This window comes from Denticeps clupeoides, unplaced genomic scaffold (assembly GCF_900700375.1).
Source record: "Denticeps clupeoides unplaced genomic scaffold, fDenClu1.1, whole genome shotgun sequence".
NCBI classification, from domain to species: domain Eukaryota; kingdom Metazoa; phylum Chordata; class Actinopteri; order Clupeiformes; family Denticipitidae; genus Denticeps; species Denticeps clupeoides.
This window is the reverse complement of record NW_021630087.1, coordinates 13,783-74,730: the sequence shown is the minus strand read 5'-3', so window position 1 is coordinate 74,730 and position 60,948 is coordinate 13,783. Positions and strand designations below refer to the sequence as shown.

At 42.5% G+C, this 60,948-nt stretch overlaps 2 protein-coding genes across 4 annotated transcripts; one reads left to right on the top strand and one right to left on the bottom strand.

Moving 5' to 3' along the window:
- Positions 1–2,418: 2,418 nt before the first annotated feature.
- Positions 2,419–15,197, top strand: kat8 (K(lysine) acetyltransferase 8). Of its 2 annotated transcripts, none has more exons than XM_028968567.1 (11): positions 2,419–2,782; positions 3,012–3,086; positions 5,844–6,019; positions 6,913–6,966; positions 7,183–7,347; positions 7,773–7,862; positions 11,931–12,071; positions 12,235–12,328; positions 12,440–12,590; positions 14,635–14,799; positions 15,026–15,177. In XM_028968567.1, exons 1-11 carry the CDS (start codon positions 2,431–2,433, stop codon positions 15,057–15,059), a joined length of 1,497 nt encoding a protein of 498 aa, XP_028824400.1. In that variant the 5' UTR covers positions 2,419–2,430; the 3' UTR covers positions 15,060–15,177. The 2 variants fall into 2 exon arrangements, with proteins under 2 accessions (XP_028824400.1, XP_028824399.1); XM_028968566.1 differs by having other exon boundaries at positions 2,422–2,782; positions 14,635–14,789; positions 15,026–15,197.
- st8sia6 (ST8 alpha-N-acetyl-neuraminide alpha-2,8-sialyltransferase 6) lies at positions 14,541–45,093 on the bottom strand. 2 transcript variants are annotated; one of them, XM_028968568.1, is made up of 8 exons: positions 44,550–45,093; positions 43,571–43,642; positions 43,186–43,260; positions 29,080–29,224; positions 25,898–26,007; positions 25,606–25,695; positions 18,995–19,468; positions 14,541–15,516 (listed from the first exon to the last, which is right to left on the bottom strand). In XM_028968568.1, the coding sequence occupies exons 1-8, from the start codon at positions 44,636–44,638 to the stop codon at positions 15,420–15,422; spliced, it is 1,152 nt and encodes a 383-aa protein (XP_028824401.1). In that variant the 5' UTR covers positions 44,639–45,093; the 3' UTR covers positions 14,541–15,419. The 2 variants fall into 2 exon arrangements, with proteins under 2 accessions (XP_028824401.1, XP_028824402.1); XM_028968569.1 differs by lacking the exon at positions 43,186–43,260.
- Between the last annotated feature and the right edge of the window lie 15,855 nt (positions 45,094–60,948).

Genomic DNA, 60,948 nt, shown 5'->3' with positions numbered 1-60,948 from the left:
TCATCCCTTTGATACTGTTTGTAGTATTCCAATTAAAAAAGTAGTAAAATATTGGACTCATTCTACTGACTAAAATGCAAAGTCTATCTCGACTAATTTACCCAGCTTATTCGTTATTGTCACGGGTGGGCTGGATATGGCGATGAAGGAGGACGCAGTCGCATGATTTCACACGACAGGGGTTTAATACAAACTTCACGAGACAAGGGAACATCAACACGCACAATGACCTGACGGCGAACAGATACGAACAGGATAGCTTTATACAATTATATAAATATACACCAGGTGAACACAATCAGGGAACATTACACAAGACGAACATGAAACTCCTGCCGGTCAACCCCTGCCGGTCCAGATCATGACAGTACTCCCCCCCTCAAAGGTACTACCACCTGGGAGTGCCCCACAAAATGGTCCATGAAAGGGAAGTCCATAAGGACGAGTGGCGGCAGTCCTGCACCGGCGGCGTCAGGCCCGGGCCAAAGCACGGCTCGTCCGTGGGGGACCGGCATCCTGTCCGCCGTCCGCAGGCACCGTCACTCCAGTCAGTCTCTGGCACGCCCCGCTGGAATGTTCTCCGCCTCCCTCGTCTCGGTTAACGCCGGGAGCACCTGAAGTGCCCGACCGGTCTCCTTGACCCCACGGTAGCTTTTGTAGGCCATCGAGGTCTAATCGCACGGATTCGTCGGTACTCCCCTGCATCCGGAATCGCCAGGGGGAACATGGACAGCGTGACAGATCCTCTCGACCCCACGGTAGTTTCGTAGGCCGTCGAGAGTCTGTCACGCTTGGGGAACTGATAAAAACATGACATGGATCATGGCGGGGAACTGCCAATTACCGGAGGTGCGTTGCTGGAATCCGGACGAGACAGCGGCTCTTGAACATGTAACTATGGAATCTTGAACATGTAACTATGGAGCAGACGTCCTCCCGACCGACCACGGCTCCCTGGATCTCAGCGGGGCGTAGATCGGCTGCGTCCGCATGGTCGGGTCATTCTGTCATGGGTGGGCTGAACATGGCGATGAAGGAGGACGCATTCGCATGATTTCACACGACGGGGGTTTAATACTTCACGAGACAAAGGAACATCCACACGCACAATGACCCGACGGCGAACAGATACGAACAGGATAGCTTTATACAATTATGTAAATATACACCAGGTGAACATGATCAGGGAACACTTCACATACATGAAAGTCACTCTTTAACAAAGATTGGTTTGAAAAAGGTATTTGGTCCATTTTACATCTTATGGAAGCCGAATGTATTTTATTTTTTTTTAATCATATGAAGAGTTTATTAACATGTACAATAACTAAATTTAACAGAGTATTAAAGGTAATTCCTTCAACTATGATTCTACTAATTAAAGACATGACAACATATTCAGTAATTATTCCAAAAGAACCATCTATGACTATAAATGGATGTGAATTTATAGACAGAAAATGTAATAACAAATTAATAAGAAACAATATAACTTCAATATTGTTTCCAGCCACCTTAAGAAGAAAACATTTGTTTAAAGATTATGATGTTATCTCTTTAAAGAAAATTAGAACTAAGTACCTCTCTTTTCCAATACCTCAGAAAGCTAAAGAAATCCATTTTATGTATGACATTTATCCCTGTAATGATCTTCTGCAAAATAAATTTGGTACAAATGACAATTCCTGTGTTTTCTGTAACTCTAATATTGAGACATTAGAACACCTATTTTTTATTTGCAATACCACACGTTTTTTGGAATGATTTTCAAAACTGGATAATGTGTAAAAAATCAATTCCACCTTTGAGCTTTGAGATAATAAGGTTGGTCTTAGGAGTTGGTCTTAGGAGATTAAGAATCAGAATACTGCAATAATAACGTATTTATATTTTTTTATTCATAAGTCTCGATTTCTAAAACTCACCCCCATTTTCAATTTTTTTTTTTATGAAATAAATTTATTCAAGGAAGTGAAGTCATTGTAAAAATACTAAAGCCCAATCATTATACCAGTATATAGACAACTTAATTTAAGAATTGGAAGTCCTCTTATAAGTGACAACGATCAGTGTTTTTGTTTTTCATATTAAGCTATGTTTTTTATTTGTTTGTTGTTATTTTTGTTTTGTTATGGTGCTATAGGTTGTACTATTTTGTACTATCGGTGGTCCGTTTATAATGTTCTGATGACATTCCTTAAAATGTGAAATGTGCCTTGTAATTTGTGATACTAAATCAGGAAGAAAAAAGTCTGCGTTTGTCTTGTCGCTACCCGAATTGGACCGGAAACCCGATTTCGACTGCGCATGCGTGCGTCCTGTACGAGCCACCGTGTTTACTGCCTCAACCTAACCCTACTGCTTACCCTAACAGTTGCGCATGCGCAATTCAAATCGGGCCGCCATGCGATCACGTGATGTGCGGTGCACATGCGCAGAGCCTTCGCAGCGCCGCTTGTTTTCAAATCGTTCAACATGTCGGGTGTTGGTCTGCTGTCCAGTGACCGCCACGCAGTTCGTGAAAACACGTACGCTAATTGCGCCGAAGACCACAGAATGGACGTCGACGTTGTCTCGGGTCTTTCTGCAGTCGACCGAGGAGACTCAGAGACCAGGACTCGAACAGCATGCTCATCCAACGGGAGCGGCGGAGAGGAGGACGAGTCCGAGTCTGTGGATCGGGAAGTCGGGAGCGTGCGTACTCCAGGCGGCGGAAGGGAACAGGAAGTCTCTGTGGAAATAGGCGAGACATATCTCTGTCAGCGGGCGGACAAAACATGGCGTACGTACAAATGCGTGTTTATTTCGCTTCCGGTGTGTCGAACATGACCTCAGCAAACAACAAAGTATACAAAGCGTGTCCTCACTGAATACCTACATTCAGAGTGAAGACGCAGCAGCTGTTTAAATGAAAGTTTCCCGATTGTCCCAGCTTAACAATCATCTGCCTACTTTACTGTCAGTAAATCAATCGATTTTTTGTGTGTAATTGTGCCCATGTCGTGTCTCAGACTCTGCAGAGGTGATCCAATCCAGGCTGAATGAGCAAGAAGGCAGAGAGGAGTTCTATGTGCACTACGTGGGATGTAAGTCGTAATTTATCTTTGTATTATGATCTATAACATGTACATTATGTGTATTAACCATATAGAAACCAATTATGACCTGTCCTGACCCATCGACATGACTGCGGTCTGATCAAAAATTATCCTCACACTTTCCCTGTGGTATTTAATTGGGCAGCATTCTAATCTTATTCAACTATCAGCAATGTTGTGCAGTATGTTCAGAAAATATGAAAGAAAAAGCTCTGTATAAAAAAAATTGAACTTGAAAACTTCCTTTTAGTTCTTCGCTTACTTCAATCCTATGTTTTCTCCTGTCACAATAGGGTGATTGGAGGACAGGACTCTATATTCTGTATCTTGCACCTTAATATAAGTTTATAAATTTGGATAACTTTATTGAGTAAAGTAAATATTTTGTAATATTGTTCTGTTTTTTTTTTTCTATCATTTGTTTGTTTAATCGATAGTGTAAGGTATTTAAAATGGACTTCCCAAAGGAAATAAATACAATTAATTGTGGATAACAGAATGTATTCAGGAAAGTTTTCAGTTTATTTGAAAGTGAAGGCACACGGTACACACAACAAAATGTTTTCTTTCCTTTTACCCCTTTGATCAAATATTTGTTCATTAAGTGCTACTGATGTTTGTGCTCCTGCATGTAAAAGACCAGATCGTGCCATTCGTCTGTGACATGATAATGAATTGTGACACTTGGCATGTCTCAATTGCATGTCTCTTTGAGTGGTGACATGGACATGCTATGCCCCCTGCAGTGATTCTGATTCCTGTAATTTTAAGATATTCTCATATCAGTGTGGCTAATGGTCCATCAGTGTTGCAGTGGTGGCCGTGTGGTTAAGGAAGTGCAAGGTTGTGGGTTTGAATCCCAATCCACCAAGGTGCTACTAAGGTCCCCTTGAACAAGGTACAATCACAACGAAATGTGTTCTCTGCATTTAACTATCAACCTTAGTGAGCAGTGGGCTGTCATTAAATGCACCTGGGGACCAGTGTGTGGGGACTAGGGCTGCAACTAACGATTATTTTAATAATCGATTAATCTATCGATTATTTTATTTATTTATTTATTTTTTTTTTCCAACCCTTTATTCAAAAACAGAACCAAAATCTTTAGAAAGTGCACAAACATGTTGCTCCTTGAGCTGTTATTATAATAATAAAATAAAATAAAAATGGACTAACACAAAAAACATACACATGTATGCTTTACGTCTGCCAAATATAGACTTTTTTTTTTTTTTTAAATAAAGTGCCACCTGAGCTGCCAGAACGATAAATAATTCCTAAAAAAATAAAGAACAATACAAATCAGAAAATTTAACAGGATTTGTTTGAATGTCAGAACTTGTTCTCTACACTACACTGCAGATGCACACACTCGCAGATGCACACACTCACAAACTCTCACACTGACACACACACACTGCAAAAAAAGATTTTCTAACTTTTCTAAAAATCTTAAATCAAGATACATTTACTAGACACATGAAAAAGCACAAGAAATGATGTCTTGTTTTCTGATAAAACATCTCAGAATTAAGTGATTGTTTAAAACAAGCAAAATTATCTGCCAATGGGGTAAGAAAACTAATCTTAATGAGATATAATCTCAAAAGTTTTAAGCATCACTTAATGCCATTTTTCTTGTCTATTAATCTTGATTTAAGATTTTTTAGATATTTGGATTGGAAACGAGACAAAATTACTAGGTAAGAAAAGCACTTTTTTTTGCAGTGTAGCTATACATGACAACAGATTGAGAAATGAATGGTCCAAAAAAAGGCTAGTGAATAAAAACATGTCTTTAGTATTTTAATGCAAAGTAACTATAGCACCCCTGCTTTACTACTGTTATTAACGAGCTAACGCTAACTTGTCATGCTTGTCAAGCTGGATGACGGGTAAACATTTACAGCATTTATCAGATGCACTTATCCAGAGTGACTTACAGCGTTACAGTAGTTACAGGGACAGTCCCCCTGGAGCAACTTAGGGTTAAGTGTCTTACTCAGGGACACAATAGGCGAGTCGTCCACGCGGAGACGCAGAGAACAGTCAGAACGCTGTTTCATCCCCCCTCCACACCTGTAGGTGGCGCTGTAAGTCCCCATCTAGTTCTCCTGCGGTGAGTTAAACACCAGCACCAGGGACATTACGTTCCTCACTTCAAAACGGAACAAAAGTAGGATTCCGTAGTGACTTACCCTGCTGCTGAACTCCCTTCTTCCTCCTCAAACACTCCAACATGTTTGCATTTCAGGTGCTGGATCATTGCTGCGGTGCTCCCGTGCCGTGCCATGTCGCTTTTGCATTTTTTCGCGCAGATTTCTCTGCCTCCGCCATGTATCTGTCCTCTACCTCTATTTTTGCTCCGCGCTGTCTATGAGGCGCAAAACTCTGCTAGCATCTGTGCGCAAGAGAGACCGAGTGTGTTCACTCCTCGCTCAAATAAAGTTTTTTTTAATAATCAAACGTCTCCGCGTCGCGCGACATAACGAATTGATTAGGAAATTCGTTGCCAACTCTTTTAGTAATCGATTTTTATCAATTCAATCGATTCGTTGTTGCAGCCCTAGTGGGGATGGTATCTTGCTCAATGGGATCTCGGTGGAACCATGGTGGTTTGGGATTTGATCCCTCAACCCTTCGGTTACGAGTCTGCTTACTACCTATTAGCAGCCCATTTTTTATTGAAGTTTTACAAACTTCAAGTAAAATTTCATTGAATAACTTTCTTTTATCTTTGTCTAGTCAACCGCCGTCTGGACGAGTGGGTGGGAAAAGCGCGTCTGGCACTTACAAAAACTGTGAAGGATGCTGTGAGGAAGAGTGTGGAGGAGGGAGGGGGCGAGTTGGCAGAACAACCTGAGAGGAAGATCACCCGCAACCAGAAGCGCAAGCACGATGAGATCAACCATGTCCAGAAGGTTTCTGTACAGACTTTTGACACATATTAGTCACTCTAGGATTGCAAACTTTTTTGTAATAATATTTAGAATACTGCAATACAACCCAATACAATACATGCTTTAAAAAATATGGTAAGATAGAAAAAAGACAAAAGGAAACAGAGCCAAATATAAAACAGGAAAACAAACAAAAAAAGAAAAAATAAAGATCGATGTTAAATGCCCTTCTGTCCAGCAACACAAAGCATCAGTATAACCACTCCTCCAGCACAGTTTGCTTGATTACTCAGAATGGGCCAAATCCATAGGAGGTGGCCACTCAATGGACAATATTTAAAAATGCTCCAGTGATGACCAAGTATTGGCCTGCAGAGCATTAAAGGTCCCTTGGCATGAAAATTTCACTTTGTGAGATTATTTAATAAGCCTGTCTATGGTCCTGCAGTGGCTCAAAATGTTGATAACGGGTTTTGGCCATTCTGTTTCACCGTTCTGAGAGCAACAGGTCAGATGGCCGTAATTTGTTCCCTTAGGTAGTCAAAACCCAAACCCTGACCTGAATTCTGCATGTGTGAAATCTAAATGAATGTTTTGCTAAAGGGACATCACTTACCTCCAGGCCTTAAGTCCTGGGCCTAAATCCCTGTGCTGGAACCCCGGAATTCCCCAGGAGTGACTAGAGACTGTTGGTTGGGTGAATTATTTGCAACCACCTTCATGTGGATACAATAACACCTGTCATTCAAATATGTTTTAGATTGTTTGTTTGATTAATATATAAATGTATTAATTTTATGTAAAAATGAAAAAGAAATGTTTAGGCCTTTCACAAAGTAAATGCTTCATTAATGGTCTCTCTCTCTCTTTTTAAAAAAAATATATATAAATTTATTTATTTTTTGCTTTTTCAGACTTATGCTGAGATGGACCCCACTACTGCTGCCTTAGAGAAAGAGCATGAGGCTGTAAGAGCTGGTTCACACCTCAGATCTTTTTTCTGTAGTGATATTATTTAACATGGTTAACATTTTCTTTATCAAAAAACAGTTTTCTTCAACCCTGTATCATGTGAAATACAATTTACTATCAGAAATTTGTTCACAGCAGTTGGTGGTATTTCAAATATTTTACTCATTTGTCCCGTCCTTTTGTCTTTTTCTCTCTTCTCTTTCAATGTTTAGATAACTAAAGTGAAATATGTCGATAAAATCCAGATTGGTAACTTTGAGATCGATGCCTGGTATTTTTCACCTTTCCCTGAGGATTACGGCAAGCAGCCAAAGTTGTGGATCTGTGAATATTGTCTGAAGTACATGAAGTATGAGAAGACTTTTCGATACCATCTGGTTAGTTATCCACTTTTGACTTTAAGTGGTTAACAAAAGTAGAAGTAAGGTTTAGAAATGAAACTAATTTATTTAAATAGGCCTGAAATACTTTTTTATTCTGATGCCCTTTGGCACCTGAGTTTCTACAGGCTGTTCTTTTGTCTTGGGCCCACCATTGCCTCAAATGCATGTATTTAGGGGAGTGTTTTAATTGTTGTTATTATAGTATATTTCTTAGCAATTTCAATTGTCTGAGGCATGTACGATGCTTTAGTATCCTAAAAATATTCATATGATTAAAGTTCTTAGTACTGCTATGAAATGTTTAATTTCAATTTAAATTCAGCATATGTGTGTCATATGGGTTTCCTATCACCACTCACACAGCTATATTTATATTAATTATATTTATATTTTCTCTGTCTGCTGTTTTGTCTTTGTAGACTCAGTGCCAGTGGAGACAGCCACCTGGGAAGGAGATTTACCGCAGAGGTAACATCTCTGTTTATGAGGTTGATGGACGTGACCACAAGGTAACCAGTTGTTTAATTTCATGTAGTATTGTTTACTGACCTAAACCTGCAATTCTTTTAAATGAATATTAAGACCGCAAATCTGGTGGATTGCACAAAAAGGTGTGGCTAAGTGTACAGTTGCCGCCAAAAGTTTAGAGTACTGGTTTTCACTTTGTCAGTATTTTTAGATCTTTTGTCAGTTGTTTCTATGGTGTATTGAAGGATAATTACAAGCATTTCATACACTGCTCACAATAAGTTAGGGATATTGTTATTTACGTGATTGCTTTTCCTATTTGCTCTGAATTTTAATGAAATAAGTAAATGTTATTACTAGTGCTGCATGATTAATCTAATCGAAATCGCGATGTCAATCTGTGCGATTACATTAACGCAAAAAGCTGCGATTAAAATGATTAGTACATGGATTGAATCGGCAACATATCACACATTCTCTTAAAGTTTGCGAGCTGACTGAAGTTTCACCTGAGTCGAATGTGACTTGTTTGGTCACATGACTTTCGATTCGGTTCAGTGGAGACATCATATTCGTGACTCACATAGACATATGGGTAGACGCCACATGAAGAGCTGCATCGTACGTCAACGTCGCCGCCAAATTGCGATAGGCTCTGCTGTGGCGTGAAGCATATACATGTCTATGGAGAGAAGTGCCTCGCTCTTGTGCTGCTCGGGGTTGTACAAACCGCTGTACGTTCCAAACCAGATCCCGGGGGGTTACATTTCATAGGTAAGGCTGGACAATTGTTTTGAATATATTTGGCCATTATAAAATCCCATTTTATAAGTCTTAACCTTAGCTAAGCTAGCGAAGCTATGCATTCCTGTGTTCAAGTCAGCCTCCAAACAACGTTTTGGTTAAGACTTATAAAGCGTACAGCGGTTTGTCCAGCTCCAAGCAGCACAAGAGTGAGGCATTTTCTTATGCACTTCTCTCCAAAGACATGCATATGCTTCACGCCACAGCAGAGCCTATCGCAATATGGCGGCGACGTTGACGTATGTGTACCCATATGTCCATGTGAGTCACGAATCTCCATCGAACCGAATTGAAAGTCATGTGACCAAACACATCACATTTAAATCGCAGCTTTTTGCGTTCATGTAATCACATAGACTGACATCGCGATTACGATTGCGATTAGATCGTAGTAAGAACTATAATACGGGATTTTATAATGGCCAAATATAATCAAAACAGTTGTTTTTTGTGATTATTTAATTTTGTAGAACATTATATTTTGAAAGCACTGGGCATTTCAAGTTGTTATAAGTAGTTTGTATGTTTCACTTTGAAATGAAACATTTCACTATTAGTAATTTGTATGTGACATTTCATTGATATACAAGTCAGTAGCAGGTGTTTCCACCTTTTGCCACAATGACAGCTTGACAGTGACGTCTCACGCTCCCCACTAGCATCATGATGTTCTGAGGCAATGCGTTCCACTCTTCCACAAGTGCTATACGCAGTTCAGCCAGGTCATGTGGGGGTGGGGTACGATCATTCAGCAACATCATAAACAACAACATTTATTTCTTATATAGCCCAAAATCACATAAAGTATGTCTCAATGGACTTTGACAAGCCCTACAGTTGACACCCCCCACATTTGACCCTTTTGCGCACAAGGAAAAACACACCACAGAGAAAAAAAGAAAGGAAGAAACCTTGGGAAGGATACAGAGAGGGACCCCATTCCAAGGTAGAATGAGCCTGCAAGTGGTGTCAGTGCAGGGTTTGTGATTGTCCAATAAGAAAAGAAAAAAAAGTCCTACAGTTGTAGAGGTGGAGAAGTCCAAAATGTTGTCCAGTGTCATGGTGTACATTACATGGCCATTATGATGCTACTGGTCCATTTGGAAATACCTGAAGCTTTAGTTGTTATGGTGGTGGGGGCTGTGGTGACCCTAGGGTTTGTTTAATGCTAAGTCCTCATTTAGCAGTTGTCAAGAACCAGGACTTATCTGCTGGTCTCTTCACTGGAGTCTGCCAGTAGTCTGTGCACTTCATTCAGTATCTCGGAGAGAACAAACAGAAGCAGCGGCAGACGGTGGCATTGTACGACTGATACTGAAATATGTGGTTATAGTGGTATATTTGTGCGACAGTGGCCCGGTACCCTAACTAGGACAGTCTAACTAAGGTGAATTTAATACTGTCTGTGTTTAACAGGGGGAATGTGTGATAAAGTGGACTTAATAACTGACACTGTGTCTGGGACTTTAACAGTAGACCAGAGAAAACAGATGTGTGTTTTCAGTTTAGATTTAAACACTAAGACAGTGTCTGAGTGCCGAACACTGGCCAGCAAGCTGTTCCTCAACTGCGGAGCACTATATTCAGTCTCTGCTTCAACTCGTCCCAGGTGTGCTCTATGGGCTTCAGGTCAGGGGACATTGATGGCCAGACCAGGCACTCCAACTTCCTGAAGTCGAGCTGTGACTATTCTGCCATGATGTGATGTGGAGCATTATTATCCATGAACATAAAGTTGGGGGACCATGTTGACCTCCGCGTATCACTCACCTCACCTTCTCCAGCAATGCTGAAGACAATGATTTCTGTGCAAGGTGACCTGACTGTAGACCACTGCTTCATTGTCAAGGTCAAATGGTCTTGTGCTAACTGCAAACGTTCACGCCGGTGTCTTGTTGTCTGTGGAGTCACCTGCAACGGTCGTCTGGCATTCAAAAGAAAGCGGTGGAGTCTGTCTGGAAACCCTAGTACCCTCGCATCTCGTAAACGGGCCTGCAGCTGTGTGGCAATTGCATAACAATGTCTGAGTGCATAGGTCCTTAGGTACTGGTCAGCATTGCGGAATGTCACTCGCGGGGCTCCACTCCTGGGTCTGTCATGAAGGGTGGTAGAACCAGAAGACCCAGGTTCAAATCCCACTTACTACCATTGTGTCCCTGAGCAAGACACTGAACCCTAAGTTGCTCTGGGGGGGACTGTCCCTGTTACTACTGATTGTAGTTGGAAAAGTATGGAACCTGGGTCTTCTGTTTCATAGGTGAGTGTGTTACCCATTGGCTTATACATCAGTATCTCTTGTAGAGAAGTGGCTTCTTTGCTACCGATCTTGACACCATGCCATCCTCCAAATCCTTTCTTAACCCCAATCACGCATCTGAATCACTTTTAGGAGACGGTGGTGGCACACTTTGAAGTCTTCTTCACAACACTTGATCCTCTCTCCTTGTAGTATTTGATAATCCGATAAATGGTTGATTTATTTGCAATAAATAGCAGCAATATCCTTGCCTGCAACGCAATTATGACTGCAAATGTAGTCATTGTTACATGCCTTACTCTCCCTTTTAAAGATGCAGTCTGCTATTCTAACTCAATCAGCATGACAGAATGATCTCCAGCCTTGTGCTACTCAACACTCTCACCTTTGTTAATGAGAAAATGAATTCAGCAGCTTTTTTGTGACTGGGCTGAAATTCAGTGGAAATGTATTGTTTGGGATTAAGTTCATTTTCATGGCAAAGAGGGACTTTGCAATTCATCTGATCACGCTTCATAACATTCTGGGGTGTATGCAAATTGCCATAATAAAAACAGAAACACTGAAACACAGTATTTGTGTCATTCTCAAAAGTTTTGGCCACGACTGTAGCACCATGTGCACACAAAAGAAAGTTACCAAACCTTACAGAGTGCTTTCATTTCCCCTTACAAGAAAGTTACTTAGAAAACTGAAGTTATTTAAATCAGTATGTGATCTGTTGCACTCTGAAGCTGTTAAAATCCATAAGCTACCACTATTAAGCTGTCACAGGTGATGGAAAATCAATAAAACTTTTTTGTTCAAAAGTCTGAATTATGGTCATTTGATCATTTAAAAGACTAGGTGAATAAAAAATTGGAATTAGTTATACACTGTGCACTGCTTGATTCAAAACAGTTTGCAGCAGCTTTAGCGGCCTAAATTTAATTCTAGAATAGCTTTCCAAATTAACACAGCTGTTAAAGCTATATTACCGTGGAGTTTTAGGAAGACTTAAACTGAACAACTGTTCATTGTTTTATCTTATGTTTCTTTACTGCATCAGATATACTGTCAGAATCTGTGTCTGCTGGCAAAGCTGTTCCTTGACCATAAAACACTCTACTTTGATGTGGAGCCTTTCATCTTCTACATTCTAACAGAGGTCAACAGACAAGGAGCACACATTGTTGGCTACTTTTCCAAGGTGATTTGGACACCTTTGTCACAACACTTATAACAGGCCTTTTGTTATTTATAAATGCATTTTTTAAGCTAATTGGTTATTTACATAGCCAGCACATTTTGAAAAATGGGAAGTACTTGAATCTCTGACTGGCTGCACATGTGTGAACTGTGTGGATTTACAGGAGAAAGAGTCGCCAGATGGAAATAATGTTGCGTGCATACTGACTCTCCCACCATACCAACGTAGAGGATATGGAAAATTTCTTATAGCTTTCAGTGAGTTTTTTTTTTTTCCCCTCTTGCTTAACTGCCTTGTGTTCTAATGCATTTCACAGGAATAGGGAAACTATATGCATTATAGCATTTTTACTTCTACCTTAATTTTAGGTTATGAGCTCTCCAAGCTGGAGAATATGGTTGGTTCTCCAGAGAAGCCTCTATCAGATCTCGGAAAGCTCAGCTACAGAAGCTATTGGTCCTGGGTGCTCCTGGAGATCTTGAGGGACTTCAGGGGAACACTGTCAATCAAAGACCTCAGGTAACCCTCTTCCGGTTACATATATGACTGGGTGACAGAGGAAAAAGGAGTAAGAAAAAGAGAAGTGGGATCGAAAGGAGACATATCGGCAGCAGCCCCAGGTGGCAGCGGCGGTGGGCCTGCAGGATCCGCAGGGTATAGCGACCCACAGATCCAAAGTGCCCCACCCACCCCCTGCCAGGGACCCAGGAGGGCCAGGACCCGCCAAGCTGTCCCTGGGAGTGAGCCAGTCTACCACTGGGCAGCCGGCCCTAGACGCTGAGAACCACCAATGTAAAAACATAATGAGGCAACCCTTACCATGAGTTAAATGAGTAGAGATTTCTATCTGGACAGATAATGTTTTACAGTGGGCAGCTGCCAAAATGCAGTTTTACCACATTTTATTGTTAAAAAAACAATACAAAACACTAACTCAGACAACACTAAAATAATTTAGATTTCGTTTAGAGTCTTCATTAAAGTCATGGATCTAGAATTTCCCATCTTACAATAATGTAACCATGGTTTGCAATGACAGAGGTCAAAACTTTCCTTTAGGTCTTCACCTGGTTTGCACTCAATGTATCTGGTATTTTAAGCCCATTCTTCCATGCAGATCTTCAAGAGCTGTGATGTTTTGGAACTGTTGCTGGGCAACATGGCCTTTCAACTCCCTCCACAGATTCTCTGGATTTAGTTTTGGAGACTGCCTGTAGTACCTTTTGTAATGCTTTTTACGTAGCAACTTCTTTGTTGCCCTGGTGGTGTGTTTTGGATCATTGTCATGCTGGAAGATCTAGCCCACGTTTTATCGTTTTAAGGAGGTTTCTGCCCACATCTCATGATCAGGGTTGCAGGGATTAACTGGTTTGACTATTTACCATGGTGTGAAATGCGCATGGACAAAGTGGAAATTCATGAGCAATTTAAAGGTGGACTAAAGCCGGTTTCAGCCCAAATGCGGGGCTCAAATTTCAAGCTGCCAGAATGCAGTTTTACTGCATTGAATTGTTTAAAAAAATTAAAAAGAAACCACACTGAAATCATTTAGCCATGTAGTGTTTTAGGTTCCTGATTGAAGAGTGCAGTTCGCTTCCTATTTATACTTTTTAGATATATATATTTTTTTATTATTTATACATTTGATTTTTTTAAGTTCTAAACCTTTATATAATTATTTTGTGTGATTTTATATATGTTAATATAGTTGTGAAATGAATTCATGTAAAATCTTGAAACCAGGATTATTTCTCTGACTATAATTGTACCACCAAAATTTCCAATCATTGCATTCGTCCTCATGATACGTGGTCCCATTCATCCTTTCTATAAAACGGGCCAGTCGTCCATTTGCAGAAATGCAGCCCCAAAGGCAAATGTTTCCAACCCCATGCTTCACAGTGTGTTCTTGTGATGCAAGATTCTTCTGGGATGACAGCCAGGCAGACCCCCACCCTCTGCAGCAATCCTGACTGAACTTGTACATCTATTTTCAAAAGACAACTTCTGGATATGACGCTGAGCATGTGCTCTAACAACTCACAGTACACCAGGGTGGGAAAATGGCTAATTGGGCATTTGGACATTTCCACTTAGGGGGGATGTACTCACTTTTGTTTGTTTAGACATTAATGACTGTGTCTTTAGTTATTTTAAGCCGCAAATAATCAAACAGAAACAGTGAACCAGGAATGACACAGACACAGACATGACACAGCAGGATACATTTAAGCATGTTATAACAGACGCAAACAATTGGGTAATTAGGGAGACTTTAGACACACACAAAACTCTGGTCTGGAACATGGACCCGGAGCACCAATAAAGTCAGGTTTGACAAAAACACATTAGAGGTTGACTATGTATGAAGGGATTCGATGTGCAATGTTACCACCAAAAAGGAATATTACAAAAGTCAATTTTGACACAAATGTCAAAAGCCTGTACAAATGTATTTTTGTGGGCAGGGCTTTAGAGAACACATATTTGTAGAATATTTGTTCATTATTTTCTGTGGGTTTAAAATAATAAGGTGCTATAAGAGCTTCCATATATCTTGCAGTCAGATGACCAGCATCACTCAGAGTGACATAATCAGCACACTGCAGTCCTTGAACATGGTGAAATACTGGAAGGGCCAGCATGTCATCTGTGTCACACCCAAACTAGTGGAGGAGCATCTAAAAAGTGCCCAATACAAGAAACCTCCAATCACAGGTATACACAGGTATATGTGTCATTTCCTGTCACTAATTTTCCCTTTCCTTTCCGAAAACCATAAAATATGCCTGATGTTTTAAACATTCAAAGAAACATTGAGTTATGAGTGTATTTGCATGAAACATGAAAGAAGACATTGTGGTTATTCATTTGTTTAAAGTGAAGTGATTGTCACATGTGATAGATGCGTCATAGTGTGTTTGTTTGTTTTTGTTTTTTCTGCCCTCCTACAGTGGATACAGTGTGTCTGAAATGGGCTCCACCTAAACACAAGCAAGCGAAATTTTCCAAGAAATGAAGAAGTACAAGCAATTCAGCTCAAAGGCTGTTTTTGTTCCAGTTTGATATAGCAACAGTGTCACCACAACCAACTTTTTTGTAAATAAATTATTCTGTTGTCCTTTGTGCATTGTCCTCATTATATTATTGTTTACAGACACCCTAACCTCTTGAAGTCTTGGTTACTATTTCATTACCTTAGTATGTGGATAACTTGGTATGATTGCACCCTAGGTATAATTCAGAGAGGGACCCCCTTCAAGTGTAGCAAGAGCGTGCAATGGACATCACTAAACATGAGTCTTGCGTATAACAACTTCATTATGTCTAGATTGTTCATGCCAAGAGTCAAGAGTTTGTTGGGGTTTGGGTCGTGGTGGCTCCAGCATGTCCACACCTGTTGGTTTGGGCTCTGGAAGTGGTCTGGGTGCTTGATGCAGTCTGCCTAGGAGCGACCAAACAGAAGCAGTGACAGACACATTGTACAACTGGTACAGAAATACGTGGTTATGGTGGTACACTAGAGCAATAGTGGCCTGGTGCCCTATATAGGACAGTCTAACTGAGGTCAAATAAACACTGTCTACATTTGACTGTGTCTTTTAGAGTAGACTTGATAATTGACAATGTCTGTGTTTATAACTAATAATAACATTAAAAAAAGGCCAAAGTGAGCAATTTTTTCTAATTTCAAAACAGTGAATATGTCTTAGAATCTTGAATGCTGGCTTGCAGGCAGTTCCACAACTGCAGATGTAAGAGAAACCTTACGTACTTGGGTGTCCCCAACAACTCAATGTCAGCCTAATGTCTCTACAGGTGCTAAAATTCCACTTTCTTCTGTAGCTGGTAAGGTCTTGCAGGCCTCTCCACAGCGAGGCAGGGTAATTGACTGAAAACCTGTTTTCCAGTATACATTTACATTACAAGAGACATGGGGGGGGGTATATATTCAAGGGCATCATAAATATAATAAATAAGGGGGGAAGGGCTTTGGTCAGCAAAAATAAGTGAAACGATTGGGTAAATTGGTAATTGCACATTACCAGGGTATTGCACAGGGCCATAGTCAATAGCACCAGTGAGATGACTACGGAAGAAATCTGCACACACACTCATACAGTTCTGACTGCCCATGAGTAGAAGCTATTCTTTAGTCTATTGGTTTTGCACCAGATGGATCTGAACCTTTTTCCAGAGGGCAGTATGTTGAATAGGTGATGGTTAGGATGGAGGCTGTCTTTTATGATCGCCCTGGCTCTGGAGAGACATCTAGAGCTGGCAATGGAGTCCAAGGAGGGGAGTGGGCAGCCGATCACCTTCTCTGCTGTTCTGGTTACCCCCTGGAGTCTCTTCTTGAAGTGAAGTGCTTGTCACATGTGATACACAGCAGCACAGCACACGGTGCACACAGTGAAATTTGTCCTCTGCATTTAACCCATCACCCTGAGTGAGCATTGGGCAGCCATGACAGGCGCAGTGTGTGAGGACGGTGCTTTGCTCAGTGGCACCTTGGCGAGTCGGGATTCGAACCGGCAACCTTCTGATTACGGGGCCGCTTCCATAACCGCTAGGCCACCACTGCCCCTTATCTGCTACTGTAATGTACCACAAGGGGATGGCGTGCACCAGCACACTCTCGATTGTGGCTCGGTAGAAGGACACCAGCAGGTTGGTCTGCAGCCTGTTCAGCCTGTTCTGCAGCCTGTTCTACTTAGTATCAATCTCTCCTGACATCCTTCTCTGCTGCTGTCACTACAGCAAAGACTAGATACTTCCAGGACAAAGTAAGCAACTGCAAAGACTCTCGCAAACTATTCTCTACTTTTAACCGCCTCCTGAATCCTCCACCACCTCCCCCCTCCACTTCTCTCTCATCTGAAGACCTTTCTTCTTTACACAGACGGTGGCTGACTTTAGCAAACAATTCTCACCCCCTAACCCCCGCAGTTACCTCTGAAACCAGAACAATGCCTTCCTTCACTCCACTCAACATGGTTGGAGTGGGCGCCGCAGTTTTTGGGAGTGCCAGCAGATGCCGATCGATCCGCAGCGCAAGTTGTATGAGAGCTTCATATGTTGCTGGCATCTCCCGGCTGACCATCTCACCGTGGATTAGTGGGGCCAGTCCTTCATAATAAATCATCCGGAGGGCGTGGGTGTCCAGCGGAGTTTTTGCAGCCAGGGTCCGGAATTGTGCGGGCAACTGGCTGACAGATCAGGAACCCTGCCACAAATGATAGAGCTGTGACGCCACGTCTTCCAAACCGTCCGGATGGCAGAAGGTGTTTCTCAACTCCTCCACGAATTCGGAGTAGGTCATGGACGTGGAACTGGGGGAATTGAGTCGAGCAGCCGCCCACTCCGCCGCCGGACTGGAGAGCAGGGTAAGGAGCAGGTTCGATCTGAGATCGGGAGCTGGAGTAGCGGCAAGGCTGCAACTCGAAAATTAGCAACAGAGTGGTGAGGAGTGCCTCGCCGCTCCCCTCGGTCCCGTTCCAGCGCTCCGGGAGCGCCAAACTGGGTTGGGGAACCACACGGGGGGGGCGCTTCGTGCTCTCGGTGCACGACAGACACCTTGTGTAAACAGACATTCAATAAGGATTTCCTGGCGCACTACTCGATCGCACAAAGCAGCAAAATCTGAGGCATTAATGGGCTCAGTCATTCTGTCACGGCTACCGGAATCAGAAAGAGAGCGTGTGTTGGAGGAGACGAGGAACCTCGGTGCGGTGGAACACAAGGAGGCTGGTAAGTTCCCTCCAAGTTCTCTGCGAATGTGAACCGGCGTGGCACAATAGGGCACAATAAAGGATGTGACAGGACGAAAGGGATGAGTTCAGGATACAGGATCGAAGAAAGGGCAGGAACGGTTTTACTAGGTTTCGACGAGAACGGAGCCGAGTTGTGATGACATAAGTCACTCAATGACTGAGCAGCTGGCAGATGCTCTCTAGCCAATTTATAGGAGTCATGACTCAAACCTGTTACAACCTCTTCAGGCTCAGATTCACAAACACCAGAAAAACACCTGTTCCAGACGTCTGTGGCGTCAGGTGAGTGCAGACTGAACACAGACCATTTTTCTTCTCATTGGAGAGAATGTAAAGCCACTTTCAGATCAAACGCAGCAGCTCTGGTTTTGTAAACTCCAGGTAAGACGATAATGTTGTGTTGTAGGACACTCAAAGATTGTTAAGATGATTGTTGAAGGGGCAGAAAAAACACTCACCTGCTATGATTCTATTGGTCACGTGAAAATATGTCATGGTGCGCAGCAAAAGTTCAACAAATTTCATCTTTGACCACGGTATGAGAACCGCGGTATGAGAAGGTGCAGCGTGACACTGCTACCCGGAGCGGGGTTGTACTCAGATCATGCTGCCACAGTCACCACCTGCATCTACCACCTCTTTAACCAGAATTTTTATGCTACCGCCAGAAAATCACCATGTAATGTCAAGATGATGTATTCAATTATGTTCAGTTATGTTCTGCACTGCATCGATGAAGGACGTGACCATGTCTGCATTGTGATGCATCGATTATATCATTAATTTTAACACCCTTAGTTCTGGCAGCGTTCACCCCCACCAAATCCATCAGCACACTTACAAATTTCATGAACCCCTGCAACTACAATTTTCACCATCAGTAATTAATTACAGTTTGCTGCATGTATACTTTTGACTTTGTATTTAATTTAATTTTTAAAAAGTTAAAAATGTTTTCAACAGATTTCTAATTATTTTCTTTACGTAAATTACCTTTCACAAGCAACATACAAGGCATACTTTTTAATGCATATTATTCTGGACATTCTGGTGTTGCAGAGCCATCATTACAGGACAGAATCAGTGTTCTTTTGATAAATGGACTGTTTGTCCCGATGCACCCGAAACACAGATCATCACATTGTTCACCTGTCATTGGGCAGACAGTCTCCAAGGTGCAGCCTAAGAATTCCCTGCTCATGGAGCTGCAGGAGATGGTCAAACTCCACAGGCATAGTGTGGACCTTCTTCTTGCTCTCACGATTGTCATAGTAATGGTTATTTACGGCCTGACGTCCATCTGGATGCTGGCTGAAAGGCCAGAAACCGTAAAGCTGCACATCAATACAAACTTCTAGTGCAAGGCTAGCCAGGATAAATCCAGAGCTCAGGCGCACTGGATGCAGACCTCGGGCATGCCAGAAACCAGCCAGATTGCTTAGGTACTTAGGGTTGAGAAAAATAGGATGCACAGGGCTCTGAAAGTCCTCCAGGGTGTAGACTGCGCGAAGTGACACTGGTGTGTTAAGGCCATAGGAAAAGGCTGGGATAAGCATGAGGGAGTTGCCATAGGGATGCAGGCTCTCAACAAATGGCCACCGGTGTTCCATTAGTCCTGCAAACCTAAGAAGAAAACAAAACAGTAGCTAAGGCTGGACAGAAATACTACAGTAATATTTTGGGACAAATTCAGAATAAACAGATAAACACATAGTAGATATCACATTGCAGTACAGAATATACTGACCTGCCAAAACAAATCTCACTACATGGGGGTTTCTTCATGAACATTAACAACAAGTGTTTGTTGTTTTGGAAACAAATACTCTAAAAAAGACAATGTCCAATAAGTTAAATTGTTAGCTCACATGTATCTGAATCTTGGCCCACGAGATCATTTGAAATATTTACTAGACCTGGCCCACGGTTGAAGGTGTGTGCTCCGCATGTACCACTTTTACTACAAATCCCACAATTCTCTGCTGGTGTATTGGTGTGTCAAGATCCAAAAGACCCTGTTTGTCTTGTGTAACCAAAGAATATAACATAAGAAAATACTATGAAATGAAAGACCACAACAAGCAAAAGGATCTGGACATAAAGCAGAAGCATCAGAAAGTAGAAGAAATTACAAGAGGTTTGGTTTCATGACAGACTGTTAAAAAAGCCACATCACAATCTGAGGCTAAAGGTTTTATTGTAGCTGTAGAGATCGCAAAATCAGCTCAAACCTTAAGTGAGGGAGAATTTGTGAAGTGCATGGCCAAAGTTTGCATCATTGTCTGCCCAGATAAAAGGCAAGTATTTTTAAATGTGAGCATGAGCAGGAACACCTTAGCTGATCATGCATGGGATCTTGCCACCAAACTACATGAACAACAATAGATGGAAAAAGGAAAAGATTTCATTCTCCCTAACTCTTTGTCACCGCATCATACATCAGGAATCTGTGCAAACAACTATTCTCCTGGATGAAGATTAACAAAATATCACACAGGAGTCATCTCACTGATGAACACTTGCACTCAGTACTGAGAATTTCCTCAGCTCAGAGCTGTTGTGTTTGCTATTTTCGAATAACAACGCGGACTCTCGACACGCGGTCTGCTTCTTTTCTCTTTTATTTCCGTATACCCAGAATCCCTTACAGCAACACCCACAACCTGGAACACACAAAACGCACACTGCCCATGTGCATATGTAACATTTCCCCCCCCCCAGGAGGAATGGCAACAACACAATATAACTAGGCGACCGGGGTCGACTACCCGGAATGCCAGCATAGCCATGTGGGTTATTCTGCCACGTGACAGGCTATGCCCTAACTACGTGGTGTGCTATTCAGTCACATAGTCCTTGAGGTAAGCCGGTCTACAGCGGACACGGACAGGGCGTGGTGAAGCTGCGCAGTTCCGTGTATCATCGGGTAGGTCCTCCACAAGGTCCAAGTCACTAGCCATGGAGTAAGGGTCTACGGGGGTGAGCGGTGACACCTTCTTGAGCCGGCTCGCATGCCACTTCGTACCATCAGCCAGGCGGAAAGTGGCCAAGCCCAGCCGCCCCGTAATCTGCACTGGTTCAGACCAAAAGGAAAGGAGCTTGTTGTCCCGGTGAGGCCGACGAACCCTGACCCAATCATGGACTGCCAGACAGGAAGGTGTCACCTTCCGTCGGCGATCAAAGGACTGCTTCATCCGGCGCTGAGAAGCCGAAACCCTGTGACGCAGGGCCGCTGCAGTAAGCGGAGGAGGCTGTGGCCGCAGCCGGTCTAATGGAAGCTGCAGCTCCCTACCCAGCATGAGGAGAGCTGGGGAGACACCAGTGGTGGAATGGAGAGATGATCTGTAATGAAGCAGGGTGCGCTGCAGGGCTGAGGAAAAGGCCAAGCCATCGGCCAGGTGAGCCCGAACACCGTTCTTCAAGGTCTGGTTAAACCTTTCCACACCACCGTTAGCCTCTGGGTGGTAGAAAGCAGTGCGTGTGTGTCGAATCCCCCTGTCCCCGAGGAATGTCTGAAAATCCATGGAGGTGAACTGAGGCCCATTGTCTGTTGTAATGGTGTTGGGAAGGCCCCACCTTGAGAACAGACAGTCGAGGAACTCCATGGCCGCCTGGGACATGACCGAGCCTGTGGAGGAGATCTCGGGCCATTTTGAGTACAGGTCATAGGCAACCACTAGAAAACGCTGATGATATGGGACCCCCTGAAATGGCCCACAGATATCCAGCTGAACGTGCTGCCATGGCCCGGCCGGCCACTGCACAGGTTGCAGTGGTGGAGGTGTGGGAGGGCCCGTCTTTCCACTGACGAGACAGGCTGAGCAGTCCTTCACCGCAAATTCAATATCCCTGTCGATCCCAGGCCACCACACCCTGTCACGGCAGCGCTGCTTGACCTTTACGATGCCTAGGTGTCCCTCATGAGCCATGGCCAGGATGCGAGGTTGTAGGCTGCCAGGGATGACGGCCCTGAGTCCCCGCGCCACACAGACCTCATTCCAACAGGACAGCTCATCTTTAACCCGATGAAATGGCACCAGATCCTTGGGCACTGTGCGTGGCCACCCCTCTCGAATGCAAGTGCAAAGCTGCGATAGCACTGAGTCTTGCGCTGAAGCCAGTTGGAGGTCCTGTAGAGACACAACCTCCCGGAGTGGCCCATGAAGCATGTGGATAAGCTCTGGCTCCAGTGTATCCGTGGCTGGGCCTGGGGGAGTGTCTGGAGTGGCCCTGGAAAGGAGGTCTGCCACAACATTGTCCCGGCCGGGGGTAAACAGCGGAGTGAAATTATACTGCAGGAGCCTCTCCGACCAGCGCTGGAGCCGGAGCGGTCTGTGCCCCGTGCCTGAAGATGAGAGTAGGGTCGTTAGGGCCTGATGGTCCGTGCGGAGGGTGAAATGTCGACCATACAAGTATATATGCCACCGCTCACACGCCCAGACACAGGCCAGTGCCTCCCGCTCCCCAACTGAATACTTCTGCTCGGCCGGAGTCAGAGACCGGGAGGCAAAAGCAATGGGGCGCTCAGAACCATGTTGGCACTGAGAAAGGACGGCACCTAGCGCTACACCAGACGCATCACAGGTCAGAAAAGTGGGGCATGACAGGTCAAAGTGAGCAAGCACCGGTGGTGAGGTAAGCTGGGCCTTTAGCTGACGGATGGCTGAGGAGCAGGCTGAGGACCAGGCCCATGGGGCTCCGGTTTTCAGAAGCGCACGCAAAGGGGCTGTAGTGGCAGAGTATTGAGGGAGAAAACGCAAGTAGTATGCAGTCATTCCAAGAAAGGATGCGAGCTGGGCTGGGCTGGAGGGCTCAGGGAGACGTAGAACAGCCTCCACGTTAGAATTTAAGGGTGTGATGCCCTCTCCAGACAGGCGAAAGCCCACAAAATCGACCGCTGGCACAGTGAAGACACATTTGTCCCCATTCAGCGTAAGATTGTGACCTGCCAGGATCTTGAAGACGCGGTCCAGGTGCTCATCATGTGATGCGAGGGTTGGACCATGCACCACAATGTCATCCAGATAAATCACTACCCCAGAAACTGCAGCAAAGATGGTAGACATGATTTTCTGGAAGCAGCTAGGGGCAGAGCTGAGACCGAAAGGCATCCTAGTATAGCGGAAGACGCCCATGTGTGTGACAAAAGCGGTCAGGTTGCGGCTCTCGGGATGCAGCGGAACTTGGAGATAGCCCTGTCGAAGGTCTAGTTTGGAGAAGACAGTAGAACCATGGAATTTAGCGGCCAGCTCCTCCACAGTAGGCAGTGGGTACTTGTCAGGGACAACAGCTGTGTTGACCGACCTTAGATCCACGCACGGCCGAAGAGTCCCGGACTTCTTCCGTGCCAGCACCAGGTTGGAGACCCAGGGTGAAGCATCAATCCGCTCAATTATGCCCAGCTCGAGCAGGTTGTTGAGTTCCGCAGTGACTTCATCACGAAGAGCCAGAGGAAGGCGGCGCAATGGCTGAATGACCGGTCGCACGTCTGGTTTGAGCAAGGGCTGGTGGTTAAATGCGGTGAGGCAGCCCAGGCCAGTGAACAGAGAGGGCCAGCGTTGCTGCCAGGGTGAGCCCACCGTGAGAATGGTGGCACCATCCACATCCATCAGTGAAAATCCCAGACTGCTGAACAAGTCCAGACCCATTAGGTTAGCCCCGTGGCGCGAGACGTGAAAAGTAAAAGACGGTAAAGTTACACTCTGATACTGAAGTGGTAGGGAAACTGTGCCTACTATGTCTATTTTGGAATTCCCATACCCACTCAGGAGCTCACAGTCAGGGTGGAGGGTATGATGGGAAAAAAACTGCTTGACAGTGGCCAGGTTCAGCAAGGAGCGTGAAGCCCCTGTATCCAGCAGCAGTGGCAGTGGAACACCGTCCAGCCGCACCACACACGTTTTAAATGGGGGAGATGCTGCAGTAACAGAGTGAATAGTAGTAGGTGGCGCTGGAGAAGATGGCCTCTGAGGGCGGCCGGATGCGGCTGAACGGCAAACACGGGCGAAATGGTTACGTCTCCCGCATTGTGAGCAGGTTTGGCCATTAGCCGGGCAGTTAGGCGCCCTGGTGTTATGCGTGGAGGATCCGCAGTTTCCACACGGGCGGCGGGTGGACGCGCCGCGGCGAGCGGCATAGTTTACGGGGAGGCCGTGGTCAGGTGTGTCGTCCCAGAGCGCAGGCGGCTGGACAGTAAGTGTGGGCACTGCGGGCTGAAGAGAGGGTACCGGCGCCAGGCGAGATGCTAATTCGGCTGCTGACTCCATCTGAAAAGCCAGTTCCACAGCTTTGGCGAGCGTGAGGTCGTCCGAGGACATAATTAACTTTTCGCGAATTCTGGGATTGTTTGTATGCTCTGCCAATTGATCCCGAATGAACTCGTCTTCCATTGTTCCAAACTTACAGAAACTCGCCAGCCCCCGCAGGTCCGTCACGTAATGGTGAACCGACTCGCCCGGTTGCTGCCTCCTCTGGCGAAAAACTACGCGGCGCAGGATAACGCTCTGTGGGGCGGCGAAATGCGCGGCCAATTTTGCGACGCCGTCCGCGTACGTTGTGCCGGCTCCCAGGGTCCTGAAGACCCGCTGCCCTTCCGTGCCCAGGTTATGGAGCAGCAAGGCTCGCAGACGCTGGTCTGGAGAATCCGCGAGGCCGACGGCCGTGAGATACGTCGAAAAGGATTCCAACCAGCGGTCCCAGGGCACCGGCGGCTCGCCGGGCAAAGCCAGAAAAGGAGGTGGAGGAGGTAGAAAAAACTCCATCCTCGTCGCCAAATGTTGTGTTTGCTATTTTCGAATAACAACGCGGACTCTCGACACGCGGTCTGCTTCTTTTCTCTTTTATTTCCGTATACCCAGAATCCCTTACAGCAACACCCACAACCTGGAACACACAAAACGCACACTGCCCATGTGCATATGTAACAAGAGCCTCACCTCAAACATTGATAAACTAGTATCCAAACAAAGATGTCTTGGTTGGGGCAGTGTGCATTATGTAGTGGTGGCCTAGCGGTTAAAAAACAGACCTGTAATCGAAAGGTTTCTGGTTCTAATCCCGACCTGCCAAGGCACCACTGAGCAAAACACTGTCCCCACACACTGCTTCCTGCGTGCCTTTCATGGCTGCCCACTGCTCATCAAGGTGATGGGATTACATTTACATTTACGACATTTATCAGACGCCCTTGTTCAGAATGACTTACAATCAGTAGTTACAGGGACAGTCCCCACCTGGAGCAACTTAGGGTTAAGTATCTTGCTCAGGGACACAATGGTAGTAAGCGGGATTTGAACCTGGGTCTTCTGGTTCATAGGCAAGTGTGTTACTTAAATGCAGAGGACACATTTTTGGGGCAGTGGTGGCCTAGCGGTTAAGGAAGTGGCCTAATCAGAATTTTGCCAGTTTTAATCCAGATCCACCAAGGTGCCACTGAGGAAACCAAGGTGCCACTCCTACTTATGGCGAGGTGTTAATAATTTTGGACGTCTTTGGATGTTACCCTTGTCCATGGTTATAAAAATGAGGTCACTGCTTTTCAGAATGGCCTGTATCAAGCAAATGAACTCAGGACAACTAAGTCACCAGAAAACCTTTTTAATGACTTATTAGTTGCATTTCCACAAATCAGGACAATTCTGTTTTACTGTCAATGCACCACAATTCCAAGTGTTAGCATGAAGAAAAATGCATGTTATGTTTTCAGGTGTGGAAATAAATCTGATACAAAACCAAATTTAAATGTTCAGGAAAAAACTCACTTTTCTAGGAGGATACTAGGGTTGACTGTCACCAGGTCTGTTCTATTTCCAACATCCTTTTCAAACCCATTCATAGGGGGGAGATTGCATCTGTTTAAAGAAAGGAATTTATGGATGCAGGGGAATTGAAGATTATAGCATTTACATTAATCTATAATCTGCATTAGTTCACAAAATGGCAACAAATACATTTTAAAATGGCAGCCTCTGGAAGAGGTGGAAGTGCGTTTTGTAGTAGAAGAACCATTATTCCCTACGAACTGTTATTTGTCATGAATGCAGTTGGCCCTACCTGAATACAAACTTGGCAGAGTCAATTTTGTGTCCACAGCTGCTGTTTGCCAGAATTCCACCATTTCCAACAACAGCACACGTTTCAATTACATTTCCAATGGGAAGATCCTAGAATGAGTTACATGTGCATCAATGGACATACATTGCCTTGCCAAAAAGAGTTGACCACATTTATTTAATTGACCAAATTGACACGTCTTTGACTCAGTGGTTGGCCTAGTGGCTAAGGAAGCGAACCCGTAATTGGAAGGTTGCCGGTTTGAATCCCGAGCTGAGGTGCCGCTGAACAAAGCACCGTCCCCACACACTGCTCCCCGGGCACCTTTCATTGGCTGCCCACGGCTCACCAAGGGTGATGGGTTAAAAGCAGAGGACACATTTCACTGTGTGCACAGTGTGCTGTGCTGCTGTGTATCACAATGTCAATAACTCCACAATCTTTGATTGATGAGCAAAATTTTAATTTAAATTATTCTGTAACTGATTTTTTTTCTTGGCCGAGTGGTACAAATGCCCAAAACAAGTACAAAATTACACAGAAAAAGTTTTTTTTTTTTCCAATGACTGTTATTATTTTGTTATTACTTCACTCCCTGCCAGTTTAGATATACTGAATGATCCCTATTTCTTTAGGGAAGCGCCCTTGGTCTGTTTTTGCCTTGGATGTGCAATCGTTTTGTGTTTTTATTTAAGTTTCATTGCTCGGCTCGGGACACGTTTTTCCTTGCTCTCTAAATGCCCTCTGTTAAATCTCCTGTTTATAAAGAATCCGAATATATATTTAAAATATTTAGTAATAACCCTATTACCTTAAGAATGCTTAAAAATTGAAGCTTATCATGCATTTGAGGTTCAGGCTTATCTAGGGGCAGTGGTGGCCTAGCAGTTAAGGAAGCAGCCCTATAATCAGAAGGTTGCCGGTTTGATTCCTGATCCGCCAAGGTGCGACTGAGCAAAGCTGGGCTGCCCACTGCTCACTAAGGGTTAAAAACAGAGGACACATTTTGTTGTGCACACCGTGTCCTGTGCTGCAGTGTTTCACAATGTCATTCACTTCACTTTCACTTCATCTAACATCCCCTCTTATTCCTTATTTGGACAGACCCTACTTTCCTCCAGGTTATCAATGTTTTAAAACCTGGCACAATGCAGGGCTCAGGACTTGAAGTGATCTCTTTGCAGACCAGCCTTTACTTCCTTCTCAGCAGTTGCAACAGCGCTGTGGCCTTAAAAATGGCAAATTAGACACTTTGTAGTCAACAATAGTACATTGCTAGTGGAAATTATTAGGTCTCCCATGGAGGATGCTCTAGCTCTGAATGACAGAGGGTCTGGGTTTGTGCCATGGATAAATCTGTTTGTAATAGGGTTAAATCCAGTAAAAAAAATTGCATAGCACATATACCATGCCTTCTCCCTAAAAGTTCAACGCAAATTCTTGTTTTCATTTCTGCTCTGCTTAATCTGTAATGTCATGGCTGGGTGCAGCTGGGGACACAGCAGGCACCAATCAGCTTGACAGCAGGGTTCCAGGTCCTATAAGGACCTGTTGGGCAGCTATATTAATGTGGTTACCTGTGTGTTTTTTGGTGTATGAACCTAGCAATCACCACATGCCTGCAGGTTAGTTTTTGTTTTTCCCTTTGTTTCCCCTGTTTTTTTTTCCGTGTGTTTGTGTGTGTTGTGTTGTGAAAGGTGTTGTCTCTGTTGTGTTGTGAAAGGTGTTGATGTTGAAAATTCTATAAATATATTGAAAAAAACAGTTTGTCCTGAATTACCCAGCAGCATTATGTGGGAATGAAAAAAAGTCTGCTGATTGACAACACCTTCACATTAAAATTTTGTTTTCATTCTGATGGCACAGGAGAATATTTCACAAAAACAAATGCAGGTCTAATTGGGTTCAACATCAAGAATTTTCAGGGACATACAGGGGTGTCACGGGTGGGCTGGACATGGCGATGAAGGAGGACGCATTCGCTCGATTTCACACGACAGGGGTTTAATGCAGACTTCACGAGACAAGGGAACATCAACACGCACAATGACCCGACGGCGAACAGACATGAACAGGATAGTTTTATACAATTATATAAATATACACCAGGTGAACACAATCAGGGAACATTACACGAGACCAACATGAAACTCCGGTCCGGACTCAGGATCCGGAGTCAACCCCTGTCGGTCCGGATCATGACAGTACTCCCCCCTCAAAGGCACTACCACCTGGGAGTGCCCCACAAAATGGTCCATGAAAGGGGGGAGAAGTCCATAAGGACGAGTGGCGGCTGTCCTGCACCGGCGGCATCAGGCCCGGGCCAAAGGACGGCTCGTCCGTGGGGGACCGGCGTCCTGTCCGCCGTCCGCAGGCACCGTCACTCCAGTCAGTCTCGGCACGCCCCGCTGGAAAGTTGGCCGCCTCCCTCGTCTCGGTTAACACTGGAAGCACCTGAACTGTGCAACTGGTCTCCTCGACCCCACGGTAGCTTTTGTAGGCCATCGAGGTCCGGTCGCATGGATTCGTCGGTACTCCCCCACCTCCAGAATCGCCAGGGGAACATGGACAGCGTGACTGACAGATCCTCTTGACCCCACGGTAGCTTTTGTAGGCCGCCGAGAGTCTGTCACGCTTGGGTAACTGCTAAAAACATGACATGGATCATGACGGGGAACTGGCGATTACCGGAGGTGCATCGCTGGAATCCGGACGAGACGGCGGCATCGGGGGACGTCCATAGATGGAACCTTGGACATGGAACTGTGGGGCAGACGTCCTCCCTGGATCTCAGCGGGGCGTGGATCGGCTGCGTCCACATGGTCGGGTCATTGTGCGTGTTCATGTTCCCTTGTCTCGTGTTTAGTCTGTATTAAACCCCTGTCGAGTGAAATCGTGCAAATGCGTCCTCCTTCATGCTATGTCCAGCCCCACCGTGACAAGGGGTTTTACCTCCATTTGTTCAACACAAGGAAAAGTTAATACCAATTTTGTAACATAAGATGACCGTCAAAATGCCATGGCAAATGCATACTGTAAGCAAAGATAAATGCACACAAATTAAATAGTGAAATGTTTTGGCAGCGCATTGGATAAGACACTTATGAAAACCTAATATATTTGATCAGAAAGCAAAGCACATGAAAAACATGAAATATATATACAAAATATATAATGGCTACCTTTGCAAAGGTGTGAAAGATTGCAGGGGTCACTGTTAATGGCTTTCTCTTCTCACCATCATAAAGAATCATTGACCCAAGAGGAGTGTTGGCTTGAGTTATAACTGCCACTGAATAACCGCTGCAGCTGCTCTTCAAAAGAGTCCTAGAAAAGTATGAAATTCAGCACAGTACTCAACATCTCAATCTCTACACATTTCACATGTGTTTACTGTTGCTTGTAGAGTGATCACTTCAGGGAAAATAAAAGTGAACTTTTTATATGCATATCTTGAGTTTCATTTATCAAAACAAGCGTATATTACAGTGAAAGCGTACAGTGGGGTTCCAAGTAAGGAAATGGACCCATAATTGGAGGGTTGCCGGTTCGAATCCTGATGCCACTGAGGTCCCCTTGACCAAGGTACTGTCCCCACACACTGCTTCCCAAGTGCCTTTCACTATTGCTTTAACATTCATTACCCATCAGAGCTTGCATCAACTTTGGAGTTTCTGCAGAGGTGTGCATTTGAATTGACTTTATCCAACTACAGGGAGTGCGGAATTATTAGGCAAGTTGTATTTTTGAGGAATAATTTTATTATTGAACAACAACCATGTTCTCAATGAACCCAAAAAACTCATTAATATCAAAGCTGAATGTTTTTGGGAGTAGTTTTTAGTTTGTTTTTATTTTTAGCTATTTTAGAGGGTTATCTGTGTGTGCAGGTGACTATTACTGTGCATAATTATTAGGCAACTTAACAAAAAACAAATATATACCCATTTCAATTATTTATTTTTATCAGTGAAACCAATATAACATCTCCACATTCACAAATATAAATTTCTTACATTCAAAAACAAAACAAAAACAAATCAGCGACCAATATAGCCACCTTTCTTTGCAAGGACACTCAAAAGCCTGCCATCCATGGATTCTGTCAGTGTTTTGATCTGTTCACCATCAACATTGCGTGCAGCAGCAACCACAGCCTCCCAGACACTGTTCAGAGAGGTGTACGGTTTTCCCTCCTTTCTCACATTTGATGATGGACCACAGATTCTCAATGGGGTTCAGATCAGGTGAACAAGGAGGCCATGTCATTAGTTTTTCTTCTTTTATACCCTTTCTTGCCAGCCACGCTGTGGAGTACTTGAACGTGTGTGATGGAGCATTGTCCTGCATGAAAATCATGTTTTTCTTGAAGGATGCAGACTTCTTCCTGTACCACTGCTTGAAGAAGGTGTCTTCCAGAAACTGGCAGTAGGACTGGGAGTTGAGCTTGACTCCATCCTCAACCCGAAAAGGCCCCACAAGCTCATCTTTGATGATACCAGCCCAAACCAGTACTCCACCTCCACCTTGTCGGACTGGAGCTCTCTGCCCTTTACCAATCCAGCCATGGGCCGATCCATCTGGCCCATCAAGACTCACTCTCATTTCATCAGTCCATAAAACCTTAGAAAAATCAGTCTTGAGATATTTCTTGGTCCAGTCTTGACGTTTCAGCTTGTGTGTCTTGTTCAGTGGTGGTCGTTTTTCAGCCTTTCTTACCTTGGCCATGTCTCTGAGTATTGCACACCTTGTGCTTTTGGGCACTCCAGTGATGTTGCAGCTCTGAAATATGGCCAAACTGGTGGCAAGTGGCATCTTGGCAGCTGCACGCTTGACTTTTCTCAGTTCATGGGCAGTTATTTTGCACCTTGGTTTTTCCACACGCTTCTTGCGACCCTGTTGACTATTTTGAATGAAATGCTTGATTGTTCGATGATCACGCTTCAGAAGCTTTGCAATTTTAAGAGTGCTGCATCCCTCTGCAAGATATCTCACTATTTTCGACTTTTCTGAGCCTGTCAAGTCCTTCTTTTGACCCATTTTGCCAAAGGAAAGGAAGTTGTCTAATAATTATGCACACCTGATATAGGGTGTTATATGTGCACCCCTTCTCATTACAGAGATGCACATCACCTAATATGCTTAATTGGTAGTAGGCTTTCGAGCCTATACAGCTTGGAGTAAGACAACATGCATGAAGAGAATGATGTGGACAAAATACTCATTTGCCTAATAATTCTGCACTCCCTGTAATTAACGTTTTTAAACTGGCACAAATATAAAATAACTGTTGATTTAGGGTTACAGGACATGTCATGCTACTTTATTTACTGTTTGTGATTTTACAGTAATGGTTAAATAATACCAACACGTAAAGTTTTATTTATTTATTTTCCAAAGGTGTTTTTTCTCCATCAACCCAGAAAAGGGCACTAAAGTGGAGAAGAAAAGCACATCTCATCTTCATGTGAACCCTAGAGTACTTACCTTGATCCAAGAACTTTCAGACCACGAGTGGCGTGATGTCTGAATATGGACTAAAGACAGTAATATTTAAAGCACATGATAATGTGTCACAGTCACAAGAGTTTTTTTTTTCTCAAGCACAGTTCTGCTCAGTTCTTCAAACTGTAGTCACTTGCTGTGACCAGGACACCTGTGTAGTAGTGGCTGGTTGTGTGAGCTATGGGTTGACCACCTCAACACTGAGTGTTTGTGATTGGTCAGATTTGTTGATTTACTGATTGTAAGTTGCTCTGGATAAGGGCGTCTGATAAATGCTGTAAATGTAAATGTAAAATGTATTGTTGTCTTAGTGAGGTCCGTTAAGCCCCTCACTAATTTGTTAATTACTTCTATTCCCAAACTTGTAAAGTACATATTACAGTTATGTATGTGGAGGAGTGATTGAAACTTTGTTCATTACTTTGAACTTAATAAATACTTGGATAATCTCACTATTACGGATCTTATTTAATCTTTATCTATTTCTCAATTTTCTTTTAAATGCTTCACTAAATGCGTTTTTTTTTTCAAGTTACTGGGAAAAGCCAAACATTTGTAAGAAGGCAGTGTAGTTTAAATGGAATTTTCTGTCTGCCTGCCAGAAGCTGTTTTTATGTAACATTGAAAAATAATTCTATCTGATGATAGAGAACTACTGGTAGGCAGTATGAGTTTATACTTGAGACAATTTATAAGAGTAATAGAAGATAATTGTATGCTTTTAAATTGCAATTAATATGATTTACAGAGAATTCAGCTGCAGGATTTAGTTTCACAGTAGAATTGTTTTTAATACTGCAACATGCATTATAATATAAAAACTCTTTGAGTAAAATTTACAGGAGAATGCAGTTAAAATATGGTATTATAATGAGGGTTTTACAGTTAAATACTGTTGTTTTTTGTGAAATTGAGTGAGATTCAATGTCCAATAAGCAACAACTACATGTAAATATTACCAAAAAAAAAAGTTTGATAACAACATTGTTATGCTAGTTCAACAAAACATGTCCATTAGTGTTACATGTTTAAAATGTTTTTTTTTTTCATTTACAACAGTTGTAAACTGTTAAATGTACAGATTGTTCTGTAGTTGTTTACATTTTTCATGTAATTTTTACATCATTGTATTGGCAACCACAGCTGCCAGAATTTTTTCGTAAAAAATTACTTTTTTTTTTTTACAGTGTGGTAGTTGCCTAGTGGGTAACACACTTGTGGTTACATATCCACTATGAACCAGGTTCAAACCCCACTTAATGTCAAAGTGAAGTGATGTCTTCTATAAAGAAATTGAATTACAACCAAGGTAGAGAAGACGTTTTCTAATATTACTATTGCACTGAAAGTTCAAAAAGGTCGAGAGGAGTAAAATCGTGCTATCTGGCACCCTAAAAAGTACAATAAAAGGGTGTGATAAATCATGTGTATGGAAGCAGATCACTGTGGCTGAGAACAACATTGTTGTATCTCGTCAAGCTGAGATATGATGATGGGGTTTACACTTTCCTAGTAATGTTTTTTTTTCACTTGTAGTGGAGTAAAATTTAAAAGTGATTAGTTCACACACCACAGCACAGCACCCAATGAAATTTGGTCTCTGCATTCACTTTTAACCTATCCCCAAGTTTGTTACCCTCTATACTAGTACCACCCACCTGCCGAATCGTGTGCAAAGTGAAGTGTGTTTAGCAGTTTAACTGAAATTCTAGTAATGTGTTTAGATTAGATTACATGTCTAGGTTTTAAAAATGGCAGACTTGCAGATCACTACTTAAATATATTTGAATGTTTTTTTTATCTAACAGAGACAAATGTAAACTTTATCAAATTTGTTTTTATGAAACCAGATGATACAGCGCCAACCACCAGTTGGTCTGGAACCACACAGACCCACAGAAACTGCAAACTGGTCTGTTTTTGTCTTAAGTCTCCCATCCAGGACAGGAGCCTCAAAATTCTGAACTCTGAACTGAACTCAAAGTCAGAGTGCCGGTCATAGTCTTCATCACAGAACACACTAATCAGAGTAGCCTCTTCATAGGCCAACAAAGTCAGTAGCAGTGACAAGATGGTTTTAATTTGATGTAAATTTGGCACTGAATTGATTGTTAATTACTGCAAATGCATTGTGGCCAAACAAAGCTTGTTCATGTTAAAACGTTGGATAACATGAAAATTTTTTAAGCACTATGGTCATAAGCAATATGTCCATAAAGCTAAAAACCTGAACATAAAATTAACGGACCTGGCGGTATGTACCTTTCACTTGGCCATACTTTAATGGACGCTTCAGGTTGCCTTATTGATTGAGATCAAAGAGAACAGCATAGGGAGAATATCCAACTTGATCACAGAGTTTATATGGGATTTATTATCTGGAGTCTGCTGAAGTCAAAGTATTGTAGATTTGTAAACAGAATGTTCGTGAAGAAAACAGCATCCATTGTACATTAAAAAATCAAGTAATTTATTACTCTTTGAAGTAAACAGTGGCCAGAAAACAAATACCAATTTGTACCAATTTACAAGGCTGAAGCATCTCAAAACAAATAAAAATTCCAGCTTGTTACAATATGATCAGACAATACCATTCTTAACCACTAAAAGTTAATATTTAGAACAGTTCAGTTTCAGTCTCAGTTCAGTGAACAGTTTCACATATAGGTAAATTTCTCTGTCTTAAAGATTATTAATCACACTTACACAGTTAAGTTTATGAAAAACACAAACTGTAAACTCACAAACAACTTACACAGCCTATGTGTTTCAGACACAATAACAGAAAAACAGACATTTAATTTACATCTATGATCATAAACATGAATATTGATACACATGAACCACAAATAAGGAGGTAGTCTGCCTCTACCTAAAGACCAATATTTTTCTGACCCATGTTCTTTCTGAATGTGGTGCAGACTTTTGGGTGGTTAGTATGTGTTTGATGTGAACTGGGTTTGGCCTTTAAATTAAGTTTTATGTGTGTTATTTTAAACTGTCCTTTTTAACAAGGAAATGGAATCCAGCAAAGAAGGGACATACAGAGGCATGGCACAATAGAAATGACAGGAATGAACTGTTTCTAATTTATGAAGAGTAGATTACTATTGCAGTTACATGTAAATATTGTATGATAAATGGTACCACAGATAGAGAGAGCAGAGGGCCAAGTGTCAGACTGAGCAAATGTGTCTTTCTGTCCTGTCATGTCTTTCCATGGAATCTACATGGAAAGAAGCCAATTCAGAAGCCATCTTGAAGGGCAGTTTCTACTAGATTATACCAGTTTATTGCAGTCTGATAATTTTTTTAGTTGCAAAAAAAACCCCTAAATTTTGATATTATAAATAAATAAGAGAAATATGAAAAGTTGGTTATAAAACCCTTGACATCAGGCCACAGTGTACTTTTTCCATTTCTGAAAAAGAAAAAATATATGACAAATCCCAGACATCAGTCACAAAGCACCACAAAGTACAAGCCAAGCAAAGTTTGTGAGTCTAATAACGGCCTTGTGCATCAAACCTGATGCTAACATTAGTATAGCTTACTTGCTCAGACACCATAAAAACTTCACCCTGACAGCATTCACTTTATTGCAGGAGACTTAAACTAGACAAACGTAAAAAGTCTGTACTACCTAAAAACCAACATGATATGTGTTTGATCAGAGTTTGACACCAACAATAAATCAGCATATAGCCATACCCCTATAACCATTCCCCTAATCAAGACCATTACCACATGGCCTGAAGAGACCCTCTTCAGCTTCAAGACAGCTTTGCCAAACTGAGTGGAGTGCCTTTGAACATCAGAGGCTGTGTTATCCTACATCAAGTTCTGCATGGGGAATGTAACAGAGGATAAACGCATCCGCCTAAACACACCTTGACCTTCCTGTTCCCTTCTGCTTCAAAAGCTCCACCATTATCCCAGTCCTCCACAAATGCAACATCACAGGACTGAATGACTAGAGACCTATTGCCTTGATGTCTGTGTTGTCATCACCGAGCGTGGCGTGAGGAGAGCTTTCAGGAGAGTGAATGCCAGGAAAGCAGCAGGACCAGACATCATCTCGGGGAGAATCCTCAGAGCCTACGCAGACCAGCTAGCACCTGTGTTCACAGAGATTTTCAACCTCTCTCTATCTCAGTCGGTGATCCCCACATGCTTCAAGGAGTCCATCATTGTTCCGGTCCCAAAGAAACCCCATCCTGCCTCCCTGAATGACTACCGCCCTGTAGCCCTAACCTCAGTAGTGATGAAGTTCTTTGAACGGCTGGTCAGAGACTTCATCATTTCTTCATTACCGGGCACGCTCGACTCACTACAGTTTGCTTACCGTCCCAACCGATCCACAGATGCCATCTCACATCTCCTCCACACAGCACTCACCCACCTGGTCACTCGGAAGGGAAATGATGTTAAAATGCTTTTCATTGACTATAGTTCAGCATTTAACACGATAATCCCTTCCACACTCACCACCAAGCTGGGGCACCTGGTACTCAGCTCATCTCTCTGTCAGTGGATCTCCAGCTTCCTAACAAGCAGACCACAGGCAGTAAGGCTGGGCGGACATGTCTCAGCCTCCATCACTCTCAGCACTGGAGCCCTCCAGGGCTGTGTTTTGAGCCCCCTGCTGTACTCCCTGTACACATAAGACTGTACAGTCACTACAAACTCCACCACCATCATCAAGTTTGCTGATGAGCGGCTGGTACTCTGGTGCAGTCAACACAACCTGGAGCTGAACACGCTCAAGACTGTGGAGATGACAGTGGACTTCAGGAGACATCCCTCAACATTTCTCCCCCTCACCATATCAGAGAGCCCAGTGTCTATCCTGGAGACCTTCAAGTTCCTGGGCACCACCATTTCCCAGGACCTGAAGTGGGAGACCAACAACTTCTCCATCCTCAAAAAGACCCAGCAGAGGATGTACTTCCTGAGGCAACTGGGGAAGTACACTCTTCCACAGGATCTGCTGATCCAGTTCTACACTGTGGTCATTGAGTCTGTCCTGTGCACCTCCATCACCGCCTGGTATGGAGCAGCCACTAAAAGAGACAGGATCAGACTGCAGCAGACGGTACGGATCACCGGTGCCCCCTGCCCTCCATCCAGGACTTGTACCTCTCCAGATCCAGGAAAAGGGCAGGGAAAATCATCTCAGACCCCTCACACCCTGGTCACAGACTTTTTGACCTGCTGCCCTATGGCAGGAGCAGCCGACACAGGAACAGCTTCTTCCCCCTCACCATCTCCCTCCTAAACAGCTGAAACTGCAAATCACCTTCAACATTGCACACTGCACTTTACGTACACTTTGTATATAGGATTTAGTTTTTTCTTATTTTCATTTCAGTAGATATAGTTATTTATAAACAGCACAAACAAATCCCACAACTTGTACAATAACACTTATACACACCCTTGCACATTGTTGTTGTTTGTTGTTGTTGTTGTTTTTCTACTCTGTACTTGAGAGACACCATCTACCAGAATCAAATTCCTTGTATGTGCTTGCACTTACTTGGCCAATAAATATGATTCTGATTCTGATTCTGATGACACTGTCGTGGTGGGCCTGATCTCTGACAACGACGAGAGAGCCTACCTGGAGGAGGTTGGAAATCTGGTGAACTGGTGCCAGAGGTACAATCTCCACCTGAACGTCAGCAAGACAAAGGAGTTAATAGTGGACTTCAGTACCAAGCAGGAGAGGACCTACCAGACCCCTGTCATCAACAGGAGCCCAGTGGAGAGAGTGGACAGCTTCCGATACCTCAGTGTTAACATCACGCAGGACCTGTTACATCAACACCGTGGTGAGGCCTGGCAGCGTCTCTACCACCTCAGATGCCCGAGAGATTTTAGACTGCCCTCGAAGGTGCTCAGGAACTTCTACTCCTGCACCATAGAGAGCATCCTGACAGGAAATATCTCAACCTGGTTCGGGAACAGCACCATGAAGGACAGGTGAGCCCTACAGAGTGTGATTCGATCAGCTGAACGCATCATTTGTACCAAGCAAATGGTACTGGACCAGGGCCAGGAAGATAGTGAAGGACCTCAGCCACCCCAAACAATGGACTCTTCTCTTTGCTGTGATCAGGGAAGTGCTTTCGCTCCCTGAACTCCAATACAGAGAAAATGAGGAGGAGCTTCTTTCCGCAGGCTATTCGAGCTCTCAACAACAACACTACATAGAACTCCAATACACTCCAGCACTTTCACTCTCAACCACTCTGGACTCTTTGCACAAAATCACTTTGCACAAAATCTCTGCTCTTTTGACTCTTTACACAATATCCCTGCTCTTTTTACTCTTTGCACAAAATCTTTTTTTTGTTTGTTTTAATATATACTGTATATACATTGACTTTCACTCATTTGCACACCTTCACCTTTTTATGTTAAAGACATAAAAGTGTAATATTTGGTTATGTTTGCAATATTTACACATTGGTTTTCATTGTATACTTGCAACATTTGCAATTCTGTGGTCTGTAGCAGTCGCTAAAAGCATTTCACTGCATATCATACCGTGTATGACTATGTATGTGACAAATAAAATTTGAATTTGAATTTGAACCAGATGGTTCTCCTGCAGTTTGCCAACTGGACAAACAGGTCAGTGGATGGTGCAGTGATCATCTAATGCCAGGATCCTGTTTTTGGACTGTAGCTTGGCTTTTGGCTTTTCAGCATACCTGGAAAAGAACCAGCTTGTGCAGGTCTTCACACAAGCCTCAATGTCAAACATCATCCTCATCCCTAAAAATTACCTACAGAATACTGTTTTAAACTAAGGTGTCACAATAACGTCAATTTCTTTACACTCAGTATTGCTGTGTACTGTTTATATTTGTATAAAGGTTTTGACAAGAGACTGTTTACCAATTTTTACCTGAATTAACAATAAAAATAATGTTAATAGAAAGGTATTGGACAAAAGAATAAATGATTGTTCTATAAATTAGGTTTATGGTTACATCAAATTGTTTACAATTACAAATGTTATTTAATTTAATCTTGACAATAGAGCCCTTGAATGGAATATTTTCCATTGTTCTTTTTCAAAGTGATTGCCTGTAACCTTTTTCAAAAGACAACATCTAATTTCAATGCTGTGACTGAGTTGATAAAACACTGAAAATCTGACATTTACTTATTTACCGTTGGTTTGTATTACAGTAGAACAATAAAGTCAGTTAAATTCTTTACCTTCTGTCACTGCAGTGAAATTAGACATTTTGTTTTGAAAGGTTACTAGTGGTTACAGACATTTTTCTGCTCACTGTAACAAATCAAAGTGTCCACACAAATGTATGAGACCCTAACTCTCGTATTCGAAAACATCATGTGACAATGTAGAAAATTCATGGGCTGCATCATGATGCATCAATATTGAGGCACCGATAATCGTAAATGTTATTGTAATCAAATCAAATCAAACCGTGAGACCGGTGAAGGTTCACACCTCTACAACCAGCACCTACTGCTGTGTTGCACTTACAACCATCATCACCAAGTGATCCCCACCAGTTTGCCTATGAGGCAAACAGATCAATTGAGAACTCCTAAACATGGGTCTTTACAATGCGCTGAGCCACCTGGATCATCGGGAGAGCTACGTCAGGATACTCTTCATCGACTTCAGCTCAACCTTCAATGCCATACACTTAGTTTGCAAATTGTCTGGATTTGGCCTTCCCCCACTCACCTACATCAGGATTAAGGACTAACCAGACCCAAACTGTCAAATTAATTTACAACCACTACATCTCTAGTGCAGACTGGCAGACAGTAACACCATTGTGAAGTTTGCTGATAATACGACAGTGGTGGGGCTGATCTCAGGAAGAGAAAATCTGTTTATATGATGCTGTTGTATGCATGTTGTGGCTCTGAACACAAAGAGATGCAGGATTTCAGGAAACACTTCTTCACTCTCCATCAGTGGTGACTCAGTGCAGAGAATCTCTGTTCACCTGTCCTGTTCTGCTAACACCAGGGCTGTAGACAAGAAAGTGCAACAGAATGCTCAAGAGGATTAACATCATCCAGAACCTGCTGATTACCGTCTATCAATTCTCTCTATATATAGCATCCTGAAAGGCAGCTCTACACCCTATATTGTGATGTTTTGTTTAATGTCTTGTGTTGTATGTATATTATTAGATCCTATTATTAGTACCTTTGAAGTAAAAAAATATTTTAAAAAGAACATATCATACTGGAGCACCAGTTTCGCTCAAAGAGGGAAAAGACGCCTGTACTTGACATTGTTTGATGACATCAGATGTTTTAATTGAGAAGGTGAAGATGTTCAAGGACAACTGTTGGTCCAGCTATATCTCAAATAATGCTCATAGCACAATGGAACAGGTGTGGAACAAGTGAAAGTGAAGTGATTGTCATTGTGATACACTGCAACACAGCACACAGTGAGCAGTGGGAAGCCATGACAGGCGCCTGGGGAGCAGTGTGTGGGGACGGTGCTTTGTTCAGTGGCACCTCAGTGTCAACTTGACGGATCTGGGATTCGAACCGGCAACTTTCTCATTACAGGGCCGCTTCCTTAACCGCTAGGCCACCACTGCCCCGCGCTAGGCCACCACTGCCCCAAAGAAACATACTTAAAGGAAAATACATCTCAGCATCCATCCTGTTTCACCCTGACCCCCAGCTTCCTGTTGTTGCCTCTTATTTTGACATTCTATCTGTCCTCTCCCAACACCTGTTCAAAAGCTTGTTTGAAGTCCCCCTTCCCTGGTCAATGCCTTAAAATCCATTGACTCCACCACACGTGGACCCAGGAGCATAGAGCTCTCAGGCTGTTCATCAAATTCTGCAACATGTGTCACTCTAATCAGGTATGGGTGTCCACCAAAGGATTACTTATGCCTTCAGACTTGTGGAAAGTTGGGCCACGGCATGTTGTGTGTTTCATTGAGTCAACCCGGAACTATAATGTTCATTTGTGTCTTCCATGTTTCACTCCTCCCTGTCCTTACCACTGATCCCACCTTCCCACACACCTTCTTGTGTATCAATGGGCTCCCTACTTTCACGGTGTGATATGGAGGATAAAGTGGAAAATGAACAGGTAAATGGAGAAGGAGAAGGCCAGAGGTGGTGAAGCCAGCTGATGCGACCTCTCTCCGACACAAGAATCCTGTTCACCCAACAAAGTACTGTTGTTAATTAAATGTTAAATTAATGTAATAAAATTTTCCTCAAGTATTTACTTTGGTCATAGTCTGTTCTACTTATATTCCAGAGTGCTCTGGGCAACAAAATCTTTCCACCCCTACCTGGAAGACCAACCATTTGTACTTATAACTGACAACAGTGCTCTGTGTTGGCTAAACCAAATGAAAGACAGTAACAGCAAGCTCAGAAGATGGTATCTACAGCTCCAAGGATACAAACTCCTGGTTAAGCATTGTGCAGGGAATCTGAACCAGTCAGCAGATACTTTCTCCAGACATCCACTTCCAGAAGATAGAGTAGAGGATGATGACCACCCCTGCATGACCTGGGAAATGGAGGGCCATTCAGAACCTAAGATGATTTTGATGGCCATGGAAAGGTGGGATGAGCAGCCAATTCACTATAGAGAAGCTTGTGTTGGCACAATGCCAGGATAGAGAATGTGGGGAGGTACTTAAATCCCTCCAATTAATTAGCAAGGTGGATGAGAAAAAAGAAGGGAACTACTCTTTGAGAGTTGTCATCCCAGAGGGACTGCAGAAACATCTTATTTCCATGATTTCTCCAGGGGGGGGGACTGTCCCTGTAACTACTGATTGTAAGGCGCTCTGGATAAGGGCATCTGATAAATACTGTAAATGTAAGACGAAACCCACTAACATGAAACCTGCTGGTCTACTGAACTCAAGCCCTATTCATGAGCCTTGGTCGATGACATGGTAGGACAACTGTAAATGTGACAACTTTTTCACATCCTATGCTCTTGGGCGGGAGCTGCTAAGGAAGAAGCTGAACATGGTGGGAACTGTGAGAAAGAATAAACCAGAGTTTCCCCCTGCACTGCTAGAAATGAGAGAAATACCCAGTTTGTGTTCTGTTTCATAGGCAAGTGTGTTACCCACTAGGCTACTATCACTCGAACAATATATACACTGTCACATGTGATAGTGTGTCCCTGAAAACCCTCTGTCATGTCGAGAACAATATGCTGGCCATATCCTGATTTTCTCTGTCTGTCCATCCACAGATTTGCCTGTCTACACCTGCATGTTCCAGGCTTAGCTCGTCTCGGCATCACAGGCTGTCCAGATTTTGATGCCAGACTTGCTGGGTTTAGTTACATATATTGTCTGAATCCACATCAACCTCTGAATGGGACCAGGCACTTGTCCACTGTCACATTAGTGCCAGGACTTGAGATGATGTGGAATGTCTTCATGTTGGCATGAAAAATTGCCCTCCCATACTCTGGCTCATGTAGCCTCTTTACTGGACCAGAAGACACTTCAAAATCAAAAGACCCAGGTATCCCTGAAGATCTATTTTATAAATTTTTTCCAGTCATCACCATAAACACGATTCCTCGTTGGTCATTTCCAGCAGAATCTTTTCAATTTCTTCTGGCATAAATAACTCAAATGTTGACTTTATGCTATCAGCACGAGAAACAGTGCTGTTTCTCTGCCCTTGATAGCCCTTGTGGGCTCCTTTCCCTCTCTGCACACGGTGGACCAAAGAATACCTCCAACTTCGATTGGAAAATATTCTCATTTTCAGCGGGCTCTTCTTCATCACTTTATTCCTCCTCATCACTTCTTCTTCATCTTGATTACCCTCCTCCTCCGCAGGCCTGGCTATCAGGTCAAGAACTTCTAAAGCAGTGTACCTTCTCTTCAATGTGCTGTCTCAGAGTGAAATATTCAATGTCCCAAGATCTGTAAAGCTTTTTAGGGGGGTTTGTTTATTATTATCTTGTGAAATTGTCACCAGAAAGACCACAGGTGCTATAAATTTTAATAAAAAAAGGTTCCTCATATTGTCGTCACAGTGATTCCCTAGTATTATTATATCATCTAGGTAAATAAATAAACTCCATAGCCCTCTGGAATGTACTAGGGGTATTACACAGTCCGAAGGGCATTCTTGTGTGATGTCCATGTTTGGTGACAAAAGCAGTTTTACACCTGTCATTTTCATGCACCTCGATCTGCCAATATCCACTCTGCATATCAAGTGTGGAGAAAACAGCGGCCCCTTCCAAGGTGTCTAAGCATTCTTTGATTTGAAAGTGGCTATGCATCTTTCAGGGTTATGTTGTTTATTTGCTGATTGTCAATGTACCACCTAACACCACTCAATGCCCAGTCAGATGTTGAGGTAGTAACTTCACCAGAGTCTAACATTTTTTGCAGATGGCTTGCCTTCTCTTCTTGAATTCCATAGGGTGTGCTTCGTGACTGCTGTCTGACCGGTTGTGCATTAAAACAACATTAAAGTGTCCTAGGTCACTGTCAACCTGCAAAGGTTGTCTTATATTTCAAAAGGAGAGTAAGTGTGGATTTAATGTCCCAGTGTGGCTCTGTAGTTGTGTTCATGAGCTTCAACCAGAGAGGGTGAGTGGGTCTTTGTTCAGCATGTCATATGATCATTTCTGAGACATGGGTGAGCAGGAATGAGGCAATAAGGCCAGAGGTCTGACAATAATAACATGTGTACTTCAATAAAATATTTACAGAATTACATTTTACATTATACATTTTTTTTGTGTGTTTTCTTACCTGAAATATTTGTAATTTATCTCCTGTTTTCTCCAGTGAACAGAGTAGCGCTGTACCACTGAACTAATGATGTCTCTGTTAAGCATTTGAAAAAAGTTGAAACATGTTCCTCAGTGCTGACAAATGAAGGATTCTTAGCATTGTTTTTTTATTTTACATAAAAATTAGCATTTGTTTTACATTCTCTGTTTTTGGAACATCTGCTTAAATACATTATATTTGCTTCAGATTTGCTTTAATACATTTATCTGATGTCATTTTTTGTCAGTCCTTAATTTTTAACCACATTTTGTGCTAAGGGTTGGAGAGTCAAACCACTGTGTAAAGTCTTCTCTAGCACATCCAAAGGAATAGTTTAAAATGTTTGTGAAATGTGTGTTCTTACCTCGGACAAGCGTCTGTTGAATCAATAACAGAACTCTTTTGATCTTGTGAGGGGCTCTTAGAAGTCATATATCTAAAAGAGAGACAATGACATGTATTTATTTTAGCTTTACTTAATAAGGACATATTTAGCTTCATTGTTGTGAATAGGAATAATAAAAATATATATTTAATAACACCACAACAAACTGATTAGTTTTTTTGTTTGTTTACATTGGCCTTTAAAACAACACTGACAACAGTGAGATCAGCTTCCCAGGAGAATTCCAAGTGATGTTCAACATCACTTTCTCTGCCCTTGGCTCTGTTCTTTTCTAGCTTTACCTTTCTGGCAACTCATGCTGCACTCACATTGGTGTATGCGTAAATGGGGTGACGTCATATGGTGCTGAACTAAACTGTGGGACACAGTTAAAAAAAAAAAAAAGTGCATGCAAACTCCAACCAATCAGTCTGTTTTTTTCTGAGTTAAGCCTGCTGTACTATCACAAGATAGAAACAATGATTGGTTGCTGCTCCTCCTCTCCATCGGTGAGTGTTGACAAGTGGCAAGTGTTTTATCAATAAATGCAATCATGAATCTGACCCACCAACTTACAAGTCCTAACCATGTCCTAACCATGTCTACAGCTAGTATGCAAATATTGTTTTTTAAGAATTTTATTGCAGTTGATTGAAAAACCGCAAAACCCAAAAGTTTACTTAGTCAAGATTACTGCTGCAGAGACACATTTGTTAAATTGCCCAGTACACATCCATGTAACTTAATTTCATTCATTGAAGTATGAAAAAGATATTGAAGGGAATCTGTATTAGTCTGCTAACTGAACTTTACAGCTCTTTTTTTTATATATTCCCATATGTGAATTTTTTATCAGAAACAGTCTGCCTGTTGTTTTTTATTTATTTCCAAATAAAATTTAGATTATGAATGCTTGGAATAGGCACATTTTTGCATATAAAATAACATACTCTCTTACCTTTCACTGAAAAGAAACCAAATGAGCAAAGTGAGAATCAAGCCAGCTGTAAGAAGACAGAATGGAAGCCTTGGCAGTGAAGATTTCATCCCTCCCAAGCACACCTGCTGATAAAAAGACAAGGCTTCCCCAAACCCAAGCCCAAACCTTTTCTACTTATAGAGTTAATCTCCACCCATCTGAACAGCTACACCCTCTACTTCTCAATTTCTCTTGCGTAATGCTGCTAAGAGGGGCCCCAACGCCATTAATGGTTTGTTACTGTCTTTACACTTTAGTACTCTGCTCTGTTCCACTCTTTTCACAACATTTAATTGATTAGCTCACTATTCTGTTCCTTCCCTTAAGTCTTCTTCAACTAGCTTTTCTAGCCAACTAGCCATCAGTCATTTTCTCACTCTTCCTCCTTCCTTCTCATGCTTTAATTCGCCCCCCAAACTTGCAAAGGGTCAGTGTTCTGGCCCAATTGCTACATGTCCCGAATTTCTATTCCCTGTTCCACACAAACCGTTGCTCCTTCAGCCAACATTCTTTACCCCTCCCCCCAGATCCTGGCAAGCTTCCGTCAGCCCTCCCCTAGTCACCCCTTTCCATGCCCTCCTCTCCACCCTCTGATGTGGATACCAATAACATTAGTGCCTGGTGCAGAATTACATATCATAGCTGCCCTTCATAACTTTCATGGTGTGTTAGAGTTTGTGTGTGCGTGTGTGAGTGTGTGCGCGTATAACAGAGAGAGAGAGGGGCACAGGAGCCGTGATAGCCAATGGCTATCAGCCAATCGGACTTTGTTTCTGAATTCTCTCAGCCCCCATCCTAGTGTGTGCTGTTGGGACAGAAAGGGGGAGTGGGTTGGGGGTGTCAAGACATTTTCCATATACAGAGGGTCTGCTGAAAAAAGAAACAGAGGTCAGAGTATCTATGCCAGAGTAACGGAGTGCATATTTGGAGGTATGTGCTACAGAGGTATGAGGTTCTTATGTAGATTAGATACATTGTGATAAATAAAACACACAGAAAAACTAAATCTTGCAATTCCTGCTACTGAAATATTTTGTTGCCCGGACTTTCCCCAGCTGAACGGCAGCGCAGCAGCAGCATCCCCGTCTGCTGGAGAAGATGTCCACCACCCTCCACGCCACACACCCGATGTGCCCAGCCCCGTGTGGGACATACCCATGGTCCCGGGACCCTTCAGTGGAGCAGCAGGAACATGCCAGGCTTTTATAACGTCCTGTGACCTGTACTTTGCTGCTCTTCTCTCCCTTTCAGTTGCTGAGAAGATCACCACCATCCTCACGCGTCTGACTGGGAGTTTGATCGGCCAGAGCCTGAGCCAGGGATCGAAATCTGCCCCACCACCACATTCAGTGCCAGTCAGGATCTGGTGCAAGAAGACCCAGCACTGGCGGGTGATCCTGGCTGTGCCCCCTGAGGAGGTCCCGGAGAGCCCAGAGAGGGAACCAGACGACCCTCTCTTCTGTCTGTCTGTGTGTGTGTGTGTGTTTCTTGGTTATGTGTCCATATGTCGCCCCCACTTCCCCTATTTATGTCCACCAGATGGCAACCGTGGAGCCGAACCCCAGGGAGGAGGTTCCTGACCTGAATGTGCTGGTCCAAGGTAAGGTGAATGATCCCCAAGGTACCCCAGCCGGGGGGGGGGGGGGGGGGGGGGGACGGGGGGGGGGGTGCTGCCCCAAATAACTTTTTGCATGATTTTGTACCTGACAACCTTTTTAATTTGCTGGCTAGTTTATGTTGTTCCCCGTTTTTGTTTCACTGTTTTAGGCCATCACTGCTTGTTTTATTTCTATTTATTGTTTATAAATAAATCCTTATTTCCCAGCATGTCCCGCCTCTGCGCTTCCTTCCCCCGTCAGCTCTCCGTGGTGACATACTTAGACAAAATTATTGTTACACCTGATGATTAGATCAGCTGATGGTTAAGTCTATTTTTTGTTTTTTGCTCATTTCTCTTTTTGCATTTTAAACTCTACATACAATCTCATTATGATCCACAAGCACAAAATGCAAATAATTTAAATTTTTTTAATTTTGGCTCCAGTTCATCCCAAAGGTTTTAGTGGTGTTGTAGTGGTGTCCACACAAACTTATTCATAGCTGGTACATTCAGGACCTAAAAGTTAATTTCAATGGTTAAGACATGTCACATTTGGAATAGTGGTTTATAGTGGGGCAGCGGAGGCCTAGCGGTTAAGGAAGCGGCCCCGTAATCAGAAGGTTGCTGGTTTGAATCCCCAGCCCCCAAGGTGCCACTGAAGTGCCACTGAGCAAAAGCAGCGTCCCTACACACTGCTCCCCTGTCATGGCTGCCCATTACTCACTAAGGGTGATGGGTTAAAAGCAGAGGACACGTTGTGTGCATGGTCTACTGTGCTGCATTGTTTCACTATGACAATCACTTACACACACCCCCCCCCCCACACACACACACACACGTGCACAACCACATGGACACATATAAATGTTTGCATATTACCATATTTTATTATAAAAACAGTTGTTAAATACTATAGTTAACAATATAAACATACACACACAAACATAACTTACATTAAAAAAATTTAATTGTAAGGTTTCTGGCATGACCAGCCTGTCACAGCAGTACACATCCTGTCACCTCTGAAGGACCCAGAGAATAAGGAAACCTGAACATGTTTCCAGTTAAACTCCCCCACAGACCATCATCTTTAAATGGGAGCGAGAACCAGGAAATAAGATCTCTAAACCATAGAAAGATCAAACCAGATCAAAGGTCTCGAACCATTGTGGGAGTTGTTTTCTGAACCCCCAAAGTGATCCGGGTACAAAAGGGAAGGTAAGGAGACTGCATTCAGTCTCTCCGACACATTCTGCGGTTACTAAGTATGTAACATCTGTTAGGTATGTTGGATTAATTTCTTCTCATTCAATTGTGTTTTATAGGATAGGAATGTAAGATCTTATGTTTGGACAATTAGGAAATCATCTTTTACCATCTCTGTAAAAGCTGTGAAGATAAGGTATCATAATAAATATGAATATTGATACCTCTGGTCTCAAGTTTTAACTATAGAAGATCCTTTCAACTAAAGTTGTTTGTCATAGGGGGTACTTTATGATCATTTGACAACAAGCAGGAACTATGTATATCAAAGAATTTATTGATCCTATAGCATGTAAACAGAATTTTTGTGAACTGAATTTGGTTTTGGACATCTTTCATTAACTGTTTAGAAACGTTCTATAGTTACTACACAGCATGTGTCAGGACAAATGACCAAACTACCTCTAGCTTCTGTCTCAAGAGGGCCACCAGGAAGGGATGTCCACTCTTCCCATCACTGTTTGCAATTTTTATTGAACTGCCAACAGCAGCAATTAGACAGACGTTAGCAATTAAAGGTATTAAATACAGGAATGTGGAACATAAAGTGAGCTTTTATGCGTATGATGTGTTTTCGCCAGCATTTTTCTCAAACCAATCTCACTGAAGTTGTCAAGATTGGGTGCACCTGGAGACGCACCTGACACCAATCTGCATGACAGCAGGGTGGTTATAAAGGACTTTGTTGAGCAGCTCATAGAGGTTGTGACATTTTTATGTGCACCGTGCAACCCATGTGTAGTGTTGTTTTCAGTTCTGGCAATCGCCACATGCCTGCGGGCTTGCTTATGTTCTCCCTTTTTGTTTCCACCCTTTTCGGCCCTCGCGCTGTTTTACTTTGTGTTGTTTAATAAATCTTGTTTCCAACAATGTCCTGTCTCTGCACTTCATTGACCTCATGGAGCTATTGAGGGCGGAGTTCGATCGGCCAGAGTTCGAGCCATGGATTGAACCCTGCCCCACCACACCCAGCACCAGCCAGGATCCAGTGCAGGAAGACCCCATGGTGTGGGACACAGCATTGGTGGGTGGCAAGTGGGTCACACCTCCCATGTTCCTGGCTGTGCCTCCTGAGGAGGTACCGGAGAGCCCAGAGAGGGAACCAGAACACCCTATCAAATTTTTTCAAATTAAAATTTATATTTCTCACATACACAGTCATACATATGCAGTGAATGCGGGCTTCGCAGTAAATTTGTTCAATTTCTGTATAGGTGACAAAACTTTTATTTGTGCCAATATTTGACCTTTATGTCTTGATTAAATGATAAACTGTTTTTCTAACAATAATTGATTAATTAAAAGTCAGGTTAATAGCAGGTGTTTCTAAAAAATAGATAAGTCTTTTGTCAGGGACTGTATATAGGACCAGCACATTAGACGCTGATTGGCATTTATCATTCTGGTGAGGAAGACAAAAGGGTTATGATCTGTAAACACTACAACAGGAATAGAAGTTGACCCAACATAAACATTGTTGCAATGAGAGCAACAAAGCCAAGGCTTCCTTCTCAATGGTACTGTTGATGATTGAGTTGATGCTTCAGTTGATGCTTCAAGAACTTCAAGAACAAACGGGGTGTTCAAATGTTGAAATGAACCAGACCACCCTCTCTTCTGTCTGTCTCTGTGTGTGTCTGTATCACTCTAGATAAGGGCGTCTGCCAAATGCCTTAAATGTAAATGTAAATATTTTTTGGTTATAATCTCATTCCCTCAGATAGCCTTTATGCAGAAATTACCACATACTTTTGTTAATTAATGCAAATAAATGCATGTTGCTGTTGAAAAAATAATGTCAATGTTATTGTCACGTTCCTAAGTCTAGGGGTCTAAGAAAGGAGAGGAGGAGGTCCACTGTTACACACTCACAACCAAACAAAGCATACAAACAGTGCTTTTATTTACAGGGTGCGAACAGGTACAATAAAACAGAGGACTCAGGACAGCTAACAACATCAAAAAAGCCTAAAGGAAGGGACGGTCCAGCAGGGATAACTCAAAACACGCACAAGTTAACAAAAAGCTAATAAAACAGGCTAACACAGGCAAACAACAAAGGGTCTATCACACAAAGCAACAAGAAACACGAACAAGATCCCCAACGGAGCTCCATGCAGATCTCCGTGGACCCTGGGGACCTCCCAAAAGAGTAATGGTCTAGCAGACCCTAGGTACCTGCCGAACACCATCTGAAGTCTCTTTATATAGATGGAGCTGACCAATGGCAGATGGAATACCCCTCCCATGAAGTAAACCTAAAAGAGACATGACACAAAAACACGGCCAGCCACACAGAACACGTGAGAGCATACGTCCAGGGACGTAACAGTTATTCTATTCTATTCTATTATATTATATATTATTATTATATTTTGAAATCATGTTATTGTTAATTATTGATAATGTTAAAACCAGGCAGTGCAATGTAGCAAAACATTTTAACTTTTGTATATCTTCCCTGCATTCTGGGTATGCTCCGCTGGCTGCCAGATGCTCCCGGGCAGACCAGGTAATGGGCCCAGTGATTCAAAGATCCAAGGATCCAATGTGGTGTTGGTGTGTGTTGTTCTAAAAATGCTTTTAAAACAAGGGAGTTAGGGTTAGTGGTATGGAGCTGAGAACCCTCTGCCAAACAGCAGTTGGTGTCAGTTCGGCCCCTCCCAAGAACCCACAATTTCTAAATTCAATTAAGATTGAAAAGTGGGCACTGGCACCAGAGGAAAGTCTGAACAACCAGATCGTCCTATGGATGCCATTCAGTGTTCCCACCCTCAAGGTCCTATATGCATAATGACAGGGTCAGTATTGATAATGTCTTATTTGAAATAAAGTGCAGGTTGCCACACAAGGAAAAAAAAGGAATACCTCCCCTGCACCCCAGCGATACGGGGGTTCCACCAGTACACTGAAGGCCCCCACACCAGAACAGGGCTCTGATGTATACATTTACATTTTACATTAAACACCATTTATCAATCTCATCTGGCCACGTACCATCCGCCTTCAAAACAGCCAGGGTTCTTCCAATCCTAAAGAAACCCACTGCTGATCCTACAGACATTAACAATTACAGACCAGTTTCCCTCCTCTCATTTCTATCCAAAATCCTTGAGCGCTGTGTCTACAACCAGCTATCACTCCATTTCCTAACCAGTCTGGCTTCAGAACAGCTCATTCCACCGAGACTGCCCTTTTGGCGGTTACCGAGCAGCTACATGCAGCCAGATTGGCAAAACTGTCATCAGTTCTTATTCTCCTTGACCTATCTGCTGCATTTGACACCGTTAACCACAAGACTCTCTTGTCAATCCTGAAGAGGCTTGGAATTCGGGGCTCAGCATGGCAGTGGTTTGCTTCCTACCTTGATGAGCGATCTTACCAAGTGACTTGGAAAGGATCCACCTCTACCTCACGTAGACTCTCCACTGGTGTCCCTCAAGGCTCGGTGCTAGGTCCTCTCCTTTTCTCCCTCTACACGAGATCACTTGGTGAGGTCATTTCCTCACATGGATTATCCTACCACTGCTATGCTGACGACACACAACTCCTCTTCTCCTTTCCTCCCTCTGATCTACATGCTGCTTCCAAAATCTCTGCATGTCTAACAGACATCTCGTCTTGGATGGCAGCCCATCACCTCCAACTCAATCCCACCAAAACTGAACTAATATTCATTCCAGCAGATTCTTCACCACATCAGGATCTTGCTATTTACCTAGACAACTCGCAGCTCTCTCCTTCTGCAACAGCCCGCAACCTTGGTGTAACAATAGACAACCAACTCTCCTTCTCAACTCACATCAGCAATCTTTCCCGCTCATGTAGATTCCTTCTCTACAATATCAGACGAATCCGCCCTTACCTGTCAACCCAGGCCACCCAACTACTGGTTCAGTCCTTAGTAATCTCACGACTGGACTACTGCAACTCCCTTCTAGCTGGTCTACCACTATGTACCATCCGACTTACAAAATGCAGCAGCACGACTGATCTTCAACCTTCCCAAATTCTCCCATACCACCCCTCTGCTACGTTCCCTTCACTGGCTCCCAGTAGCTGCACGCATCAGGTTCAAAATACTGATGCTGGCCTACAAAGCCAAACATGGAGCAGCACCATCCTACCTCACAGCCCTTATTACACCCCGCACTGCACCTCGTCTACTCCGAGCCTCCAGTACTGCTCGCCTGGTCCCTCCATCTCTGAAGGTAAAAGGAAAACATTCATCTAGACTCTTCTCCGTCTTGGCCCCTCGGTGGTGGAATGAACTTCCCCTCGAGGTCAGAACAGCTCAGTCACTGAGCACCTTCAAACGACAGCTCAAGACCTTCCTCTTTAAAGAATATTTAGATTAAATTGTTATTTTCTTGTCAAACTTTGTGTACAGAATCTACAACAGAGTGAATTAAATAGATGTATTCATAGTTGGGGTCCTAGTGAACCGGAATTGATCTCTTCATCGATGGTAACTTGAAAGCACGTTGTAAGTCGCTCTGGATAAGGGCGTCTGCCAAATGCCGTAAATGTAAATGTAAATGTAAATGTAAATCAGATGCCCTTATCCAGAGCGACTTACAATCAGAAGTTACAGGGACAGTCCCCCCCTGAAGACACTCAGGGTTAAGTGTCTTGTTCAGGGACACAATGGTAGTAAGTGGGAATTTAACCTGGTTCATAGGCAAGTGTGTTACCCTCTAGGCTACTATCACCCACCAATACAACGCCCACAACACCGGTGACATACCAAACAGGTCCCAAGCCCACCAGACTCAGGGAGTCTCAGCCCCTGGCCCCCGAGAGGCACAGCCACCACAGGATTCCCCAACAGTGCTAAATGCAGCAGCCGGTACAATCCCCCACCCCCTCCAAGAGCCACCAGAGCCCCATCCTGGCCATGACCCAGGGCCCATCCCCAGATGCCCCAAGCCCATATGCCACCCCACATCAATGACAATGACCCAAGCGTGGCGACCTCCACACCCAATGTGATGGATATTATGATTATTTTCATTTTTCCTGTTCATAATAACAGATTTTTTAGCAATGCATAAGGAAGTGAAAGCCATGTGGAGTGTATTAATTTCTGTGGTAACACCATCTAGAACGCCCAACAAAGAGACTGAAAGGGAGGCTGGAATGGTACATTTCAGACACTTTGATAAGTGTTCACAAATCCTGCACCAAAATCTCTGAACAGGTGGACAGAAACAAAGAGCATGGGTGTAGTTGTCAGATGTATCGCCTTTGGAGGGGCAGTGGTGGCCTAGCGGTTAAGGAAGCGGCCCCGTAATCAGAAGGTTGCCGGTTCGAATCCCGATCCGCCAAGGTACCACTGAGGTGCCACTGAGCAAAGCACCGTCCCCACACACTGCTCCCCGGGCGCCGGTCATGGCTGCCCACTGCTCACTCAGGGTGATGGGTTAAATGCAGAGGACAAATTTCACTGTGTGCACTGTGTGCTGTGCTGCTGTGTATCACATGTGACAATCACTTCACTTCACTTTTTTTTTTTTTTTTTTTTTTTGACATTGTGAACAGTTGTTCGTAGACGTAAAAAACCCATTCTGAACATGGGTCTCTATGCAGAATTGAATGTTGTATTAATTGCAGATAGGTATTTCCAGTCAATTTAAATGTTTTTTTTTGTGGTCTGAGCTGACTGATAGATCATCCTCCCATTTAGCAACAGGAAGATAGATTGAGTCATCACTTTTGGAAAGTCCTAAATATTTTAGACAGTAATCTGGAACTTTTTAGATTAAGGAATTCTAACACACTATGTGGTATTTACAATTTGATTTGATTAGACTGGAATTTCCTTTGTACTATAGATTTACTATTTTTATATTCTAATAATCTATATGTCCTAATCTGGTCCGGACCAGAGTTTCACGTTAGTCCTGTGTAATGTTCCCTAATCGTTTTCAACTTTGTCTTATTGTATAAAGCTGCCCCATTTGTTTCTGTTCGCCGTCGGGTCTTTGTTATGTTACATGTTCACCATGTTATCGGATGTCTCCTCAGTCCTGTTCTTCACTCATTAAACCCCGGTATCGTCCTTCGTCCTCATCATCTCCGTTCACCTGCCTCGTCATGCCAAATGGCTGTGACACTATTACTGTTAACACTATATTGTTTAACTAATTCTGTATATTGAAGGGAATTAAGTCATCTCCTTGAATATGTGTTCCAATATTTAATGCCTTTACAGCTCCAATTTGAGAAGTTTATCATATTATGTCTGGGTTGTTCCAGATGGGTGCACGTTTGCATTGGATTAGTGATTACCCAGTAATTTTTAGAAACTAGAAAGACAGACAGTCTAATCTTTGTCTCAAAAGATGGTGACTGGGAGCCAAGGTGTAGCTCTCAGTAACCATCTTTTTTATGATCTTGCGATCGAGGTTGAACCTGGGGATTACATTACAGAATTTTGTTTAGGTGGTCCAATAATGTACAGTTACACCAGAGCCAAAGGCAAGACATGTATGAAGGCCAAAGGAATCACACTCAATGCTGAAATAAACAGAAATAAAAGACATCTCACATTACAGAACAAACCAGAACAAATCAGATGTCAGTAGTACACAACACTTAAAGAATGTCAGATTTGGCAACCTTTCTTATTAAAAATCTGATGTAAATTTATAGAAGGAATCCCAGACGGTGATGGAAACCCTTAGAATGATGAATGTTTGTGAACAACCAAAAACTCACTGTTAACTATTGTATGTTTGTATAATTTGGTTTTATGATTTTGAGTCTTGTGTACAAAAATGTATTGTTTAGATCCACATTGAATTTCCAGCAATAAAAAAACTCCAGGTGTGACAATGCCGAAACAGGCAGAATTTTTTTCTACAAGCATCTCTGTCATAGGGACAGTGAACAGGTCCAACTCTGACTTGACACATTCATCAGACATACTGTGTATTCATGCCATGACTAGAAAATGTATTTTCACCAGATGCAAACGTTGAGTTCCTTTGAGGAACAAAAAGTTCCATTTTGACACTGAGCTTTTTTTCTTCTTTACTTTGTTTTTCTGTTTGTGTGTGACATGTATCACACCCTGCTCTGCATCACTAACATACCCGAACCATCCTGACCACCATCACATTGCTAACCACTTTGGTGACAATTTTTTAGCAACTGATGTGGTTTTACTATAGTGAACACCTCAAATCCCTGCGCCGTACATCGATGGTAGCCGTAAAAACCCGGAATACCAGCGCCCGCTTAATAATACACCAAATAACGATGCTGTCACGTGATTCCGCTGACGTGACTGGGAGCAACACGGAAGCGGGGTGACGCGACTGTCGCTCAGTCATCTTGTGTTTCTCATTGTAGTTTGTCCTGCCTGCTTGTTTTGCCTTCCCTTTGTCCTTTCTGTATTGTGCGAACATCAACATTCGTGGATGTTGCAGCTCACACTGAGCATACGATTGCAAACCAGTGGAAATTCACCTAACTCCTTGCACTTCTCTGCACCGGGGTTTTTATTTCCACCAACATACACTCACTCACATATCTCAACTGATTCTTGGGACAGATGTGGGTCTATCACATATGGATTAAACGTCTTCATAGTTTGTCACATTTTTTGCGACTGTTTTGTGGGTCTGAAATGGAGTTTTGTAACCAACTTTTCTATATTTAAATGGTATGATATGATATCACTTCTACTGCTATCACTGATGTGTGATTTTGAAACACGTACGCAGTGTACTCTGTCATACTAGATTTGACAATATTTTAGTTTTTCCCAGTTATACGTACACTCTGTAGCAGGGGTACAAAATAATCACTCACCACCTGATATTTTATTATATCTGTATAGACAAAGAGTATATTCACCATTCACCACCGTGCAGGTTGGCTGGGTATGTGGCAACTCTGTGCTCCAATGAACCCAGTGTGAGTGATGTGTCAAAAATGTTTGCTATTCTACAAGCATAAAGTAGTTCTACATGTCTTGGATAACATTATGGTAACAGGGTCTTTAGAATCAACATAAACCTTATTTATAATATCGTTATAACCAAAAGTAATTCTGTGCACCGACATTTTGATGTGATGCCTTTTGGTCAAAGGCAGTAATTAGTTCATGATGTGATAAATTGCATAAATAAGGTGATAAATAAGTTCATAGTTAAAAAATTGTATAAGTAAAATCATGTTAAAAACTGTTAAAATGTTTTGGGTTTGAAATCTGATCCGAGTAAGACATCTGTATCACAAATGATCTTGTCGTGTTGTACGTGCAGAAACATGGGCGAGTGGGCGCTCTCACAATGGAGTTGTCTTTGACGTATTTTCTCCGGTAATGTGAACAAGTGCTTCGGCAGAATTAAGGGAGAAAACAGCGCATGTACATGCTAAATGTGCCCTACACGCTTGTGCCTTGGGAAACTTTCGTCTTTGTGAGTATTGATGTGTTCATAAAGCACTCGGATATGTATTAGAATCACTTTTTGGTTGATAAAATATGTAATGTAATGCAATGCGCACGTGTTTAAGCTGGGCTATTTAAGTGTGGCATTAAAACGTGTGTATTAGCTAGTAATTTATTTTTCCCTTTTTTGTATGTTTCAGTTACAATATAAGAAAAGAGTTTATAAAAGATCTTCAGTAAAATCAAGAAAAGCAAGCCTTGTGTGTAGATCTCTTTTATTTGTTCGCTGGCTGTCTAGCTTTACATGGTCACGTGTTGTGAGGACAGCACAGTTGATCTCTTTGACATTATTCATCATGTCGTATTGCAACATCACATGACTTTGGTTGCGTGGCAGCATGAACGTGGAACCAAGTGATGTGTTTTCAATTTAATCAGTGTTCTGATTGCCGGCGGGTGCTCAGTCATTGTTCGTCAACATGGCAATGACTTGACTCTCCTCATCTCAACATGCATTCGTAACAACTTTCACCTACCAATTGACCGATGATACGCGTAAGGATTTTTCACATACAGGCCATTGAGTTTAGTTTGAGTTTAAAAGCCTGCAGGGCCTTGCAATCCAATTCATCACCATCCCATGAATTTTTTTAAGGATGCACATGGTTGTGAAAGTGAAAAAGTTAAGTGAAAGTGAAGTGATTGTCATTGTGATACACAGCAGCACAGCACAAGGTGCACACAGTGAAATTTGTCATCTGCATTTAACCCATCACCCTGAGTGAGGAGTGGGCAGCCATGACAGGAGAGCAGTGTGTGGGGACGGTGCTTTGCTCAGTGGCACCTCAGGGATTCGGACCATCAACCTTATGATTACGGGGCCGCTTCCTTAACCACTAGGCCACCACTGCCCCATGTCACCATGGCAGGGATTGTGGTGTTAGCTGGTCTACAGTCAATGATCCATGTATGTTCAATTATACGTCTTGTGTCTGGCTCTGGGATGGTTCTGTTTTTAATGGCTATCCAGGGGGGGCAGTGATTCAGGGTGTGACGCAACACTGTCTCCAACTTTGACCGAAAAACTGGCCAAAATTTCACTGTATTTAAACAGTAGGTTGCCGGTTTGAATTCCGATCCGCCAAGGTGCCACTGAGCAAAGCACCGTCCCCACACACTGCTCTCCGAGCACCTTTTATAGCTGTTTAGTGCTCACCAAGGGTGATGGGTTAAAAGCAGAATAATTATTTAGTTGTGTGAACCGTGTGCTGTGCTGCAGGGTGGTAGTAGCCAAGTGGGTAACACACTCGCATATGAACCAGAAGACCCAGGTTAAAATCCTTAATACTATAATTGTGTCCCTGAGCAAGACACTGAGCAAGGACTGGATAAGGGCATCTGATAAATGCTGTAAATGTGAATGTAAATATAAATGCTGCAGTGTATCACAATGACAATCACATTCACTTCACTATAGATGTAGGCCTTGGAACTCCTATATTGAGGTTTGCTGAACATGTGATAATAATCTTGATTCATTGCGCAAGCCCACGATATGTAGAACGTTCAAGCTTTTTCCATATGTTATTCCTGAACACATACCAGTCTTTAGCATAAATAATATACATGGTCATTTAGAAAAATCTCTTGGTCTGTATTCCCAGTGTACTGTCTCACACATTTTTTTTCCTTGTCAAAAACATAGCCATCAACACGGTTGTCGGACAATTTGTAATCCTTACAGTCTGCAGGGTTTTGAAGAAAATTCACCAAGCTTTGAGGTCTTTTCGCACAAAAGACGTTTTGCAGTTACCCTGTTTGTATCAGGTGTGGGTGTAATGCGCCTCTCCATAGTTGTCACAGTAGACGCAGACATTGTAACAGACTGTGTTGTACAGATGGGTCTTTAAATATCCAATGTTCAGATGTCAAAGAGGGGGAAAATAATGTGAGACTGAAAAAGTAGTGTCTGTCAAAAAGTCTAAGCCATAATTCACAAACATTAACTATAACACAATGAACCTATAAAATTGTGAGATTTCAAGTCAGCCGGTGGGAGTAAAAGTCACTCTGACAGAGGGGATGGGGTTACAGGGAGAAGGGAATCGGCAATCGGCTCGTGATAAATTTCATAGTAAGCTTATAAATTAGTAAGTTTTCCACATACTCCTGCCGCAAATGGGCTGCTAACTTCAGGCTAAAGTTAGCTTTTGTTACGCCTTTTTTCTGTAAAACTTTATTTGACCTTGAAAAACACACTTTCTCCTAAAACTACACTTTTCCATCAAAATTTTACATGTCTAACACTGTGAAACACTTAAGAACATAATTTCTAGCAGTATCCTCTAAGAAAATGTAAAGTTTCAGGTGTTTTTAGCTTTGTTTCTATGAAACTATGTTTGACCTTGAACGGAGTGCTTTAAAGTGATTTTCAGCGTGTGTAAAGCGCAAACATGAAAAAGTTGATTCCGGACAGCGAATTCTAATCTTTTTACAACGTTCTCTTTCTTACAACTTAGAAACTTTCTTACACTTTGAAATACAAAAGAACATCCCAAACTAAAAGGAGAAACAAAGAGAATTTGAAATTTCATGTGTTTTAGGCCTCTTTTGTGTAAAACTATGTTTGAACTTGAAAAACACACTTTCTCCTAAAACTACACTTTTCCATCAACATTTTGCATGTCCAACACTGTGAAACACTTAAGAACATCATTTCTAGCAGTATCCTTAAAGAAAATTCGAAGTTTCGTTTGTTTTTAGCTTTGTTTATGGTTGACTTGAACGGAGTGCTTTAAAGTGATTTTCAGCGCGTGTAAGGCCAAAACATGAAAAAGTTGATTCCGGACAGCGAATTCTAATCTTTTTAAAACATTCTCTTTCTTACAACTTAGAAACTTCATTTCCAATACAGAAAGTTGAATATTTCAGCATGTCTCACTTGTTTTCAGCTTGTTTTGTGCAAAAACACGTTTGACCTCGAAAAAGTGACAATCTTTTGATAGATCACTCTCCCTTCAACATTTTCAACATCTAACACTTTGAAATACATAAGAACATCCCAAACTAAAAGGAGAAACAAAGAGAATTTGAAATTTCATGTGTTTTAGGCCTCTTTTGTGTAAAACTAGGTTTGACCTTGAAAAACACACTTTCTCCTAAAACTACACTTTTCCATCAACATTTTGCATGTCCAACACTGTGAAACACTTAAGAACATCATTTCTAGCAGTATCCTTAAAGAAAATTCAAAGTTTCATTTGTTTTTAGCTTTATTTATGTTTGACCTTGAACGGAGTGCTTTAAAGTGATTTTCAGCGCGTGTAAGGCGAAAACATGAAAAAGTTGATTCCGGACAGCGAATTCTAATCTTTTTACAACGTTCTCTTTCTTACAACTTAGAAACTTCATTTCCAATACAGAAAGTGTAAGATTTCAGCATGTCTCACTTGTTTTCAGCCTGTTTTGTGCAAAAACACGTTTGACCTTGAAAAAGTGACAATCTTTTGATAAATCACTTTCCCTTCAACATTTTCAACATCTAACACTTTGAAATACATAAGAACATCTCAAACTAAAAGGAGAATCAAAGAGAATTTGAAATTTCATGTGTTTTAGGCCTCTTTTGTGTAAAACTATGTTTGACCTTGAAAAACACACTTTCTCTTAAAAATACACTTTTCCATCAAAGTTTTGCATGTCCAACACTGTGAAACACTTCAGAACATAATTTCTAGCAGTATCCTTAAAGAAAATTCGAAGTTTCATTTGTTTTTAGCTTTGTTTATGTTTGACCTTGAACGGAGTGCTTTAAAGTGATTTTCAGCGCGTGTAAGGCCAAAACATGAAAAAGTTGATTCCGGACAGCGAATTCTAATCTTTTTACAACGTTCTCTTTCTTACAACTTAGAAACTTCATTTCCAATACAGAAAGTTGAAGATTTCAGCATGTCTCACTTGTTTTCAGCTTGTTTTGCACAAAAACACGTTTGACCTTGAAAAAGTGACAGTCTTTTGATAAATCACTTTCCCTTCAACATTTTCAACATCTAACACTTTGAAATATATAAGAACATCCCAAGCTAAAAGGAGAAACAAAGAGAATATGACATTTCATGTGTTTTAGGCCTCTTTTGTGTAAAACTATGTTTGACCTTGAAAAACACACTTTCTCTTAAAACTACACCTTTCCATCAAAATTTTGCATGTCCAACACTGTGAAACACTTTAGAACATAATTTCTAGCAGTAACCTTAAAGAAAATTCGAAGTTTCATTTGTTTTTAGTTTTGAATATGTTTGACCTTGAACGGAGTGCTTTAAAGTGATTTTCAGCGCGTGTAAGGCCAAAACATGAAAAAGTTGATTCCGGACAGCGAATTCTAATCTTTTTACAACGTTCTCTTTCTTACAACGTAGAAACTTCATTTCCAATACAGAAAGTTGAAGATTTCAGCATGTCTCACTTGTTTTCAGCTTGTTTTGTGCAAAAACACGTTTGACCTTGAAAAAGTGACAGTCTTTTGATAAATCACTTTCCCTTCAACATTTTCAACATCTAACACTTTGAAATATATAAGAACATCCCAAGCTAAAAGGAGAAACAAAGAGAATTTGAAATTTCATGTGTTTTAGGCCTCTTTTGTGTAAAACTATTTTTGACCTTGAAAAACACACTTTCTCCTAAAACTACACTTTTCCATCAACATTTTGCATGTCCAACACTGTGAAACACTTAAGAACATCATTTCTAGCAGTATCCTTAAAGAAAATTCGAAGTTTCGTTTGTTTTTAGCTTTGTTTATGTTTGACCTTGAACGGAGTGCTTTAAAGTGATTTTCAGCGCGTGTAAGGCCAAAACATGAAAAAGTTGATTCCGGACAGCGAATTCTAATCTTTTTAAAACGTTCTCTTTCTTACAACTTAGAAACTTCATTTCCAATACAGAAAGTTGAATATTTCAGCATGTCTCACTTGTTTTCAGCTTGTTTTGTGCAAAAACACGTTTGACCTCGAAAAAGTGACAATCTTTTGATAGATCACTTTCCCTTCAACATTTTCAACATCTAACACTTTGAAATACATAAGAACATCCCAAACTAAAAGGAGAAA

Coding starts and splice junctions, on each gene's coding strand:
- kat8 (XM_028968566.1), top strand. CDS start 2,431: ATGCGCAGAGCCTTCGCAGCGCCGCTTGTTTTCAAATCGTTCAACATG. Junction 6,020..6,912: donor AGATCAACCATGTCCAGAAG/GTTTCTGTACAG, acceptor TTGCTTTTTCAG/ACTTATGCTGAGATGGACCC. Junction 12,072..12,234: donor TTGTTGGCTACTTTTCCAAG/GTGATTTGGACA, acceptor GTGGATTTACAG/GAGAAAGAGTCGCCAGATGG.
- st8sia6 (XM_028968568.1), bottom strand. CDS start 44,638: ATGAAATCTTCACTGCCAAGGCTTCCATTCTGTCTTCTTACAGCTGGC. Junction 43,643..44,549: donor TGGTTTCTTTTCAGTGAAAG/GTAAGAGAGTAT, acceptor TCTCTCTTTTAG/ATATATGACTTCTAAGAGCC. Junction 25,696..25,897: donor TCTGCCAAGTTTGTATTCAG/GTAGGGCCAACT, acceptor TTCTTTAAACAG/ATGCAATCTCCCCCCTATGA.